At 39.6% G+C, this 71114-nt stretch overlaps 7 protein-coding genes across 9 annotated transcripts; 5 read left to right on the forward strand and 2 right to left on the reverse strand.

Moving 5' to 3' along the window:
- The first annotated feature begins 11891 nt into the window (after positions 1-11891).
- On the forward strand, positions 11892-14515 carry LOC126793728 (putative glycerol-3-phosphate transporter 1). Of its 2 annotated transcripts, XM_050520336.1 has the most exons (3): positions 11892-12040; positions 12520-13548; positions 13638-14515. In XM_050520336.1, the coding sequence occupies exons 2-3, from the start codon at positions 12543-12545 to the stop codon at positions 14204-14206; spliced, it is 1575 nt and encodes a 524-aa protein (XP_050376293.1). In that variant the 5' UTR covers positions 11892-12040; positions 12520-12542; the 3' UTR covers positions 14207-14515. The 2 variants fall into 2 exon arrangements, with proteins under 2 accessions (XP_050376293.1, XP_050376292.1); XM_050520335.1 differs by lacking the exon at positions 11892-12040 and having other exon boundaries at positions 12170-13548.
- A 350-nt stretch (positions 14516-14865) lies between these two features.
- Positions 14866-24608, forward strand: LOC126793757 (AP-4 complex subunit epsilon). Its single transcript, XM_050520375.1, has 10 exons — positions 14866-15858; positions 15949-16164; positions 16269-16379; positions 16459-16656; positions 16761-16892; positions 18227-18283; positions 18373-18489; positions 20459-20536; positions 21331-21474; positions 22913-24608. The coding sequence occupies exons 1-10, from the start codon at positions 15070-15072 to the stop codon at positions 23966-23968; spliced, it is 2898 nt and encodes a 965-aa protein (XP_050376332.1). The 5' UTR covers positions 14866-15069; the 3' UTR covers positions 23969-24608.
- Positions 24609-25649: 1041 nt separating this feature from the next.
- LOC126795288 (uncharacterized) lies at positions 25650-27707 on the forward strand. Its single transcript, XM_050522129.1, has one exon. It carries the CDS (start codon positions 25650-25652, stop codon positions 27705-27707), a length of 2058 nt encoding a protein of 685 aa, XP_050378086.1.
- A 7189-nt stretch (positions 27708-34896) lies between these two features.
- LOC126793356 (3-oxo-Delta(4,5)-steroid 5-beta-reductase) lies at positions 34897-36383 on the reverse strand. The gene has a single exon (XM_050519851.1). It carries the CDS (start codon positions 36171-36173, stop codon positions 35001-35003), a length of 1173 nt encoding a protein of 390 aa, XP_050375808.1. The 5' UTR covers positions 36174-36383; the 3' UTR covers positions 34897-35000.
- A 528-nt stretch (positions 36384-36911) lies between these two features.
- On the forward strand, positions 36912-45023 carry LOC126795314 (uncharacterized). 2 transcript variants are annotated; one of them, XM_050522152.1, is made up of 7 exons: positions 36912-37016; positions 37126-37194; positions 37307-37336; positions 37753-37785; positions 38197-38267; positions 44600-44692; positions 44815-45023. In XM_050522152.1, the coding sequence occupies exons 1-6, from the start codon at positions 36939-36941 to the stop codon at positions 44643-44645; spliced, it is 327 nt and encodes a 108-aa protein (XP_050378109.1). In that variant the 5' UTR covers positions 36912-36938; the 3' UTR covers positions 44646-44692; positions 44815-45023. The 2 variants fall into 2 exon arrangements, with proteins under 2 accessions (XP_050378109.1, XP_050378110.1); XM_050522153.1 differs by having other exon boundaries at positions 38197-38263.
- An 11129-nt stretch (positions 45024-56152) lies between these two features.
- On the forward strand, positions 56153-57205 carry LOC126795587 (uncharacterized). Its single transcript, XM_050522398.1, has one exon. The coding sequence runs from the start codon at positions 56153-56155 to the stop codon at positions 57203-57205; it is 1053 nt and encodes a 350-aa protein (XP_050378355.1).
- Positions 57206-62858: 5653 nt separating this feature from the next.
- On the reverse strand, positions 62859-65587 carry LOC126796381 (abscisic acid 8'-hydroxylase CYP707A2). The gene is made up of 7 exons (XM_050523200.1): positions 65278-65587; positions 64865-65183; positions 64353-64742; positions 64076-64250; positions 63789-63895; positions 63568-63686; positions 62859-63439 (listed from the first exon to the last, which is right to left on the reverse strand). Exons 1-7 carry the CDS (start codon positions 65484-65486, stop codon positions 63346-63348), a joined length of 1413 nt encoding a protein of 470 aa, XP_050379157.1. The 5' UTR covers positions 65487-65587; the 3' UTR covers positions 62859-63345.
- Between the last annotated feature and the right edge of the window lie 5527 nt (positions 65588-71114).

The following is a 71114-nucleotide window of genomic DNA, read 5'->3' on the forward strand; positions in this document are numbered from 1 at the left end:
CACAAAGAAAAATCATCACTTCTCCTTTGTATTCAAGAGCCAAAACTCTACCAAAATACTACATCAAACATCCTTCACCAAAACAGCAAGTCATTCTCCCCCATATACAAATTCCATCTCCACCGAAATCACTATTGAAGACACACCTCCAAGGTTCCTACAACGTGTGATTCTCGCAACTCATCTCCACGGGTTTGTTCGTTTCTGATTTTTTACAATACTTTGTCTATGAAGATTGTAATATGATGTTTGTGTGAGATTATTGTTTTGTATTAAGAATCAAAATTTTCAGATTGTTTTATTGGATTTTTGGATCTTTGCCAAATTAATGGTTTCCTATAATTAATGAGTTTGTATTTCTATTTTCGTGTTTAAATCATTTTTCTCATACTTTTATATAATTTTCAGATATGTGCATATGAATTTAGTGCTTGGATGCAGTCCCTAAGATTATGTTTGAGTGCTAGATTCATCAACCATATTGACACAAATCGAATCATGCCCTAAATAGGTTCGGTTTGTGTTGATTAAAAGTGGTAAAAATTCTGGAAATTTGCATGTGAAACCATGGTGGGTGACGTCATACATGAAACATGTCTCCAACAAAGATTTGATGCTTAAATGTAATCTTATTTGATTTCTACTCTAAGTGTTATTTAATTCGATTGCATGCAAATGATTAGGCCATAAGTCAATCTAAATGTTAATTGAAATCTTGTATGATTAGATGATCCCCTAATGCTCTAATTGTATTGGTATCTAAAAAGTATGTAATTGGTCAAATTAGAATGCATGATAGGTTTAAACTTGTAATTATGTGGTGTAATGGTAAATTTGGTTTAAGTTTGTTAAAGAGAAGTTGATCATGTAAATAGTAATTTAGGTTTTATTTTAGTAGTTGATAATTAATCTCAAACCCCCCATTATTTGTTAACACTAAAAGTTTAGAGTGCTCTTTAATTCCTCGGATAGAACGATCTCTGCTTATTCTATACTAACGATGATGTTTTACAGAGTTTATTATAAACGTTTTAATTAACGCTCTATCAAGCGGGCTTTAGCGGGCCGAACCGGATAAAAACCCATCGAGTTTGTGGGTTTCAGCGAGTTTTTTTGATCCGCAGGCTAAATGATGAGACCTAGTTTAAGCAAGCTTTACATAAGTACATAAAGGGAAATTCAACGTTCTCACTCTCTTCAATTTCAAGTCTTTCCAGCCCAACACTCTCATCCTCAGGTCATACTAATCACTCTGCTTTGATCACTCAGGTTCTAAACCTATCTGGGTTTCTCTGGAATTATCATTTTGCAATTTATGCCTATTGTTATATTCAGTGTTTTTTTCTATATTGAAGCTTCAATGATAGTAAAAAGTTTAAATGGGTAGTTTTGTCTCAATTGATTTGGGTGAATGTAACACTTGGGTCTTGTTTTGTAATCTTAAACTTCTGCTTAACAAGCACTGATCTTCCCACTTTTGGCTGTTGCGCTTCAATACAATTAGACACATACCTTGAACATCCTTGTTAGTGTTGCAGAAAGAAACCATTTTGATAGATTCTGTAGAAGTTAAAAATTTCAAGTGGTGATGTTTTAAGGCACTTGAAACTGTGAAGTGTGAACAGATTGATGACTATGGAATATGGATACAATTCGGCAAACATGTCTATAACATGGAGGTTTCTCTGTTTTACGTTTTACGTCTATAACAACTGTTATATATGGTTTTGATGAATCTTTTTTGGTTGGACCCGGCAATTTACGTCTTCTTGAATTGGGAGAGCAGGAACAAGTCTCTCTTCATTCTTTGACTGCTCTGCTCCCCTCAGATGAATGAAGTCGTCTTGGTATTGGATTATTATATATTTAATCAGCGTTGAGGCTGGCAGATATTTTAGCTTCTCATATGGAGAATCAATGAGCATTGTATTATTCGTAAGAGGGAAAGTTTCCCATTCGGATTTCAAATCCTGGTTCTGCTACCTGGTTTTATCTATTATGCTTGTTTGTAGCTAGTCGCGTTTTGTAGTCTTTCCCTTCTGCTTGTGACTTTGTGAGCCACTATAAACATTGATTTTCAAGTTTTTGTTTCTCCTTGGCAGATAGATGGAGCTGGCAAGTGATTTTCGGCTGTTGGGATGAATTAATACCCGACGCATTGAGTCTGATATTCAATAGTCTTTCTTTCAAGGAGAAGCTAACAGTAGTTCCCTAGTTGGTTAATTGGTTTTTTATTTACCAGAATGGTTGTTTAGTTTTGGATGGATCAAAATTCATATGAGAATGTAATTTCTTCTTTTGCTTTTCCTGGATGGGAAGAGTGATTCAATTTCATGGCCTTTAGTTATGTTATTTCTTTAAGGCGTCTAAGATAGGACTAAAAGTGAACTTCAAATGGTGGTCATTGATGAAAGCAGAAAGAGAATTGGGAGACTTAGAGAAAAAACATAGAGATCAACCACTGTATCATATACAATATTTAGAGGGTTATGGTAAACAAAGGTAATGGCTGAAGAAAGTTTCTTTCTTACTTGATATGATGTACATCAACACTCTTATACAGGTTGATTACAATCAAGATCCACAATATGTGGTCTACAATAGGTATACTATCATATATAATAACTAATATCTATAACCAGCTGATCACCCATAATCTACTCATTTAATACTCCCCCTCAAGTTGGAGTGTATGTTAATTACACCCAACTTGCCAAGTAAAACTTCAAACTACATTGAGCTTAAAGGCTTTGTAAACACATCTGCTGGTTGATCCTTGCTTCTGATATGTGCTGCTTCAATAATTCCTCTCTGCATCTTTTCTCGCACAACATGACAGTCTATTTCTATATGTTTTGTGCGCTCATGGAATACCGGATTCGAAGCGATGTGTATAGCAGCCTTATTATCACAAAACAACTTCACAGGTCGACCTAAACTTATTCCCAAATCATTTAGAATGTACCTTAACCAAGTGACCCCACTAGTTGTTGAGGCCATGGCGCGATATTCAGCCTCTGCACTTGAGCGTGCTACTGTGGTCTGCTTCTTTGTCTTCCAAGAGATTGGTGCATTCTCAAATGTAACTAAGTACCCTGTTACTGACCTCCTTGTGTCCTTGCACCGTGCCCAGTCTGCATCACAGTAAGCCTTCAACTCCAATGAATCAGAAGAAGGCAAGAGTATCCCTTGTCTTGTCGCTTGTTTAATATAACATAAAACCTTGTGAGCAGTATCAAGATGTGGTTGCCTCGGCTTATCCATAAATTGACTCAAAACATGAACATCATACACCAAATCTGGTCTTGTGATGGTAAGATATATCAAGCGTCCCACTAACCTTCGATATTGAGACGGATCTTTCAACAAATCTCCTCCTGCTTGCGTGAGAGATAGCCCTTGATCAACTGGCAATCGTGATGGTTTAGCGCCAAGGAAACCCGTATCTTCTAGGATTTCCAAAGCATACTTTCTTTGATTCAAAACAAGTCCTTGCTTTGACCTTGTTACTTCAATTCCAAGAAAGTATTTGAGCTGCCCCATGTCCTTCAACTTAAATCGATTTGAAAGAAATTTCTTAGCATCTTCTATCGCCTTCAAATTGTTCCCTGCTACAATCACGTCATCAACATAAATCAACAACACAGTAATACCACCAGGTCTGTTGCGCACAAATAAGGAATAATTTGCCCATGATTGGTGGAAGCCTCCTACTTTGAGTGATGATGACAGCTTAATGAACCATTGGCGGGAAGCCTGCTTGAGTCCATAAAGTGACTTGTGAAATTTACAAACTCTAGTCTCCCCCTTTCGTCCGAAACCAGGAGGAAGTTGCATGTACACTTCTTCATACAAATCGCCATTTAAAAATGCATTGTTGACATCAAGTTGGTGCAAGTACCAACCTTTCAGAGCAGCCAAGCTGAGAAGGACACGCATTATAGTGAGCTTGGCTACCGGAGCAAAGGTCTCTCTATAATCCACACCCTCAATTTGACTGTAACCTTTAGCAACTAAACGAGCTTTGTATTCGCTCCACTGTCCCATCCAGATTGAGCTTAATCTTATATACCCATTTGCAGCCAATTGGACTTTTGTGTGGCAGCAAGGGAACCAGGCTCCATGTCCTATTAGCTTGGAGAGCTTGAATTTCTTGTCTCATTGCCTCACGCCATTCAGCCTGCTTCATGGCCTGGTAAAAACTTGAAGACTCTCGTTGGGTCGAGAGTTTAATGGTGAAAGCTCTATGCTTAGCAGATAACTTGTCATATGATAACACATTAGTGAGACAATGAGGAGTACCTTTAGTCACGAAATTCATGGAGGACGATGGAGCAGGTCTTGAAGGGAGGGCCACCTCAACATGGAAGTCCTGTAAAAACGTTGGTGTCTTGGTTGCTCGGGTAGATCGCCGGAGGTGGGAAGAATTGGAAGGCTCAAGTGTTTGTGGATTTGGGAGATTGGATTGATCCAAATTTGATGATGTTGGAGTGATTTGTGGATGGACATCAGATTCATCTGAGGAAGGTGAGGACCCAGTGTCTGCCGAATCTGTTTGGGCGGAATGTTCAGAGCTAGATCCCGTGGATGGGGGATCGGCTTGATTGGCAATGGAATTTTGTGTATGGGAGTAGATAAGTCACTATCAAAGGCTGAAGGTGGGGGATTTGTATTTGTGGGATTTAGTTTTGGAAGTGAATCTGAATGGGAGATGGATTGATAAGGAAATTCATTCTCATAGAAGGTAACATCCCTAGAATCAAGAGTTCTCTCCTCCTCAACATCATAAACCCGATAACCTTTCTTTCCATGTGGATAACCCAGAAAAACGCATTTAATGGCACGAGGGTTAAATTTGGTTGGTTTGGAAGGATGTGTGGAAACAAAACAAAGGCACCCAAAAACCCGCAAATGGTCATAACTTGGGGTCTCATTGAATAGTTTCTCAAAAGGTGTCTTACCCTCTAAAACCTTTGTAGGTGTCCGACTAATGAGATAGGTGGCAGTGAGTATGACATCCCCCCAAAATTTCTTAGGTAGGTTAGCTTGGAATAGAAGAGAACGAGCAACATTGAGTAAGTGCGGATGTTTGCGTTCAACTACACCATTTTGTTGTGGTGTGTTGACGCAATTCGTTTGATGCACAATGCCCTTTGATGCATAAAAACTGACAAGTTGGAATTCCGAACCATTATCACTACGAACAATTTTGACCCGCTTCTTAAACTGATTTTCAACTAGATGGATGAAATCAACTAAAAGTTTCTGAGTATCTGACTTATGAATCATCAAATACACCCAAGTGATCCTAGTGTAATCATCTACAATGGTGAGAAAATATTGTGCACCCGTGATTGAAGGTTCATGATAACCACCCCAAATGTCAACATGGATTAAATCAAACGCAGACTCACTTGAGATAGAGCTTATTGGAAATGTGAATCTAGTTTGTTTGGCCAAAGGGCACACAGAACATTTGTTATTGTGACAAGGTTTATTGGGAGTAAAAGGAAACATTGGATAGACTTAGTTGGAGGGATGACCGAGACGTTGATGCCAAGTCTCGGCAGAGATGCGGCTGTGAACGTTTTGACATGTTCCTTCCTTGTTCGGATTGAGGTAGTAAATCCCCTCCTGTTCATTTCCCGTCCCAATCGTCCTCCCCAATCGTAGGTCCTGTATCATACAAAATCGTTTAAGAAATATGGTGATGTAAAACGAATCATGTGCCAATTTGCTGATGGAGATTAAATTCAAACAAAAATGTGGCACACATAGGACATCATGGAGACTAAATTGGGAAGAGAAGATCATCTTTCCAATATGTGTGACCTATGTAGTGGTCCCATCAGGTAACTTGACATATCGATTGGTAACCGGTGTCAATGAACTAAGATTGGAATGACTGTATGTAATATGGTCACTAGCACCACTATCCAATATCCAAATATTCTCTTTGCCTTGATGTAAACCAACAATAAAAGCTTTACCTGAAAGTTCTTCAAGGCGTGGTTTGTTACCTGCAACATTATTCTTCTTCTGTTCATACATCATGCCCAGATACTCATGGCATTCATCTTTGGTAAAAGGAAAGTTGACTGCATTCACATTGTGCATTTTGGAATTGCCTTGCTGACCACATTCCAACATAGCTTTCCTTCTCCGGCAGTATTCAAAGGTATGAAATTTGCCATTGCAAAAGGTACACTTGAGATGTGTACGACAGTTCTTGGTGTATGATTAGTCTTGTTGCACTTCTCACATCTGGTTTCTCCAAGATCTTGATTTTGATTCGATTTTCTACTGCAAAAGCGGCTACTTCGGGCTGCACTGGAGCCTTCTTTCTTGCTGCTTCTACTTGCTTCTTATGGCGTAATGCCATTGAATAAACCTTGTTTGCTGTTGGCATGGAATCCATGGCTACTGCGTTACTCCTCACAAAAGCAAATTCTTCATTGAGACCCATTAAGAACTTCATTGTCTTTCGATTCTCCATGTAAGCTTTGGTATGTTCTGCTGCCACACAATTGTAGGGAGGTGCCGTGCATAACGCATCTTTTTCATCCCATAGGCTCTTCAACTCGGTGTAAAACTTAGTCACAGAGTTGCTACACTGCTCCAAGTCATGAATTGCATTCTCAATATGAAATAGGTGCACTGTGTTCACCTGCAAAAATCTCTCCTCTAGTTCGAGCCACAAGGTTCTGGCATCCTTGCAATGAGCAACACTTTTCCTAATCTCTTTGGACATGGATCCCCGCAGCCAAGTTTTGACCAAGGTATCACAACAATCCCATTGGTTTTGCTCTTCAGCCCCTTCCGCTGGCCTCTTGATGGATCCGTCAATGAACCCATATTTGTTCTTTATTGTTAAGGCACTGGACATGGACTGAGACCAGTCTACATAATCATCTTCCACTAGTGGTTGTGGCACAAGAATAGCATCTGGCTGATCCGAGTGGTGGAGAAAAAGAGGATGGTTTGAATTCTCCCATGGCTTAGAAAAATTCACAGAGCTAGCAGATGGTTTCTCATCATTCTTCTGTTCATCGCCTATAGCCATGAGGGTATTGGTATTGATAAAGATGTTTGGGATTGTGTTTAGGTATAGATCAAAAGCTATGGTACCATAAACAAAGGTAATGGCTGAAGAAAGTTTATTTCTTACTTAATATGATGTACATCAACACTCTTATACAGGTTGATTACAATCAAGATTCACAATATGTGGTCTACAATAGGTATACTATCATATATAATAACTAATATCTATAACCAGCTGATCATCCATAATTTACTCATTTAATATATGGTATCACAGATTCACAGTCGAATTTAATATCTGGGATTGTTTCTCATAAAGGATATGGTTTTGGTGTGAAAACGGATCATAGAGAAAATGTTTTTTATTTGTTGTTGCTATAAGATATACTACATGCAGAGTTTGATACTTAATTTGTTTGATCATGTGTAGATCTGTTGGAATATGTGCTCGGTACACTGGTGATACTACTTGAGTTGTTTACGTTCTTCTCTCTTTAGTTGTTTCCCGTCTCATCATTCTATTTATGCATATACTCAAATTTTTATTTCCAGTTTCATTATATATACACATATGATCGATGTGATCTTTTTTTTATCTGTGATTATCCTCTGCTATATGCGATTTAGATAAAACATTGGTTGACTTTGATTAATTCTCTGGTTTGGGATTTCCATGATTTGTGAGATGAATTTGGCATATTGATTAATCACTCTTAACTTTTTGTTTTATTTTCTCTTCTTTTTGGTGAAGACATTAGTCACTCTATCCGTGTTGTACATAACCTGAAGTCTTTGTCTTTCCCTTTTGTGTAACAGGGATAGAAGCTCACAACAACAAAATTGCGGAAGAGCATCATTTCATACTTTTTCATTTCAGAAGATTCTTGGACTAGGTTTCACTACAGAGAAGGGCTACAATTTCCATGTTTTAAATTTAAGAAATAAGAGCAAAAAATATATGCTCTTTTATGTCCCCTGTGACTAAGTGACTATGTCATTGTTTTATTAATAATATTCCTGGTATCATTAAGTTTTCTCTAAATAGATTACGAAAACCAAACCTGGAAAATTGTAGTACTGGTCTTCTAAATTTTGATAACTTTAGCAATTTCTGACGAAACACCGAAAAATAGTTAGCAGAAAAAAAATTGCAAATTCTGACGAAACGTACACCAGATTGAAACTAAATTGTTAGAAATACAATTTTTGACAACGGTATGGTTGGAAATACTTTATGGGAAATGATATTATTCTCGACCATTTTCTGATAAGACTTTTTTGGTCAGAAAGAGTGACATTTACGACGGAGTTTTCGACAGTAACTTTGATCGTAAATGACTATTATTTCTGACCAAAATGGTCATAAAAGAGCATTTGTGACCGGGCTAGTACCGACCGAGCCCGACCAGATTTATTTGGTCAGAAAAAATATTAACGACTAAATTAGTTTTTTTTTACTATTTACAGTGTCGGAAATCATGTTTTGTGTTGTAGTGTTTGTGATATATCTTAAATGATCACATGTGTTTGTTTTTCAGTTGACGACAAAAGTAGTGATATTACTTTTGAGCACGTTGTTAGCTTATATGACCAGAAGTTTGAAATTATCAATGGAGTCCATGACACCCTCAGTGGAAATGGGGACAAGTGTAAAGATATGGTTAAGCATGTCAAGTAGAAAATGTTCACAATAAAGTATAGTGATAAACGCACAGCTACTCTTGACGATGTCGTGCTAATTACTGATAAATATTTCCATGAGCAACGTCCTATGAACCCTGAAAAACATGAAGTATCCACTGTCTATATATGTGTGTGTGGTTGGAAAATTGTTCTATAGGTACGATTTTTTAATGATTTAGTGTTCTGTTTAAACTATAATCTTATTCATAGTGTTTTGAATCTTATTTGAATAATTAATGTTTTATGAACTTTATTATAGGCTTATTATGATAGTGCTTTAAATCTTCATTACAAGCTTATTATACTAAATTGATTATTCTTTTTGATCTTATAGAAATATCTAGTTATTATATGTATAATATGTAGCACTGTGCCATAGATGAACCCTATGATAGTGTTGTGTGTTAGCACATTATGTGATGTTTTATGTATGTGCTGAATCAACAAGATATTAAAGTTGCGGTCGGAAAGAAAAAAGTTGAAAAAAACTGGTCACAATAGGGATGAAAAACCAACCAAATAGAATGATTAAAAGAAAAAGGTTGATGAACACAATATTCATCTTAAATTATAATCTACATGTTGGTTTCAAATTTCGTTACTTGTATAATTTGTCACACTATTGTACTCCAACCTTTAAACTTGTTGTTGTCTTAGGACATTATTTCTTGAGTGTAGTTGTATAAATTTTATGATGTCGTTTTTTTTCCTTTAAGTTAACGTTGATAGTGGAGAAAACAACTTGCATTTGCTAATGAGGACTTATACTGATCTCGGGGAAGACTTTGAAGAATGTTTTATAAAGGTAAAAAAAAAATTCTTATAAAAAGAGGACATGTCCAATTTAAAACATGATTATCCTGCTCTACTTTTGTAGGTAAGTTTTAAGTTACATAAAAAAGTAATTGGAGAACGTGTACAATTTATTAACATGATAGTTGTCATAACAATACTCAATCAATGCGATAATCCAAAGGCAAGTATTGATCTGAAGGCCGCCAAAGAATAAATACACATATTCAAGAAAGGAATTTTATGATTTACTTCCTCATGTCTCGACATGTCCAAAGAGAGCCATGCATCTCGCGCCAGACGGCGCCATGAGAGCCCCCATACACAATGAGTCACGCCACATCATTAAACCGTACCGCCCACAAAAGGCGTCTGGGTGGCCCCAGATTTTGAAGGAAAGGGATATACGAATTTAGCGGGGAATGATTCCGTTGAAGTTATGCGAATATTCGTTTGATATTCGACCGCGGGAGTTCGATTTGTAGTTACCCGGCGAGAGCAGCCACCAGTTGGGTGGTTCATTTACGGTGTCACCCTCACATGGTTTGACGTAATTGTCCTTTTATTTTACTATTGCGCAGTAACAATGTTGGTTACACATTTTTACCATTGGGAATTTGGGATGAAGGAAAACGATGGAATCCAACATCCGGTCTGGTCTTCTTACTCTTGCTAAAGAACTTTCCCACCATAAAGATCAAAAGAGATGTTTGTGGAGTTGGTCCATCACTTCATCCATGGGGACTGCCGACCTCTACTTCATGTGAAAGTACAATGATCAATATTTAACCTTCAATTACAGTCGTCCTCGTGCATCAAACTAATGATGAATGACTTCCAAAAGTTATACACCACATAAAATACACGGCCTTTATACTAAATGACATCCCGTTTATTCAGATATTATTCGTACAATTGTATATATAGAAAACCACTTAATATATATTAAGATTAAAAATGATCTTTGTCAACGTGATCTTTCTGAGTTTTGAGAAATATTGTGAGTTAGATAGACATCTCTCATTTTGAGATTTTGAATTATTCTGGAGAAGAAAATCAACTTGTGAGCTTGACTGTTTGTTGCAACCAAGATTTTGTAGGTTGCTTCCTTGACGTATTCTTGGAGTTGGAGGTAGCTAGTTTGAGGAATGTGAGTTTTTCTTTTTCTTCTTTATGATGGAAGAGCTACGGCCTACCTGGAAGTTTTCTCCCGAAGCATTTATGCTGTTAGACTTTTGGTAGAGAGACGTGCATTGCCTCCCTGCATGGTTAGACTTTTGGACCCCAATAGTTGATGTTATAGTTCTTAAATTCCAATTGTTATGACTAGCAAACCCCAATAATAGGCATTGCGTTTATCATATGCCACATACAGAAAATACTTTGTGTAACGTATCAGCTAACCAAATTTTCAATATAAAGATTACAACTTAGAACTTAATAAGTATATTAAGTCAACAAAGTACTCGTGCCTTGTATTCGACTGGTGGATTAGAGAAACTATATCCATTATTCACATATATGGCAACCATGAGATTCTCGTAGAAGGTGAACGAGGGAATCGTGTTTGTAAATAAAATGATATGTGTTAAGCTATTGAATAGTAAGTGTTCAATTTTCCAATGATTTTATTTTGAATAGAACTGAAGACATGCAATAGTTATCGTGACACCATATTAACTTAGCAATATACTCGTCTCAATCAAATTTAGGAAAAATCAGCGAGTCGTTAATTTTTTTTTCTAGTGTTTATATGTTAAACGCCATATTATATAACTAACCTATTCATAATCAGCATGTGGTTTGGTTGGGATTGTTATGAATGTGTTTTCCGGCTCTTAGTTTGAGAGAGACTCTCAGCGTTGAGCTTACTAGACAGGTTCTAGTTACTCTTCATTATGGCTTTCAACACAGAAGCTGTCTAGATTTTAAGGTGATTTCACATGGTTTACATCTCATATGGCCTCATAGCTGTTCCGTATTCATGTTTAATAATGTATTAATCACACCAATATATGGTCTGTGTCTAATGTCCATTTCTTTGAGAACAGATATATGCGTGAATGTTGAGTAACAGAGCCCCAAAACGCGAACGTTCTCTACAATGTGTCCCAAGTACGCTTATCCTAAACAACGAATGCACACCAAAATTAATACTATACAAAACCTATCCATAATCATTTTCAAAAAAAAAAAAAAAAACCTATCCATAATTGACCAAGCAAGGGTACATCCGTCAGAGTACCCACATTCACGGAGAAGGCACCAGAAGCAAGTCCCGGGCAATTCAGGAATTTCAAACGTTAAAATTATTATTACCGGCGGACAGGCGAAGGCATAAAAGAATCTTCACTTTGATTCCTCCTAAACTCGCCTAGCTTTGAACCAGAAAGGACTTCCGTCCGTCTCTCTTCTCCTCCATTCCAACCTAACCAGAAAGTTAAGCAACGAGAAGAAACACCCCCAGTCCCCCCATAATATCAGCAACACAGTTTCACTCAACCTCATTCAACCTATTTAGGTAATTTTCTTTGCTTTTGTATAATAGCTTTGTAATTTTCACCTGAATGTTTCAAAGTTTTTTTGACTGTTTTTTCTCTACTTCATCTTCTTCATCATTCTGATTCCTCTTTTGTTTTTAATTCTGCATTTCTGTCCAAGCAAGAATATTTTACTTTCAAGTGGTAACTGTTCATGTATATAATATAACTCTTCTGGGAAACTCATTCTTACGTTCTGTTTTTTCTGTGTAGTTTTCCCCCCTTTAACCTTTGGTGGGTTATGTTTTCTTCCCAGGAATGATCTGTGCACTGAAAATTATTGGGTTTTGTTCCAAATTTGGTTTTGGTTTTGGTTTTGGTCAGTCTGAGCTGCTGATTGCTTTAGTTTCTGTGATTGGAATACATAAATGTTCTTTCTTTTTCTGGTGCAATCTTGTAAATGATGTCGATTTTTGATTCCTAGTTGGATTGCACTCATCTTTTATGGTTCTATTTGCAGCTTGAAAGTACCAAAATCAATACATGGGATCGATAGAAGAGCCAGGACCCGAGACAAATTACACCAAACCGTTGGGGATTAGATTCATAGAGTACATAAAAAGATCAAATATTTCATACAAAACCCACCAAATTATTGTATTGATTGTTACTTTTCTAGCCTATGCAAGCTACCATGCCGCCCGGAAAACCACCAGTGTGGTCAAGAGTACTCTTGATCCTGCATCCGATGAGGTCAGCTTGAGTTTCTTGCCATGGAGGAACATCTACTTGGGTCAAACAGGACAAAGAAGAAGACCATTCTCCTGGATTCTTGGAGATGGGTGGGCACCATTTGATGGATCAGATGGAACAGTTTTGCTTGGGGAAATTGATGTAGCTTTTCTAGCTGTTTATGCTATTGGAATGTATTTTTCTGGCCATTTTGGTGATAGAACAAACTTGAGGATCTTTTTGACTATAGGAATGGTGGGAACAGGTGTGTTTACTTCTTTGTTTGGAATTGGTTACTGGGGGAACATTCATAGCTTCTATTACTACCTTGCGGTTCAAATGCTTGCGGGTTTATTTCAGTCGACGGGTTGGCCTTCAGTGGTTGCAGTGGTTGGTAATTGGTTTGGGAAGAAGAAGAGAGGCTTGATAATGGGGATATGGAATGCTCACACTTCTGTTGGGAACATTACAGGGTCTTTAGTTGCTTCGGCTTTACTGCAGTATGGATGGGGTTGGTCTTTTGTAGTGCCTGGTTTGATGATCGCTACAATTGGTGTGGTAGTGTTTCTGTTCTTGCCTGTTAATCCTGAGTCTGTGGGAGTTAGTGAAGATGATGAAATGGATTCTCCAAGGAAAAGTGGGGCGGAAGTGACTGAACCCTTGTTGACATCAAGGACAGAGGTGAAGGATCAACCTGTGGGGTTCATTGAAGCTTGGAAAATTCCCGGTGTAGCTCCTTTTGCTCTTTGCCTATTCTTTTCCAAATTGGTGGCCTATACATTTCTCTATTGGCTTCCTTTCTACATTAGCCATACAGGTAATTTCGACTTCCGTTTGTTGTTTTGGATTTGTGATTTGATTCATCAAACTTTGTTTACTAAAGTTTCATTTTTGCACATATTGCAGCTATTGATGGGGTGTACTTGTCGGATGCGGCGTCTGGTAACTTGTCGACATTATTTGATGTGGGAGGTGTGCTTGGAGGAATCCTTGCTGGACATATTTCTGACCGGTTAGATGCTAGAGCAATAACAGCTGCTAGTTTCATGTATTGTGCTATCCCTGCTCTCTTCTTCTACCGGAGCTATGGAAGCATATCTTTTACTGTAAATGTTATCCTTATGTTCATCACCGGCATGTTTGTCAATGGGCCATATGCTCTAATTACAACGGCCGTCTCAGCAGACCTGGGAACACATAGCTCATTGCGCGGAAATTCGAGGGCATTGGCAACTGTAACTGCTATTATCGATGGAACAGGTTCTGTAGGGGCTGCAATCGGTCCATTGGTAACAGGCTACATTTCAACCAATAGCTGGAGTGCAGTTTTCACAATGTTGATGGGAGCAGCTCTTATTGCAGGGTTGCTACTAACTAGGCTCGTTGTAGCCGAGGTGTCTGCAAAGATCGAAGAATCAAGAACGAGCAGGGGATCCGCATCAAGGCCTGAAGCTGCAGTAGTTGATGCTGTGTGATGATATATAAGCAGATTGTAGTGGTTTTCATTTTTCTGTATCCACAAGTTTCTGCTTCAAAGCTCGGAGTTCCCCCTCATCATATTACTAGGAGGAGGATGATTTTCTTAACCTTCTCCATTGCTATACTCGAGACCTGAACTGAAAGTGCAGGAAGGAAAGAATAGAGAAGGGTGGGGTTTTGTGCCTTTGTAATATAAATGTACGTGTAAACATTTTTTGTATGTCTTGTGATATAAATCACGGCTTGATTCTGATTCAGATTCAGAATGGTGACAATCTCACCAGAAAATCGAAATGTGTCTTTGTTCCTGTTCTGCCATTAGATACCATGTTTCATACTAACTCTGCTTCACTCTGTTCGGGTGATCAAACACTCGATATATTCGCTGCAAAACGTATTAGGTGGGCTGGTGCAGCCTGTCATTATCCCTTGTTTAGCTGTTTGCTTCAGCGATGAGAGAATATAGTGCTAGCAGCACGCAATTGATTAGAGAATGTAGTGTTAAACGCAATTGAAGTTCATAATTTAGTGAAGGGTTTTATCCCATACTATTCCGTCAATAAATGTGTTAGTTTTAATATCCAAACCACTATCAACTATGATGTTGGATAAAAATATGCACTGAAAAAGGCTATAACTTCGTATGGTGCGGCATAAACCTCATTGGAAAAGTAGAAATAAAACGGAAAACTCAATAAACGGGTTCACCGTCCCTGTTCTCCGACACCCGGAAGCTCTCTAGCCTCACTCTCTCTCTCTCTCTCTCATATACTCACCACACTCTCAAGTCTCAACTCCTCTCTCAGATCCGCACAGTCCTTAATGCCCCAAATCCCAAAACCCTAACCGTCAACACCAAATGGAGCAGCTCAAGACCATCGGCCGGGAGCTCGCGATGGGCTCCCAGGGCGGCTTCGGCCAATCCAAGGAGTTCCTCGACCTCGTCAAGTCCATCGGCGAAGCCCGATCCAAGGCCGAAGAGGAACGCATCGTCCTCCACGAGATCGAAACCCTAAAGCGCCGCCTCGCCGAGCCTGACATCCCCAAACGCAAGATGAAGGAGTACCTCATCCGCCTCGTCTACGTCGAAATGCTCGGCCACGACGCCTCCTTCGCCTACATCCACGCCGTCAAGATGACTCACGACGACAACCTCGTCCTCAAGCGCACCGGCTACCTCGCCGTCTCGCTCTTCCTCAACGACGACCACGACCTCATCATCCTCATCGTCAATACCATCCAGAAGGATCTCAAATCCGATAACTACCTCGTCGTCTGCACCGCCCTCAACGCCGTCTGTAAGCTCATCAACGACGAGACCGTTCCCGCCGTTTTGCCTCAGGTGGTGGAGCTCTTAGGCCATCAGAAGGATGCCGTTAGGAAGAAGGCCATCATGGCGCTTCATCGCTTTTACCACAAGTCGCCGGCGTCCGTGTCGCATCTGCTGTCCAATTTCCGGAAGCGCCTCTGTGATAACGATCCTGGAGTCATGGGAGCCACGCTGTGCCCGTTGTTTGATCTCATTACCATCGATGTGGATACGTATAAGGATTTGGTGGTCAGCTTCGTGAGCATTCTGAAGCAAGTTGCAGAGCGGCGGCTGCCGAAGACTTATGACTATCATCAGCTTCCGGCGCCTTTTATTCAGGTTTCGTTTCGGAGCCGAGCTATGCTCTTTTCGCAATGTAGTGATCAGCTTTGTTTGTGATTTTTAGTTGTTGAAATTGTGAGAATGCAGATCAGGTTGTTGAAGATTTTGGCAATGCTGGGGAGCGGGGATAAGCAAGCGAGTGAGAAGATGTATACGGTAGTCAGCGACATATTTAAGAAGTGCGATTCCACCAGTAATATAGGAAATGCGGTTCTTTACGAGTGTATTTGTTGTGTTTCTGCTATACATCCGAATCCGAAGTTGTTAGATCAGGCTGCTCAAGTCATCTCAAGATTTTTAAAGGTTTGTAGATTAACTTTTTTTGCGATCTCTGCAAAATGTACGAGTTCCTAGGCTTTTCTGAGGTTCCGAGACCAATTAATCCTTGTTGTGTATTTGATGGACAGAGTGACAGTCATAATTTGAAATATATGGGGATTGATGCTCTTGGTCGACTGATAAAGATCAGTCCTGAAATAGCTGAGCAACACCAGTTGGCTGTCATTGATTGCTTAGAGGTGAGACAGTTATGTTTGGTTTTGTTTTCTAATCAAGCATGTATCTGCCTATCTAAATGAAAGTTTGTGCATGGTGCAGGACCCAGATGATACTTTGAAGCGAAAAACATTTGAACTTTTATACAAGATGACTAAATCCTCCAATGTGGAGGTGATTGTCGACCGTATGATTAGTTACATGATAAGCATAAATGATAATCATTACAAAACTTACATAGCATCTCGTTGCGTGGAGCTTGCGGAGCAATTTGCTCCAAGCAATCAATGGTTTATCCAGGTTACTAATGTTGCCTTTTGAATTCAATTTTTATTCTGGAAGAGTTCTGTTGTTGCTTAATGAACTATTAATGGCTTTAACCTCTGATTTTTTTTTGTCTTCAGACCATGAATAAAGTTTTTGAACATGCGGGAGATTTGGTGAATGTTAAGGTGGCACACAACTTGATGAAATTGATTGCCGAGGGATTTGGAGAGGATGACGATACTGCAGATAGTCAGTTGAGATCATCTGCGGTATGTGACTTTCACACTTGCCATATCTCGATTGCTTTACTAAATATCATCGAAACAATGCTATAGAACTTGCTTATATTACGCATAAATAATATTTACATTATTTATCACACGCCCACTTTGATGTTCTTATTTAGGTTCCAGTCCAACTTTTAAATTTCTATTAATTTTTGTGATTTGGAGTTCGGTCCATTAACTAAGACGATCAACTCTCTTAGAAAGGAAACTCTGACATGTTAAAGGATTAGAGGTCATGTCAGGATGACGTAACATGAAAAAAGAAACTCCGACATGTTAAAGGTTTAGAGGTTATGTCAGGATGATGTAACATGAAAAATGTTGACACTAACTAACATGTGTTACATTATTAAGAAATTATTGTCTGGCTTTCCTGTCTTTACCTTATCTTTTCCCTTTAATCCTACAGACTCACATCCTCCATAACCTTTGGAAATCACATGATTTCCTTGCCCGTCATCTCAGCTTCCACACTGTTCGAGCTAATCAGTCCTAGGTCTTAACAACTACATTTAGTGTGCTCACTGCATTGTATGCAAGTTGATATACAGTAATTTTTTTTTTGTAGAATATGAAGATTTCCAATATCAACTTTTTGATTGCTTCCTGAAGCTGCTTCAGCTAAATCCTTATTTTCTTAGAGTACAAAGCATTGCTCTTAATAGAAAAGATGTTTTGGTTTTTTCGTTTACTGAAAGTTTAAAGCTGTTCTATACAGAGGCTATCATTCTTGATTAGTATACTGTAGACCTTGAGTTCTTCTGGGTATGCGTAGAAGTATCTTAGCTTCTGTAATGCTGATGTGGAGTGTCAATTGCACTTGTTATTGATTGGGAAATGATGCTGCATAATTTAATATAGCACATTATATGGTGGAAAAGCTGAGGCAACACACATCAGATTCTCTCTTTGTCACGAGGCAGTAGCTTCTTATATTTTTGCCATATCTTATTCCTTTAGAATTTGGTGTAGCAAAGCTGGGTTGTCAAGCGAAATCCTCTTCCATTAGTAACTATCCTAATAGTTCAGTAAATGGCCAGATCGTCTGAGACCTCTGGGTTGTGCACTTGTGCAGTGATCTACGATGAAAATGGGTTGGGAATTTCATATCTCTAAATTAGTAAATTCCATCTGTGACTGAATTTGATAGTCGCCTGGAATTTTGCTAAATTTAATTCTGTAATTTCTTCAGTCTGTTTTGGCAGTTATCTATATAACTCGGAGACTGATCGATCCATTAGTTTATTCTTCCCTACATTTAGACCACTTGCTTGCTTTTTGGTTTTTGTTGTGGTCATGAAGATCTTTCTGTGCAGGTGGAGTCATATTTGCGCATAATTGGAGAGCCAAAGCTTCCGTCTGTATTTCTTCAGGTACACTTTGCCCTCTTATTTAATCTTTCTATGTAGAATTTGCTGATATATAAGCTGGTTGATATCTTAATCTTTAGTTCTGATTACAGGTAATTTGTTGGGTTTTGGGGGAGTATGGAACTGCTGATGGAAAGTATTCTGCTTTGTATATCACTGGGAAGTTATGTGATGTGGCGGAGGCATATTCAAATGATGAAACTGTCAAGGTATTGTGCAAGTTGAGGCTTGTTTTAAGTAGAGTTTTAGTTATTTTTTATTTCAATTTTTAAGAGTTTAGGTTGGTGGGATAGCCCATGCTTTGGAAATTATGCGGTCACTATGTCTCTGTATATATACAGTGGCGGATCTTGAAACGAGCATCTGGAGGGGCCAAAATTTTCGAAGGGGCCAATATATATTAAATTTTGAATTAAATGTTAGTTAATGCATAATTATACCGTATATAGAAAACAATTTTACCATAATTATATACAATATGTCAAAACTATACCATAATTAGAGCATTTTGACCATAATTACACAATAATTTTTTTTTAAATTCAGTCTTTCTGCGGGGCCACAGCCCCCTCTAGGATCCATTAGGATCCGCCACTGTATATATAGTAATATATAATCTGTCTTTGAGTAAAAAAAATTGTCTATATATATAATTTTGAATGTCACGCTCCATTTCTTTGTTCCCCTACCTTCTGGTCATGCCTAAATCGTAATAGTCCAATAACCAAAAAAAAAATATATTTGTTTTTAATTTTTTTAATCTCTGTTTCCTGTCTTGTTGAGATTTTGTTTTCCATTTGGTAAATGGGAAAAATTTGTGATGTTTGTTTGATCATGGTAGCAAGATATGGATCTCGGGTATATCATTGGCTGTTTAAATGTGCTTATATCGGATGTGGGTTCTCATATGACCATAACAAAGCTCATAAGCAATCACTTTCGGACCTTTATTTTAGTCTAATAGTGTAGGCATGTCTGAACTGACTTTAATATAAAGTCTACACTCAATTGGTAGGCATTTTATAATATAATCAGAGCTTCATGCGCTCAGTTGCTTCTTCTGTTCTCCTTGTTGCTAAAGAAGGTCGTTTTCTGACGAAGTGGCACCATACATGACATGTGAGCAATAATAATTCATCTACACGATGAACAGACAACTCCCAAGTGGAGTGTCAGTTGCATCTGACAAGCATTAGAATGTGGATGCACTAGACGTCACCACTTATCCCACTTTGTAGCTGTCTCCTTTGATGGCTTACATCGTTTTTTTATAGAATTCATATTCGTTTGATTGGTTACACCATCATTTTATTTTTTTCATTTAAAAAACAGAAGGATTAAAAGTTAATATGAAAAGAATTCCCTTTTAATTAATTGGATAAATGTATTTCTTCTTTGGTATGAGACGGTCTCCTGTGATTTAAGAATTTTCCAGGCATTTTAACTCTAATTTTGGTTGGACTAATAGAAATAAGAAGCTTGATATTAAACAAATAAATGAATTGATATACCATTTACTGGGTTTGGACCTGAGGCCAGGGTGGAATTTGATAAGGCAGTTCCAATATTGCTGGTGCTGCTTTCTATTTACCTTTGTCTTGCAATGTGGACATGATCATGGGGCTTCACCATGTTGGTGGGTGGTGCTGCTTATTCTATTAGCTGTGTCCTTGTTAAGATCTCCTCACGTCATGGTCGTCATGGTCCTCGTAACTTTGGTTGGCTTCAGATTCACCCTCTTGACTGGTCAGCTGAGATTTCTTGAAGCTATGGCATGATTCATTCTGGGTTTAGGTTTTCAAGTTTTTTCTTAGTCCTGATATTTATTTATTTGTCTTTTTACTCTGAACAATTGACCTCAGTATGTCTCTACAAAGGAGTATTTCTGGTGTTTATTCTAGCTAGAGCCTAAAACGGTGCTTTTTGAGATTTCACCAGACAGTAGGAGCACTGATGTATGTAATATTGTAGGTTAATAGAATCAATTTGCGAGTATCTCCTCTCTCTCTCTCTCTCTCTCTCTCTTTCTCTCTCAAAACAAATATCTGAATATTATACAAATTTTGTATGTATTACTGTATTAGTATCCAGTGTCTAGTAAAAAAGTATACCTTCTCTTAGTTTGTCTATATATATATGTAATTAAACCTGTTTCCTATGATTTTCTTTGTTTTACAGGCATATGCTGTAACAGCAATCATGAAGATATATGCATTTGAAATATCAGCCGGAAGAAAAGTGGATATGCTACCTGAGGTGCATTTTTATAAACACTTGCATAAGTTCATTTTAGATTAGTTTTATCATAACTACAAGACATTCCCTTTCCGAGAATGTGTATAGAATGCTAATTGTCTGTGCTGATATGTTGGTAGTATTGTGATTAATCACCATAGAAGTGGGTGATATTAAATGGGGTTCTGATGTGGTAAGGGAGTAAGATAACAGAGAGAAGGTGACAGGAAGTGGGGTGAAGCAGGTACACCTTTCATTGTTTTAAGTCTCAAAAGGATGCTTATATCCTTGCGAATTGGTGTGGTATACATGACCACTTAAATAGAACATTATAACAGAATGTTGGGAAATGGTAAAGCGTAAGTGCTTTCCATTCTAGAAAGTCAGGGACCATTTCTATTATAGATTTAGTTGTAGAACTATTGGTTGTAGATGTCCAATGTTAGATGGTCTCAATCTGCTATATAATGGTCATGTGTAAGATGACAGTTTGTATGCTGATAATATCTGTTAAATTTTAAACATTTTATTAAGATCTCTTATGTTGTGATTGCTATGTTTGTATAGCTATCTCACTCATGTTTTCTTGTTGCGATTTTCAAAGGTGATATTCAGTAATCTGTTTACCTCATATCGACTTTTTCTCATCTCATCCTATTAGTATTTCTTTTTGAAATGGTTTTCATTTATTTTCTGAATGAATGCATTCATATGTTCTATGTAGATTGCATAAGCTTCAACACAAAAATGTTTTTTTGCTTATTTTGTTTTGGCTCATGGAAATATGTGATAATTAGATCTTTGTTTCATTCTAGTGTCAATCTTTGGTGGAGGAATTATCAGCTTCTCACTCAACTGATCTCCAGCAGCGCACATATGAATTGCAAGCTGTCATTGGCATAGATGCTCATGCCATTGAGAGCATTATGCCGTCAGATGCAAGTTGTGAAGACATTGAGGTAATGTTTAACTGCACAATCGACATTTACTACTCTTCTATTTCATTGTGCTATTCAGTATTGGGTTACTGATTTACGTAAGTTCTAGAAAAGGAAATCAGTTCATATGTTCTGTTGCCTTAATGACATGCATGTGTCTCGTAGATCTAATATTGTCAATGCAGTCTTTATTTCATGTATCATGGAAAAAGAGGCAATATCACAGTACACATAATCCTTCATCTTCTGCTTCAACAAGCATATACTCATTTTTATTTCTTTACAGATTTGTATTCACCACCATCATTTTGTTGTCCTCAATATGTTTTTCAATCACAAATTAATTGGAGGTGTATTATAAAGTCATCTTATAAGAATAGATACTTCGATAATGACAAGGCACAAGGATCATTAGCCACATCATCACTAGAAGTCCTTTACTGCATGACTATAAGTCTAGTAAAAGGTTGGCAATTCATTATATGAGATGCAATCCAAAAGGGAAATGCATGTAGTTTGACCCTGAAAAAGCCCTATAGATACTTTAGGCGTAGCAATCATGTGTTGTTTGGTGAACCACATCCTCAAGCTTTCACGATTTGCAACTGCTCTTTTTATTTGTACCATGGGGTCATCCCAAATGGTTTGTGAATGTTAGGAATATGTCAGGGTTTTTGATTCCCTTAAATGCAACAAAACAACAACTACTTTGCTAGAAAAAAGTGACCGGTTCTGTAATATGGTAGCAGCATAAAATTTTACAGATGCATACTGTGGAGATATTAACTTTGCAATGTTGCAACAGAATCAGTAAATCATTGCTACCATATTTTGCCATTTTAATAGAATTTTTATGTTTCTCTGTTGCCACATTGTTGTGTGATGTGGGATTGTTAACAGCTGAGAATATAAGTCTTGTGTTTCTTTGAAGTCCTTTGGTTGTCCTTGCAGCTAAATTGTTTAGAGTCAAATTTGAGTTTCGGTAGGTTAATGTTGTGCATTAGTGGAGGTGCATGATCTTAGGCAGTGCTATCTTAAAAGTTTTTGGGTGGTGTGGGAATGCAATAAAAGGATATCTGAAAAAGCGATGTGTTACTTGTTACGAGTTGTCTTTGAGGAAAGGGGCTTAATTCTGGGTCTCACTTTGGCACCAATTTCCTTACAGTTTAGATTGCTCGTATGAGCATTGTTTATGAGGAGGAACTTGCAACTTAGTTCTTGGTTATCTCTGTTTTATTATTCAATTTTATTGCCTTAGTTGTCGATCAGTCTCTTTACAAGTTCAGGTGACCCCATGTCTGTTGCGTTATTGGAATTCGGATGGGACTGATTGCCTGCCGCCCTGCCCTGATCATGCAATAGAACTTGCTTCTGATAAAAGATGATAGACAAGCAATTCTACTTTCCACATCCTCGACATCAGCTAATAATAGAGTTTTGATTTTCGTTTCTTTTGCAGGTTGATAGGGAACTTTCTTTCCTCAATGGTTATGTCCAACAGGCAATAGAAAAAGGCGCTCAGCCATATATTTCTGAGAATGAGCGCTCTGGAATGTTGAATATCAACAATTTCAGAAACCAAGATCAGCATGAAGCTCTAAGTCACAGTCTTCGGTTTGAGGCCTATGAGCTTCCCCAGCCAATGGTACCATCAAGAGTTTCTCCAGCTGCAGTTGCATCATCAACTGAACTTGTTCCAGTGCCTGAGCCATCTTATGCTAGGGAGACACACCAGGTTGCATCATTGCCATCTATGTCGGATGCAGGATCCTCAGAACTTAAATTACAACTTGACGGCGTTCAAAAGAAATGGGGCAGGCCTTCATACTCGTCTTCTCCATCTTCAACCTCAACTTCTAGTTCCCAAAAAACAACAATTGGGATCACTGAGGTAGATGGTGCGAGTTCTTCACACTCAAAAACACGTGGTACTTATGACTCGAGGAAGCCATCAGTTGAAATTTCTCCAGAAAAGCAGAAGTTGGCCAGTTCACTTTTTGGAGGTTCATCAAAAACCGAGAAGAGGGCATCTTCGGGAAATCATAAAGTGTCCAAGGCCGCAGAGAAGTCACAGGTATGGAAGGCAGCAGGTGCACAACCTGAGCCTGCAGTGGAGAAAATCAATCGTGAACCTCCTCCAGACTTGCTTGACTTCAGTGATTCAACTGTTGCTAGTTCTGCTCCGTCCATAGACCCTTTCCAGCAGTTGGAAGGGCTTCTTGATCAAACCGAAACTACATCAACTGTAAATAATGGTACAGCAGGTGCTTCACAAACACCTGAACTTATGGGAATATATGCAGATACTCCTGTCAGTGGGCTCAGTGGTAGTGTTGCCAATAGAGATCTTGCCTCTGAGTTATCAAATGCTACAAGATCTTCTCAAGTTGGGGTGTCACAATTGAACAAGGGTCCTAACCCTAGAGATTCATTGGAAAGGGATGCACTTGTAAGGCAGATGGGCGTTAACCCCACTAGTCAGAACCCAAACTTGTTTAAAGATTTGCTTGGCTAGAGCTGTTTGTTTGGAAGATTTAAAATCAAAGTGTTCGAGACTATCATTTTGTCATGCATGGTCTTTTGAAGTGGCTGGTTATATGATATGGGAAGTAGCTCATTTTCATGGGTTTCACTCACATCAACACGCAGAGTTGTAAAGACACCCATATGGAGTGATTTGAACTCCCTCAATGGTGGGTAAAAATCAGTACAGGGCCTGTATCCGTTGAACTGTATGGCTTTTGTTGGAATTTAACCAAGTTTCAAGTTGGTTGCATTTGGAAGTTGTTTCAGGTGGTGGTGAATCCAGAGCTTTTTCTTTGCGGCGATACATAGGTTTTGGAGCACTCTAAAAAGATGATTACATTGGGGACTACTATGCAGGGCCTTGTCTTGTTATAGAAAAGCTGTACAATAAAATTTTCATTTCTGCAGACGTTTGCCTCTGGTTCCTTATTTGAATTCTCAATCACTTTGTAAGTTTGGAAGTAGTCCGCAGGGACTGTAAGTAGCTCAATTTTTTCCCCTTGCTTGTATTTTTATTTTCTTTGAGTGTTAATACACATTCCATATATGTATGTTTAGCCAATCATTACTGTGTCACTAATAATGAGCTTTGGTGATTCGGTGAACAGTACCTTGGACTCCCAATTTTATGTCCTGTTCTAGATCTCTTTGCGGTGCAATGTCAGGGCATTAAAGTTTGAAATCAAGTGCTTTGAGTATGGTCTGAGGGACTATGCTTTTATACTTGGTTGACTTGTGAAGTTCGAATCCTTAAAATTGGAGTCTGCTTTCAAGATATTATTTCAGTTGTATGATTCTGAACTTCAAATTCTGGTTTCATTGTAAATGGGATTTGGATCCCCCGTCTGTCTGCAACCAGGAAGGCTCAACTAGAATTTAGAAGACTTAATACTTGAACACCACGAATTGACTTGGTTTTTCTCACGCCAAAAATAACTGAGCATCAAGATTAAAAATTGCAATCCCTTGCAACCAAATAATATGTTGTAGTGATTCAATCAAGCATGCATGTCACCATCGAAATTTCTTAATTTTCGACAGACTCGGGGAAGAAAAGATGGAACACATCCCATCTGTTAGTCTGTTACCATCTAAGTTCTTATATAGAGGATGCTGTATATTAATCTCTCGTCCATATTCGATAACCCCCTTGCCTAAATCGCTTTATATACAAGTATACAATCCAAGCCTTGTCTATTTTACTCTTGAACACAATCACAATCACACCAACCATCAGATGATGGACCAATGCTAGTCTGTCGAGCAATAAAAACTTCCGCTGAACATGGATGTACTGATGTACATTCTTTATCATGAGCCTAAAGCATGACAGGCCCTGCGGCAGTTTGTGATTATCCTTCGAAATGCGAGGACTGTAATAGTGCCGCTACTATGTTCAAGTCCCTGGATGACTTCAACAAGATTCCCAAAGGAGTTAATAATCCTAGTTTGATAATAAACTCATAGACTCCTAATTGATTACAACCTGTGAATCCTACGAAAACGAGGAATCCAGTATGTCAACCGGATAAGATTTCCCGGTCAATGTCAACCCGATAAGATTAGTAAATGTTTGTCCTAATTGATTAATGACGCTGTTTGTACTTTGCACGCAGTGGCACGTCTATAAATGTTGGGGTTGATCCACATCAATTTACTAATTTTGCATCATGATGGTTGCTATGGACTTCGACTTGAATATGTTACCAGTACCCGAAGAAGAAGATAAGCAAACTTTGGAAAGTGATCAAGAACAAATTTCCACGATGTCACCGAACCTAGAAAGAACGCCATTTGGGGTGGATATAGCACGCAACGAGAATCAAGAGAGACATAAACGAATGAGACTAGAACAATGTGCAGATAGATCAGAACTAGTGCAGATGCAAACATCCATATCCCAACCGCCTCCTGCACCACGAACTCGACCAGAAAATTATGCCAGGTCTCATGACATATCGAAGCTACCTTCTGGGTGGTTGGATTGCCCCCCGTTTGGTCAAGACATACATTGCATGATACCTTCTAAAGTGCCACTAGATCAATCCTATAATCGTGATGTTCCTCCTGGTAAAAGATACTCATTCAAGCAAGTTTTTAAGAAACAAAGACACCTGAGTAGGAAACTAGGGTTGGTGATTGATTTGACCAGCACATCGCGTTACTATCCAACCTCTGATCTGGTGAAAGAGGGTATTAGGCATATCAAGATTCCATGCAAGGGGCGCGATTCTGTACCCGAAAACCATTTGGTGAATAGGTTTGTCTATGAGGCCATACGATTCGCAAGGATGTACCCAAATAGGTATATCCTTGTGCATTGTACACATGGACACAATCGAACAGGGTATATGATCATACATTACTTGATGCGGACGCTACCGATGCATACAGTCATTGAGGCCATACAAACATTTGCCAAAGCGCGCCCACCGGGTATATATAAACCCGACTACATTGATGCTCTATACTCATTCTATCATGAAAGGAAGCCTGCAGAACTTGTATGCCCACCAACGCCCGAGTGGAAGAGATCTTCAGAATTGGTTCCAGATGGTGGCATTCATCAATGTTCAGCAGCTCAGTTGAATGAAAGTCATCAGGATATGGATACAGATATAATGACAAATGATGATACCTTGGGTGATGAGATACCTCCTGAACAGCAAGAGGAGTTGCGGTTGTTCTGCTGCCAAACTCTTAACCAGCGCGGGAAGTATGTAAGCTCGAGATTCCCAGGGGCACATCCAGTTTCTCTCGGCAGAGAAAAGCTGCAGCTGTTGAGGCAGAGGTACTACTATGCGACCTGGAAAGCTGATGGGACACGATACATGATGTTAATAACCAAGGATGGCTGTTACTTAATTGATAGAAAATTCAATTTTAGAAGAGTTCAAATGAGGTTTCCTTGCAAACGCACAAATGGTTTAGCTAGGAATGGCCACCACTACACGTTACTAGACGGGGAGATGGTGATTGATACTGAGCCAGGTTCACAGAAGAAGCAGAGAAGATACCTAATTTATGACATGATGGCAATCAACAACTGTTCTGTGGTAAAGTTACCTTTTCATAAACGGTGGAAGATGGTTGAGGAAGAAGTAGTTCAGCCCCGGAATGAGCAGCGTCGAGTTCACCGAAGTACGAATAATCCTAACTACAGATATGACTTGGAACCATTCACGGTGAGGAGGAAGGGGTTTTGGTTGCTCCATACGGTTGAGAAGCTTCTGAAAGAGTTCATTCCAAAGCTCCCAAATGATGCAGATGGTATTATCTTTCAGGGTTGGGACGATTCATATGTTCAGGGAGCAGATGAAGGCCTTCTAAAATGGAAATATCCTGCTATGAACTCAATTGATTTTCTATTTGAGGTAGGTGGTGATGGCCGGCAACAGCTGTTTCTGAACGAAAAAGGACAGAATAAGCTAATGGACGGATATAGGATTAGGTTTAATGATAGTGTAGATTCTTTTTATTTTGGAAAAATTTTAGAGTGTTCTTGGGATTCTGAGACAAGAGAGTGGGTCTATATGCGAACTAGGACTGATAAATCCAGTCCAAATGATATCAATACCCACAACAAGATAATGCAAAGCATAAAGGATAATATCACAGAGGAGGTCTTACTAAACGAGATAAATAAGATCATTAGATTGCCTACATATGTTCATAAAATACAGAAAGATAGCAAAGCAGCAGAGAAGCAGACGAGTTCAGCAAGGTAGAGATGAATGTGGAGACAAGCAAAAGCTACTATTCATTGTATTGATGTCAAATTCATCTTTGTTATGATACTGAATGGTTATTGATGTTTGTTGTAAGAACTTCTGGCTACTCTTCCCATACATATAATCGAAAAATATGTAGAAAAGAAGAAGAGAATTAGTTGAAAGTGATGTAGATTGATACTGCTCAATGAGAGCTTTATACATGAGAAGGAATCTGTTTTACAGCTATAAATCCTATAATATACATAAAAAGAAACTTTACAACTTATACACAGCATATTGCCATCATCAATGACAGATGTTTCTCAACACTCCCCCTCAAGTTGGAGAGTGGATGTCTTACACTCCCAACTTGCGAATCATAGGAATAAAAATGTCTTTCCCCAATGGTTTAGTGAGAACATCAGCTAGTTGATAGGCGGAACTAACATGTCTTGTGACCACAGAACCATCTAAGATTTTGTCTCTGATATAGTGGCAGTCCATCTCAATGTGTCTCGTTCGCTCATGAAAAACAGGATTGGCCGCAATGTGGAGCGCATCCTTGTTGTCACAGAATAACAAAGCTGGTTCATGAAGCAACATGCTCAAATCCTAAGTAAACAACGTAACCAAGTCAACTCACAACATGTGCCTGTCATAGCACGATATTCAGCCTCTGCTGAAGATAAATACACTGTCTTTTGGCGCTTAGACTTCCAAGAGACCAAGGAAGATCCAAGGAAGACAAAGTATCCAGTTGTAGATCTCCTTGTGACTGGACATCCTGCCCAATCGGAATCACAATAGGCTCTCAACCTTAAATCACTGATGGAAGAGAAGAATAAACCTTGACCTGGAGCACCTTTCAAGTAACGTACCACCCTTAGTGCTGCTTCCCAATGAGTCTTTCTAGGTTGATTCATGAACCTACTAAGGACATGGACAACTTAGGTAATATCGGGACGGGATACAATGAGATATATGAGACGGCCAATCAACCTCCTGTATTTTTCAGGGTCTTTGAGCAGATCACTACGCTCCGACAATTTCAAGCCTTTTTCCATGGGAGTATCTGTCGGAGCAGCCCCTAACAATCCTGCATCTTCAATAATCTCCAAGGTATATTTACGTTGACTGATAAAGATACCACGTTTCGAAGTTGAAACTTCGATGCCAAGAAAATACTTTAAGTCTCCAAGATCCTTGAGACGAAATTGACTATGCAAGAAAGTCTTAAGTGCAACAATTGTCTCCAAGTCATTCCCAGTAATCAAAATATCATCAACGTAAATCAAAAGTGCAGTAAATGAATTTCCTTTCTTCTTAGTGAACAATGAATAATCAGCTTTAGATTGAACATACCCGGCTGTCTTTACTGCATCAGAAAACTTTTCAAACCACTGCCTTGAATCTTGCTTCAAACCATATAGAGACTTATACAACCGACATACCAGATTCTCCTCCCCCTGTCGCCGAAGACCCGGCGGAGGAGACATATAGATTTCCTCTGATAAATCACCATGAAGAAAAGCATTATTCACATCCAGTTGGTGTAATTTCCAATGACGAGCAGCTGCTAAAGGTAAGAGACACCGAACAGTAGTAATTTTAGCACTAGGGGAAAAAGTCTCTTGATAATCCACACCTTCTAACTGAGTGAAACCTTTTGCAACTAGCCATGCTTTATAGCGTTCAACAGAACCGTCTGCTTTATGTTTGATCTTATATACCCAACGACAACCAATGTGAACTTTGCCGGCCGGAAGTGTGGTTAGAGTCCATGTGCCATTAGCCTCGAGGGCTTGCAACTCAGAAAACATAGCTTGCTACCATTCCGGATGAACAATTGCCTCAGAATAGGTGCGTGGCTCTGTAACATGACTGATATGAGCCAAGAAAGCCTGATGTGGGGGCAAACACCGATGGTAAGAGAGATAGCCAGCCAACGGGTAACGAGTTCCTTTAGTTGGACCAGGCAACAAGAAGGACGATGGGTCTGAGTGAACGGAGCGAACATTGTAAGTGAGGCGGTCCGGTGGGTGCGACTGGCGGCTGGAGCGACGAAGAGGGATGGGTTCAGTGGTGGGTGGGGCGACTGGTGTGGCTGGAACGGGTGGATCTGTTGGCTGAGTCTGGGTGGAGGATTGTGGTGGAGGACGGCGAGAGTATGTGCGGAACGGAGGTGGTGGAGGCGGAGGTAATGGCGGGGAAGAGATTGGAAGGGGCGGTGCTGTCGTGGTGGGGCAGAGAGGAAAGGGAGGTGGTGATGAGTGGGGTGATAAGGGTCGGGGTGAAGGAGGTGATTGTGACTCAGGCATGGACAGATCGAACGTGAAGCCATCGAGATCAGAGGAAGAAATGACCGGGGCGGGGTCAGGCACTGGGGCAAAAATCGGGCCGGGTTGGTGGCCCAAATGGTCCTTGGCTGCATAAGGAAAGATATCTTCATGGAATATGACATCTCGACTGGTAAAAAAAAAATTTGTGGACAAATCATATAGTTTAAAAGCCTTTTGACCGACTGGATACCCAATAAAAATGGATGGAGTAGCGCATTGGTCGAATTTATGGGAAGGATGAACATTTGTGGCATAAGTGAGACACCCAAAAACACGGAGATGAGAAAAGGAATGAGGTTTGAAGTAAAGTAGTTCAAACGGAGTTTTGAAAGAGAGAAGTGGTGTGGGTAACCTATTGATGATGTGAACAGCTGTAAGGGCACAATCACCCCAAAATTGTTTGGGAAGATGAGCCTGAAATTTTAATGCCCGAGCAACTTGGATGATATGACGATGCTTACGTTCCACAACCCCATTCTGTTGAGGCGTGTAAACGCAAGAATGGTGGAAAACAACTCCATTATCAGAAAAGAAAGAACTGAGTGAGATAAATTCAGCACCATTGTCACTACGAAAAATTTTAATGCAAGAGTCAAATTGTGTAAGAGCATAGGTGAAAAAACGCTTTATGAGAGGTTGTGCTTTATTCTTATGTCTCATTAAAAAAAATCCAAGTAAAACGTGAATAGTCATCAACTATTGTGAGAAAATAATGGGCACCAGAAAGTGAAGGATGTTGATAACGACCCTAAATATCACAATGAATAATTTCAAAAGGTTTATTGGAGGAAATTTTTCTATTATAGAAAGGGAAACGACTCTGCTTTGTCAAAGGGCAGATATGGCAAGCTTTATTTGATTGAATGGGAAAATTCAGAAAATGTTTAACAATGAAACCTAAGCATGGCGAAGACACATGTCCGAGCCTATTGTGCCAGAGATCAGTTGAGGAAATGGAGAGGTTGCAGGTAGGCCGTTTGGTGGTGAAGGTAGTTTGGTTTGTTGACTTCTCCGTCGCTAATGCCACCAAATAGTATAATCCATCACGTTGTTCACCCAAACCAATCATCCTTCTCGTAGCCAGATCCTGCAATACGCACCAATAAGGATAAAATGTCACTGAACAATTCATACCTCTTGTCAAACGACTAACTGACATCAAATCAACTTTAAACTTTGGCACATATAACACATCATGAAGGTAAAAATTGAAACTTAATGGCAGTGATCCTTTTGCAACAATAGCAACTTTATCCCCACTTGGTAATAAGACCGGAGGCAAGGAACATCGATTATCAGCATGAAATAATGCAGTGGATGATGAAATATGATCAGTGGCTCCGCTATCGATGATCCAATTGCGGGAAACAACCTTGGACAAACCTGGTTTAGTTACGGCATAAGCTTTAGGAGTTGCATTGGCCTGAGAGTTGGAGCTTGTAGGCATAACGTTAACGGCAGCCAGAAATTGATTGAATTGGGCTTCAGATAGAGTGACTGAAGGTCCAGAATGAGTACTAGAAACGTTGTTGGCATAGGGAACTCTAAAACCAGTGTTGGAATTCGGCTTGGGATTGGAAGTCTGCTGATTTTGCTTTGCCTTTGGGTGACATGGGGGATAGCCAATCAGTTCAAAACATGTCTGAACCCAATGAGCAAGCTCTCCACAGTAGACGCATTGAGGACGGCCTCTCCCTGATCCTTGTCGCCGTTCTTGAGTGAATCGGACAGAGTGTGGTCGGGGATTTGGCTCAGATCTCCCCCTGCCCTGAATGGAATTGGGTCTGCTACCTTGTTGTGGACCTGGGAACCTGCCAGAGTTTTGAACAGCCATGGCCGCACTACCGCTAGATTCGGCCAGATGTGTAGCACTGAGGAGACGTTGCTTCTCTTCTTGGGCAACTGCAACGTAAGCTTGGCGGACTGTAGGCAAAGGATTTAGTAATAGAATTTGACTGCGAATCGCACTGTAAGTATCATTCAAACCCATTAGAAACTGCATGAGCTTTTGTTGTTCTCCTTGTGAGCCAAGAGGAGTCTCTGAATAAGAAGCTAGTTCATCCCAAAATCCCTTTAATTTCGTGTAGTATGTTGGAACTGATTGTTGATCTTGCTTGTGACAAGCAATATCTCGCTGCATCTCGAAAATCTGAGAAGCATTACACTGAGAAAAACGTTCAGATAAATCTTCCCATACCTCTTGAGCTGAGGGGTAGTAGGTGAGGCTATCAGCAATTTCTGTGTCGACAGTGTTGCTGATCCACTGTTGCACCATGTCATTCACTTGTGACCAAGTATCATAGCCATTAGAATCAGTTTCCTTTGTAGGAGGTTTGATTGTGCCATTGATGAATCCTAGTTTGTTCTTCGAATTCAAGGCCCGAAGCATGGCTCTTTTCCAATTGTTGTAGTTGTTTCCATCCAGGACTTTAGAGATTAAGACTAGCCCTGTATGATCAGAGGGATGAAGATAATAGGGATCTCTGGGTTTGGGTGTTTCTGACGAACTATGTTTGGAGACCTCATTGTCACCAACCATGACAAATAGGAAGAATGAGAGATGCTACACGAGAAATCAATATGTAGCAGAAAAGAGATGACCAGCTATGATGAATAAGAAGAAGAGATGCTACACAAGAAATCAAGGTGTAGCAGAAAAGAGATGAGAGGGATCTGACCCGCTCTTGATACCATGTAGAAAAGAAGAAAAGAATTGGTTGAAAGTGATGTAGATTGATACTGCTCAATGAGAGCTTTATACATGAGAAGGAATCTGTTTTACAGCTATAAATCTTATAATATACATAAAGAAACTTTACAACTTATACACAGCATATTGTCATCATCAATGACAGATGTTTCTCAACAAAATAGACTAATGGCTGTCAAAGTAGATGGTAATACCGTATCTACAGCTGATCTTGAGTCAGTGATCTTTTGAGCTGGTAACTCCTAGAAAATTTTCAGGTAGACATGAATTAAACCGAAAAATCACATCCAAAATCAGATTACTGTATTAAAAAGTCAGAAATTGTACCTAGACCACGAAACAAATATTACATTAGCACATAAAGATACTAAGCTTTGCACTGAATATATGTATGCAAGTATCTGTTGATGGACTCGATGCACAAATTATCACAAATCAGAAAGTGGTTTTAAAACTGGTTTGATCTTTCCACCAGAACATGTACACAGCACTTATATATGCACATTAGCTTTCAAAAGACCAACATGTTTTTGCTCCAGTTAAACAATAACAATTAGTAAACAAAAGAAACAGTGAAATTATATATACGCATACAGACCAATATGTTTTCAGTTTAAGAAACTCAACTGCCTTGTAACGAGAATGCCAGTCCAAGTCTGATATCTATTTGATAGTATGCTATGTATCTGTTATCTATCTCCAATCTCCAGTAGGTTATAACTTCCCCAAAGCCAGTGGGTATGGGTCAATAGAATTGAACCAAAGAGAAACCCTTTTCATACTTGGTTCCTTTTTCCTTTCTTCGACACCATAAAATGTTGCATCACTATTGTTACCCAATCTAATTAAGTTTCTCCAACTGGTTCAGAAGTAGAAGGTCAAGGTCTTGTTGGAACAAACATGATTAATAGACAGTTTCCAACTGTAGGAAATAATATGCCAGATCATAACAGAATTGCCACATCAAACAATAGTATCGCACATCAACCCCAAAATCAAACCTAGAAAAAATACACACAAAACAAACAAGAAACAAAGTATATGCATCTGCAAATACATGATTAATTTTAGTAAAATTAGAATTAAAGTCGCAAATGGTCTCTCAAGCCAGTGATCAGTCAGATTTCAACAACCATGTCCATAAATAAGATTTAAGTTTACCAGAGTCTGAATTGAAAGACATAAGCTTTAACAATAGATACAACATCAATAACTAGCTCTGGTAAGAATTATAAGTTCCCATTTTTGTTTCAATACAGAAACATGGAAGTTTTTAAACCAACACAAAAACCCCTCACAAGTCACAAGGTGCATATGCAGCAGATTCAAAGGTAGAGTTCCAATATTTTTTTTGCTTGTGTATAAGTAGGAATCAAATCTTATTCCACAATACAAAAAAAGTAACACTAAGTAAGAGATGCTTGATGTCAATTACTCGGAAAAAAAAAGAAGAAAAGAAAATTTAACCTGACTAGTCAAAAGGGAAAAAACCACAAGCAAAGCCAGCCTTCTCATGATTATACTAAGTAGCTTCTATTCAGCTCAAATTGATAGACAATCCAAAGGCCATTGGATTTGCGAAAAGGCAAAATGCAAAGCTGGACTGCGTTTTGCCTTGAGCTGTAAGGTGTGTACGAAAAATTTGAGAGAAGGTTTTAATCTTAGAGTCGCTATGATAAAAGGTGAGTAATCATCAATCATCTCTATCTCAATGCGTCTTTAAATGATTTACACACAAGACACGGCAGGTCATAGTTGATATATCACGGATATCCCAGCCAACATACACAAAAACCTAGTTGGTTCGACCTAACATCAATTCTGATCTCATTCTACCAAAGTAAAGTGATTGCTCTCTAAACCCCTATTTTCACTGCTGAAAGTAAACATTTCCAAGTTAAAGCTTCACAATTCAAAACAGAGATCAACGCAAAAATGGGGGGTTAAGTTCATTTGATAATTTTTTTTTTACCAAACTCTAAATCCTCTGGAAACAAAACAATCCAAATCATCTTTCTTATTTCAATTCTGAGCATATTTATCATCATTACAGAAGACCACATACATTACACATACTTCAAAGTTCAAAGTTGTATTCATGTAGCTAAAAACAACAGATCTATGGCTATGATCTTTGATTATTGAATGCAACGTATAACCAGAATAACAAAACCACAATAAAATCCTCCAATGGCAGTCTATAATAAACTGGTAACAACAATGTAGGCACAAACTTGGTAAAAGCTTACGCGACGACAATCAGGGCACAATCTTGTAAGCTTTCACTTTGTCAATCCAAGTAACAAAGGAATTCCTAGAGTTCCTGAACCCCACAAAGCCATGTTCTTTACTCTTGTTCATACAACCAAACATACACTCCCCAGTAAACACAGCATCCACAAACCACCATGCCGCAACCTCATCCAGCTTCGTCGGCAACAACTGATTCTCCTTCACAATCTCCTCCCACACACCACTCTTCCCCTTCATCAACTCCTCCAACTTGAACCTCTCCCCACTCTCCTCAAATCCAAACTCCTCTATCCCGAAATTCTCGGCCAGCACCTTCCAGAATTGCTTCCACCTGAAAACATCGGCATTGTTGATATTAAAGGCCTCATTTCTTGCATAAGGATCCACCGCAGCCCATATCTGCTGCTCGGCGATCAAATCGGCATCAGAAGCAGCCCATAAGCAGCTCCAGGCCTCCTTAGTGCCCGGAAATCGCAACGGAACTCCCTCATGTTTGCATATAGCAGCATAAACACATAGACTGCCCACAATGTTCATCAGGCTATATGGCGAAAACCCGAAAATGACATCAGCCCGGTGCACCGACCACGTCAGCTCCTCCTTCTTCTCCACCTCTTCGATCAACACATCCTCAAGCGTGTAGTAGAAGTTAGGTCCGCTCAGGCGCGGCAGATCCTCCGTGAACGGCGCGTCGTGCGGCTTGATCCGCCCCCAAGACTCCTCCGGCCCGAGGTAGTGCTTGGCTCCGGTCTGGAGGCATATGTGCCTCAGATTCGGCGCGTGGGGGACCACGGCGGCGAGGACGTTCCTGAGCATGGCGGCGTTGGCGTCGCAGTTGTCGGCCTCGGTGGCGCGGCTGGTCCAGGTGACGTAGAAGAGGTGAGTGACGTCGGTCAAGGGGGAGAGCTTGGCCATGGCGTCGGCGGCGTCGGAGACGTCGCACTGGACGTAGTGGACGGGGTGGTCGGCGTTCCAGTCGGGGCGGGGGCGGCGGGCGACGCCGTAGACCTTCCATGGGCCGCCGGGGGTGTCGGAGAGAGGGAGGATTTCGGCGAGGCTGTTGCCGACTATTCCGGTGACGCCGATGACTAGGCCGACGCTGAGCGGCGTCCGCGGCGGCTCGTCTTCGACTAGCTTCTTCTTGGCGGCGCCGACGGCTCCGGCCCACCACCAGCTCATCGTCGGAGGAGAAGGAAGAAGGGAGAGAAAGAGTGGCTGAGAAAGGGTGGGGTGGGGTGGGGTTTAGATGAAATCTGAATCCAACTGTCAGTCGTCGTTCAATCTTTCCTTTCCGCTTCGATTTGAAAGCTTCACATATCAGACCAGAGACAATCGGACCGGCGGGTGAAATAGTCTTTTCCGCGCGGAATGGATTCCCGGCTTTATTATTTGTTTTTTATTTTCTGAATTAGATGGAAAATGTTTGGTAAACCTAACCGGCCTAAAATGTGTAATGCTTCTTCTCCAGTTATTTCACCACAATTTAAAGTTATTAATGTTGTTCAGTGAAACAACAACTACAAGACGTAGTTTCTAATCGTTAATTTTTGAAATTTCAAGTAACTTAAGTAAGTATTTTTTTCGTCTCTAAGTCTCTTAAAAATAACCGAAATTTAATATACTAACTACTCTTTATGTCTCTGATCAGGATCAGATTGTAATTTGGAAGAGCAAGGTATTTTTCTCTTCTTCCCTTCTTGTTGCAGTTGCAGTTCTCCGCCACGGTAATTAGAGGTGTTTTTCTTTTCGTATGCTTTGTTTTCCAATACTCTGCAACTTAATATCAAAATTAATTATTATTATTATTATTCTCATGATTTTGAATTAATGGAAGGCTATTTTCGGTATTTAGAAAAGTTCACTCCACAACTTAAAAACCTGACCGCGTATTGTGGTTTTGGTCATTTTGGTGTGAATTCAAAAATCATCAGAAGCCTGGGCGCGATGGGGACGAAGCAAAGAGACCTGCACGAGTCGTTCAACCTCGCCGTTCGTTCTCTCCTCGCTCCCTGCTCTTTTCAGGTCCCTAATTCCACAATTACCCATCGCATTCTCTCCTTCATTTTCCAATTTCATTCACTAATTTCTTCTAATAACTTTGATTCTTTTTTTATTCTCCTGAAATCAACAGGAGTTCTGTGGAGCGCTTCCGGGTTTTACGGCAGCTGAGCACGAACGTCTTCACAGGCTCTTCACCCAGGTACTGTATCATGTTGTTCAACTACCATTTTGGTTTGTTTTTTTCTCTTATTTTAACTAGGAAAGCTTTGACCTATTGCTCTAACTGCTTTGCGTCGTGTACTTGTTTCCAGGTCATGATTTCTTTGCACCAGAATGTAGAGGTACTACTTTCCGGCTTCTTCTCTTGATTTGTTAACAGTTTTATTAGATGCATTAATAATGATGCAGTATTACCCTAATGCTAATGCGTTTGGGGGGTTTTGTCGAGACCAATTCATTTGTTGGAAAGTGTATAGTTGGATGATTCTCTTAGTAATTGTTACGTTTGTGGCTGAGAACTGTGACCAAGTGAAAATATGAGATAGCTGTCCTTTCGGAAATGCACCTTCTATTCTCAGCTTTTGTTGAACCATTATTCTACTTCTTGAGACTGTCAGGAAATATGACATCCTTTGCTGGTTGCTATCTTAATCAGATTGTTTATGATAGATCATACTTTCTAATGTGATTTGGACACAATGATATAGTTACTATGACATTATTATGATGAATTTCTGAACAAGTTGTCTTTATACAGGAAGAGTTCCAGAATGTATGTGTTGAAACACAGGTACGCACCTGATTATCCCTTGGTGATGGTGACGTTGTTTAACTACTTATGTTCGAATAAAATGAATGCATAAATATATAAATAATTGATGTAGGTCTTTCTGTGTTATTTTGGAACATCTGAAACGTTATTGATGTAGGTATTTGTGTGTTATTTTGGAATATCTGAAACGTAATAGAATCAAAATGTTTGTATTCTAGTTGAAAATAAGATGTAGATGATGAAATATTTCACCAATTGAATTATTACTCAGATTACTAATGCAGTATTCATCTCTTTAGATTATTATTAGTTAATCTTGGTTTCATTTCAAAAAGCAAAAAAAAAGTTCATCTTGGTTATAGTGAAGCAATATACGTAAAAGAGTTCTTAGTCATATTTGTATCTCGTCAAGCCTCTTTCTTCCTGCAGGTTGGAACTGCCATGTATACTGTAGAACAACTGGTGGAAGAACAAAGTTTGGATCCTTTGTTTACAAGTAAGTACGTATCTCTTTCTATTTTAAACTTAGATTTGCTTAATGAATCTTATAGTTTCAAATTGTATCAATGAGCCAAAAACACAACAATTTTCACCTTGGTGAATTGATACCAAATGATCGCTGCAACCTTCAGGATGTCTTGTATCTCTTGAAGTAACCCTGAACAAACCTCCAAGAGTCTTCACCTTGGCAGTACTCATTTTGCCTCATCGCACCTCAAGTGAGGAGTTGCTCCACCCCAATCTCAACATGTTGTAAAATTGAGCAAGTTCAAGCAACACTTGAACTTCTCCATGACAATAGTCCTAATCAAACAATCTGAGACATTCCCCCTTGAATGAACTTCCTCAGTTGTTCTCTCCCCTGAGCCGACCCAACACTTATTGTAATGACCCTAAACATCAACATGTTTCATCTCTGCTTGAAACACTTCCTTGTCAAATTGATGATACCATCCTTCACCACAACTCCTTGTTGAATCCCAAACTCATTAATCCATTAAGCCATAACGCCTCTATGGAAGCTTCTTTTAGTGTCATGCAATCTTCTTTAATGGTAAATAATGTTGTAGCTGATCCCAAAGTTGCTATACAACTCTCTACACCTTCACCGCAAGTAAATACATTACTTATTGCAGCTATACTTTTGTCAAATTCTCCTGCCAAATTTGAACCCTCATGACCGGCATTGCATATTTGATCCTGTTGTCTTTCAAACTAAAATACACGCTCCTTGGTGTCCCTCAAGTAATATAAAACTCACTCCACTATTTGCCAGTGTCGCCTACTTGGATTCACCATATACTTTGACACAATTCTTAATACTTGAGCTATACTTGGTCTTGTACAGATTCTAGCACACATCAGATTTCCTACCACTTTTGCATAAGACACATCCATCATCTCATCCAACCCTGGTGTAGATGATCTTTGCACACACAACTGAGAGTGTGCTACTGCTGGAGCAAACATGGGTTCTGACAACAACCATGTGTTTCTCACTTTGTCTCTCCTTGTCTTTACTCCTAGGATCTCTTGTGCAGCTTCTGGACCCTTCAAGTTGAATTCCCTTCATAGTAGTTTCTTTAAATTCAAAATTCTAGATGTATTTTGACATGTAATTAACACGTCACCTACATACAGTAGTAATAGTAAAACCTTACTATCCTTGAACACATGATGATAACTGCATATGCCTTTTGGTGAGATCTGGTCATACTTGACCCTTTCTTTATGCAGATCCTTTGCCAATACCCGATCTTTCCATCTCATGCCTTCTTTATCATGCATTCCTTCCTTTTTCCTATAAACCCATTTACAGCCAAATTGATTCTTTTCTTTGGTTTTAGGAACCGACTCCTGAACCAAGTCCTTATGTATAGACTTCTTCATCTGCTCAAATATAGCTCCCATCCAACTTTCTCGTACATAATTTGCTATAGCTTCCTGATACGTGGTTGGATCTCTTGGACTGAAACTTAGAGCATACTTGTCCAACGCTATGCTTCTCTGGAACTCCTGCCCAAGTGATTGACGAACTGAGTCGTAGGTTCGCAGTACTAATAGCTCCACCTGAGCTTGTATTACTGACTGTTGTTGTCGCTCTATACTTTAACATGTCAAAAACTGTTGAACCATCCCCCAAAACAAGAGAATAGTGCCTCTGCCCTCTATTAAGAATTAAAAAATGAAGTTTAGGTTTATTTTGAATATGTGTACCTTTTCAAGCAACTCAGTTAAATACTGAATCTCCTGCTTTGTTGTTCTTGATAGATTGTGAGCAACATCCATTACATTAGTCCTGCATATAAGTAGTTGTTTAAACAACAAAGTGTGTGTGTATGCATTTAAACACACACACACACACATAGAGGACAGAGCATAAGAGGACACCTGCATAGCCCTTAAAGTGCGGACGTCTTTGTGTTTTCAGCCGCCCAGCGCCGACGGCGGCGGTTCTCTTGCCGGATGAATAACAACCATAAATATATAGCTTATTCTCCATAGTGGAGTCGCAGCAAAACCAGTTTGCAGCCGACTCGATCGAGCTTGAAGTTTTTGCCATTATTGTTGCCAGACCTTTGATTCTCTATCTTCTTCGCATTCATCTTCATGGAAATGCAGTCCAACACTCCAGCATGTCATTGTTGTTCATCCGGCAAGAGAACCACCACCGTCAGCTGAAAATGTAGAGACGTCCGCACTTTAAGAGTGTTGTGTTTTTGGCTCATTGATATAATTTGGAACTGTAGGATTCATTAGAAAAATCTGATTTTAGAATAGAAATAGGACAACACTGCAGCTTTTCTATAAGCTTTAGGAATGTTGGTCTTTTAGGATTCTATTAGGATTTGTATAATTGACTTGGTCTATTAGGTTAAGGAGTCCAAAACCATGTTATCGTCAACCCTTTTTGACATAAATAGGAGTTGTATGAGGTTTTCTAAGGATAAGACAGAGAGCACAGAAAACCGGGAGCTAAGGGTAATAGAGAGATCTAACAAGGGGATGAGAGTAGCATAGGGATTCCAATAAGTGCTTGTAATCAAGTTTTATTCTCCATAGTGCTAGTGATTCTCAAGAGAGATCAAACAGAGAACATATGCATTGCTGAACCTCGATAAATTTATGTGTTGTGTTTCTGTTTTCAAGTTCATCTGTCAGCTTTGCTTATATCGTAAAGTACCTAGTAAAAGATCCAGGGGAGTCTACAGAACACGTGGTATCAGAGTGGTTTAAGGTAACTTTGCGATGGAGAACAACAAAGGCTTGGTCGAAGCAGAAGATGTGAGTACGTCAATTGAGCCCTTCAATGGAAAGACGACTTCATGCTTTGGCAGAGGAAGATGAAACGTGTCCTAATTCAACAAGGTATGTACATGGTTATTCTCTGGTGAGAGAATAAGGCTAGTGTTATGGCATACAAGGTTTGGCAGAAAATGAATGAGAGGGCAATGAGCTTTATAGAGCTACAACTAGCTGATGTTGTATTCCTTGATATATTGGCTAGTGGCGATGAGAATATGAGCAGCAAAGAAACCTGGGATTATCTTGATAAGGTTTATGCGGACAAGGTTCATATTGGTGAGAATATGGACAACAACAAGACATTGGATATCAAGGAGGTTGATGCGGATAAACTCTTCTTGAAAGATGAACTCTATAGTCTTCAGAGGAAGAAGGCATGAAGTTGTAGGACCATCTGAATAATTTTCAGATTTGTATTACCAATTTATCAAAGGCGGATGTGAGATTTGAAGTTGAGGAGAAATTACTTTTGCTACTAAGTTCTTTATAAGCTTCTTACAAGCATCACATCACCAGACTCGTTTCAGATAAAGATTCTCTCAAGTTTGATGAGATTATTGAGGCCACACATTCTTATTCTAAGATGAGTAGCGAGACCAAAAGCTCTCAAGAAGGAGAGGGCAAGGAGAAATGTCAGTTGACGAGCAAGGAGGATAAATTTGGTAACATGGGTACTTCACAATCCAAGAAGAAAGGCAAGAAAGGTTGCTTCAAATGTGGTTCAGCCGACCACTTGAAAAGAGACTGCAAAGAAGGGAAGATGAAAGCAAAGGTGACGGCAAGAAGTTCAAGCACAGCTAAAGTAGTCATCAGAAAAGAAAAGGATGATTGTGAATTGCTTGTGGTAACGTCCAGCTCCAATGCTTTTAGATATTGGATTTTGGATACCGGTTATACATTCCACACATGTGCAACCTGAGAATGGTTTGACACATTTGAGAAGACCGGCAGCGGAGAAGTTTTTAGGGAAGATAATTCACCGTGTAAGATCCTAGGTATTGGATCAGTGAAAATCAAAATGCATGACGAAGCTGTTAGAACACTGGAGAATGTCAGATATATTCCTAAGTTAGGAAAGAGCTTGATATCTTTCGCTACTTTGGACAAGGCTGGATCTAAGTATAGCGTTAAAGGAGGAAGACTCAAAATAGTCAAGGGATCACTTGTTGTGATAAAGGGCGACATTAAACCTAACAACTTATACAAGCTTCAAGGGACTACAATAATAGGTGGAGCTGCAACGTCTGCTGAAGCAAATGACAAGACTGAGCAATGGCATCAAGGCCTAGGGCACATGAGTCAAAGAAAATTGCACGAACTCAACGAGAAAGATAAGGTAGAAGGTGGCAGTTTATGCAAACTTATCTTATGCAAGGATTTTAGTCATGGGAAACAGAAGGTGACATTCAAGTTGGCAAATTGTGAGGACAAGAGCAAAGAAGTGTTGAATTATATGACCTCAGATGTAGGGAGATCGCCACCAGTAAACAAAGGCAAAGAACTGCAAAGTTATATTCACTCAAATGTAGGGAGCTTGACACCAGTAAGGTCTATGGGTAGCTTCAAGATTGTTACTTTTCTAAAGGATTTTTCGAGGAATATTTGGGTCTATTATATGAGGGAGAAATCCAAGGTTCTCATCAAGTTTCAGGAGGAGAAAACGGTGGTACAAAATCTGAGATGCAGAGAAATCAAGTATTTGAGAAGTAACTGCGGCCGTGAATATATAATGAAAAGGCTCTTACAATTTTGCAAGATTGAAGGAATCACAAGGCACATCATGGTGAAGGGGGATCCACAACAAAATTGGGCTGCTGGAAGGATGAAGAAAAGTCTCTTACAGAGAGAAAGAGGCATGTTGCTGCATGCAAGAAAACCATACACGTTTTGAGAAGATGCGGTTAACCACACGCGTTACATGGTTAATCAGTCACCATCAAAGGTCTTAGACCTCAAATATGCAGAGGAGGTACGGTCTAGAGAACCAGCTGGCAATTCAAACTTAAGAATGTTTGGTAGTAGAGTTTTTGTTTGCAAGAAAGAGGTTCTAAGTAGATACATCAATTGTTATGATGAGACTATGTCGTCCAATGAAGTGCAGACAAGTGAGGTGAAGAAGAAGAAGACTGATGTTGTAGAAGAATTAACAATAGTTCCTCTAACCGAAGGGGTCATGGAAGAAACTCCAGCTCAGGTGGAGCACATTGAGCAGGTGGAGCATTATAAAGGGGTTATTGAGGAAGAAGTCTTTGATATTTAATATTTGGTTATTAACAAGATGCACTTGATCCACCATGTTCCAAGCATTTCATCATCAATTTCTCTGTGCATGATGATTAGGTAGAAATTTAGAACTGTTTCAAGGTTCCTATGGACTGAGTTTTTATCTTGTTTGGTCCATTGAATGGCTCAGTTTTGGTTGGAGGGTATTCTTTGATTCCTTTGTAAGGCATCTCGTCAACCCTGTTTTGAACAATTCATTATCGATCTCTCCGTACAAGGTTAAGCAGATGTTTGTAATTGTGCTATCATGTTCAAGGTTCAAGGATTCTAATATTCTTTTTCTCTGACCTACTGAGACTTCTTGGTCCTTGTTTGGTCATTTGTGGAACAAAGATACTTCTTGATTACTAAAATGAGGCACGTCGTCGACCAAGACCTTTAGCAATTCACATCATTTTTTTTCATACACGGATGTGTTTGTTGATGTTGAAAATTGTGGTATAGTATTCAAGCTTCCTAGTTTCTTACTCTTTCTTGGGGTAAATTGGAGACCTGTTGTTGTACATGAACATAACCTCCATTGATCAACACTGGGGATTGTACAAGAACTTTACCTCCCAAGTTGGTTGATAAATTTATAACATTCCTCCCCCGTGCAGTGGTGGGGTGTTTCTTATGAATTTCATTGAAAGTGAATGTATCCACTGCTTTAGATTGGAACATTTTTTAAGGACCCTTAGTGAGTACTACTTGAGATTTGGAGACTGTTGTCAGGTGAAATTAGAAGGGACAATAAGTGTAAGGTCCTATGGTTGGCTGTAAAGGTTTGCACATGCCGTGTATGTTCTTCAGGTTTCAGTAATTATGTGTTTTTAGTATACAAGACTAGATTGTTTGCGTGAGTGGCATCCATACTTATTTCTATTGGCCTGTTAGCATATAGACTTTTTTTTTTGAATGAAAATACTACTAATATTATTGCAAATATAAAGATAAGCGCAGGGTGTGATTACAGAATATAGCTTGGATACAAGCTTTCTGAAACACATCCTTTTAGACATTGTTATGTTGATACTTGCGACTATATATAATCTGGACTTTACTGCACTGTTATCGTTAGGCCAGATACTTTATGATCAGTATTCAGTGGCTTGTAACATCATTATAACATTGTATCGATCACCAAGTGGGAGATCCATATGCAAAAACTGATTCTCATGCAGTTCTTGTGTTGATATGACCAAGTGACTAACTATCAGTATTTAGGAAGTACTTTATTTATTTTCTTCTTTGTTCTTAATAGGCGGAGGCACAGAATCATCTTAAGCGGGATCGTAATGAACTATTAAAGAAAGGAAGGCCAGAAATGTCGAACGTTGCAAATGCTGTTGAGAAGGTGCACCTTTTATTTCTCCATCTTGTCTTTGTCTATCATTGTGAGTTCTCATTCTCCCAATAACATTCTTGGAAATATATTTTCTCTGAATCTTAGAGCTGTTCAATTATGAATGTTTGCAGTTGAGAAGTGGGATTTCAAGTTATAGAACATATCGCAGCAATGGGTCCATAGTCCATGATCCATGACTGCTGTCAGCATATTGCGATAACTTTTGAGTTAAAACATTAATTGTTCGTTTGACATGTACTTCCATGTAATCAGAATGCTCAAGGTTTAATTGTAATATAGCTCTAAAATGCAGTCGTAGAATTTTGTAAAATTATTTTTTTGGCCAACATATGTTAGACTTCTGTAATTGCATCATAATGAGAAGTTTTCTCTGGGAATGAAGAGGGTATAAAGAAAGATCACTTGTTAGCTGGGATGTGATGGTCTAGAGTCTTAGCTTGGGAAGTGGTTTTGGAGATAATCTCTTGGAAACACATTTTCTAGGTAGAGTTTTTCTCTAATTTTAATGAAATGCTACTTGTGTAAATGTTACTTGTGTAACCGTAAAACTTATACCATTCTTTTAAGTTAAATCATGGCTCGGCCATTAAGTCTCAGTCGTTCCTTTTAAGCTCAACTTTTCAGCATGATATGGCTAACGGGAAAACGGTAACCATCAAGCTCAACAAGAGGAAATAGAGGGTTCTTCTCCACTTTTCCGAGAAGACCAATATGCTTGATCATTTGGCTGAAGAAGCTATTGATGGGGCTGCCAAAAAAATCGTTGAGAAAAAATTAAGCAGGCCAGGTGATCGATCAATTCAAAAGATTAACAATCCTCTGAGCTCAAGAGTGTGTTCTTGCGACTTTAGAGTTCAGACCATTGTACAGTCTCAGAGCATGTCTCTGTAGCCGTTGACACAATGTCCCATGCACCACAAGTGATTAAGGTCAATGATGATAAGGCATGGTCCGTTATTGATCATAAACCACGCACTGTTCATTGCTATCTCGCTCTGAATTTAAGTTCAATCAAAGTCTGATATTTTTGCCGCCATATGAGACTCATTGACATGCACTGAATGCAGAAGCAGCTAGTCATGCTAACTATATACAAGTCTTTGAAACTTGAAAATAATTTGAAGATGAGATGCCAGGACACTCCATATATACTGTACGTACTAGCTACCTAGCATCTAGGGTTATGTTTCATTATTGTGTCATTGGCATTGTTGGGAAGATGCATTAATCTGAGATTGATTATACCAAATAACTAACGCCAAAGCTTTGGCGATATATCATAGAACTTGGACAGTTGGTCAGTTTGGAGGCCAAACCCTATGTAAGATCGAGTAGAGGGATATCAAACATACACACCATTTGTCCCATAGGTTTCATGAGGTCTAATAAAAAGTGTCTTGTGCTTGCCACTTAGATCTGACTTGCAATAGATTTCAATGCATGCACTTTGTAAGCTTAATATCCAAGAATAATCTACCTAACGATGCCGTATTGCTCAATTTGCCGTATGATTCTAACGTACAGATATATAGTTATATACGTGTCCATTTCCAAAATATACCTACTTCGATGTATTCAGGAAAAGATGCAATTGAAGATTCCTCCTCTCGTGCTGCTATAGCTTATAAAAAGACAGTGCAAAATCAGTTTGTGTTTTCTGTTCATTGCATGTACTACACGTACCTCTTATAACAGAAAAAGTCCAAACAATATAAAACGAGTCGATAGCTGGCGTTGAGCATGATTGATAGAGTAGGTAATAAGGGCATCTCCAACAAGATGACCCAATACTCAAATCCAAATTTTGGGTCACTCAAATTCATTTTAGTCAACCCATATGACACAAATCTCATACCCATTTTATATTTTAATCATTTTATTTTAATATAATCATAATTCTACTATTTTTATATATTATACATTATATGATATATTATTTCATTTTTCTATGAAAAATATATATTATTGTTTGAGGATGAAATACTTGTATATTATTGAATGATATGAGGGCCTATATATAGGCATTTACAACACCACAATCCCGTAGGATTCGGAGTCCTAATCTACTACGGAGATGCTAATCTATCTCCTAACAGGAAACCTATTAGGCTAAGACACACATAAGGGTAGAATAGTAATTCTCCCGGAACACTCCCCCTTGTGTCGCATGCCTAGGTTGCATGGTGCACACATCGTTGCCTCGGTAAAAACCTTGTCAAGCAAAACAAAAACCTCTTGGGTAAAACAAAAGCTTAATCGAAGGGAAAAAGAGCACAACGCACCAACTACTTAAGGATCTTAACATGTGATGTAGACTCCCCCTGAAGTCTACCAAACTCTAGTGTTCCGATAAACGACGCATGCCAATGCTCTTCACATGTTTCACAAAAGTAGATTTAGGCAAAGACTTAGTGAACAAATCCGCAACATTGGATTCTGAACTCACTTGATTGATCTGAACATTCAAGAACTTCTGTTGTTGAACGTTGTAGAAGAACTTAGGCGAAATATGCTTGGTGTTGTCTCCCTTGATGAAACCTAACTTTGTCTGCTCTATGCAAGCAGCATTATCTTCATAAATGCACGTAGGTAGATCAGTTGTAGAGACTAATCCACAAGAATCACGAATATGGCGAACAAGTGATCGTAGCCAAACACATTCTTTCACTGCTTCATGGAGAGCGATGATCTCCGCGTGATTCGAAGAAGTAGCAACAAGAGATTGCTTTGTGGATCTCCAAGATATCGCCGTATTCCCAATGGTAAACACATAACCGGTTTGAGAACGAGCCTTGTGAGGGTCAGAGAGGTACCCTGCGTCGGCATAACCAACTAACAAGTTGTTTGGAGTCTTTGCATCAGGGGATAGAGCTGCACGGGACCGGTTGCTGCTCTCGGCACCGCGCACGGTCTCCACGCCATGGCGGCCGGCGGCGTCGCTGCGGGCCGCCATGGCGGCAAGGCCGGGGTCGGCGACGACGGTGGTGTGGGGAGATACCGTGGCGGTGTTATCTCTGCAATAGGGGTAGAATAATCCCATGTCAAGGGAACCTTTCAAGTATCGAAACAAATGCTTGATTCCATTCCAATGACGTAGCGTAGGTGCGGAGCTAAATCTAGCCAATAAGTTCACTGCGAAAGATATGTCCGGTCTAGTGCATTGAGCAAGATACAATAGTGCCCCAATCGCATTAAGGTATGGAACTTCAAGACCAAGAACGTCTTCATCATCCTCTTTAGGACGGAAGGGATCCTTCTTGATATCTAGACTTCGGACGACCATGGGAGTAGACAATGGACTGCATAGATCCATATTGAAACGTCGAAGCATCTTCTGCGTGTAATTTGACTGATGCACTAAGATGCCGTCGGCCCTATGCACAAGCTCAAGGCCGAGACAGAATTTCGTCCTCCCTAGGTCTTTCATCTCAAATTCCGACTTCAGATAAGACACGGTCTCTTCAATCTCATCAAGAGTACCGATTATGTTCATGTCATCAACGTAGACCGCAACGATGACGAATCCGGAATTTGTCTTTCGTATGAACACGCATGGGCATAGTTCATCATTCTTGTAACCCCTTCTCACCAAGTATTGATGCAACCGATTGTACCACATTCTTCCGGATTGCTTTAACCCGTACAACGAACGACGTAATCTGACTGCATGAGCACTCCGTGGTCTGGAGGCACTTGATGGAGGTAAAGGTAGTCCCTCAGGAGCTTTCATATATATCTCTGCGTCAAGATCTCCATAGAGATAAGCTGTGACCACATCCATAAGTTGCATGTTTAGTCTTTCGGACACTACCAGACTAATAAGGTAGCGGAAGGTAATGATGTCCATAACAGGAGAATAAGTCTCTTCATAGTCAATACCAGGTCGTTGTGAGAATCCTTGCTCCACGAGTCTTGCCTTATAACGCACGATCTCGTTCATCTCATTACGCTTACGAACGAAGACCCATTTATGTCCAACAGGTTTGACATCTCTTGGAGTCAATTCAACCTTTCCGAAGACTTCTCGCTTCGCTAATGAGTCAAGTTCTGCCTGGATTGCTTCCTTCCACTTCGGCCAATCTGCTCTGCGTTCGCATTCAGCTACAGAGTGAGGTTCAACGTCGTCTTCAGATATGATCTCAAGTGCGACGGAATAAGCGAAAACGTCATCAATGCATGTAGTGGCTCGGTTTCGGACCGACTGCTCACTTGTGTAGTTCACTGAGATTTCGTTGTTCTCTGGCATCAAACAAGGTTCCATAGCGTCCCACGGAAACACTTGAGTTGATTCATGGACATAGCTGTAATCAGAGACAACTTCATACGATGGTGATTCATCGTTGATGACGCGCTGTGCCTTAGTCATTCGCTTCTTTCTAGGTTTTGAATCCCTAGAGTTTATCGGTCTCCCCCTTTTTCTTTGAGGAGCCGAGGCCGAAGCTGCTCCATGCCGGGCCATCTCAGCATCGTCGCCAGAAGGGGCGCCGGCAACACCACGGCGTACGGTGGTGCCGCCGTCGGCCTCCGTCCCACTGTCAGGGGCGGTGCCAACGTTGCTAGGTCCAGGAGCTTGTCTTCCACGCCCGTATTTCGGGACATCCAACCGTGCCGGTACGTTCGCAGCGGGTATGTTTGATCTCCTCACTTTAGCAATATCTACAAAGCCGTCGGGTATCGAATCCGCGACTTTCTGGAGGTCGATAATGCGTTGCACTTCTAACTCACTTTGAGCAGTGCGGGGATCATAATGAGACATAGTGGGGACACACCACGTCAATTCCTGACATTCATTTGGAATGATAACATTCCCATCTCCCCCTAACGACGGGAAGCATGTCTCATCAAAGTGACAATCTGCAAATCTTGCAGTAAAGAGATCTCCGGTGGTTGGTTCTAAGTAGCGGACAATCGTTGGGGAATTATAGCCAACATAGATACCTAATCGTCTCTGAAGACCCATCTTAGTACGCAGCGGAGGCGTAATAGGCACATAAACGGCGCAACCAAAGATGCGTAAGTGTGAAATATTGGGTTCGTAACCAGTGACCATCTGGTACGCACTAAACGCTTGGTTAACCGCGGGTCGGAAACGAATAAGTGTCGCTGCATGCAACATTGCATATCCCCACGCAGAGACCGGTAGGTTAGTACCCATAACCATTGCCCGAGCAACAAGCTGAATACGCTTGATGGTAGCCTCTGCTAGACCGTTCTGTGAATGAACATGAGGAACGGGATGTTCAACTTCGATCCCAATAGACATGCAGTAATCATCAAAAGTTTTGGAGGTGAATTCTCCAGCATTATCCAAACGAATGGATTTGATAGTATAATCGGGGTGGTGAGCCCGAAGTTTGATGATCTCAGCTAATAACTTAGCAAATGCAGCATTCCTTGTGGATAGCAATGCGACGTGTGACCAACGCGTCGATGCATCAACCAATACCATAAAATATCAAAAAGGTCCGCATTCTGGTTGAATAGGTCCACAAATGTCACCTTGGATACGTTGTAAGAATGGAATGTTCTCGGTTGAAGCCTTAGCAAAAGAAGGACTTCCTTGAAATTTAGCAAGAGAACAAGCTTTGTAAAACGAGCGATGGGCATCAGAAATTGCCATGGAGGCATGTGAAAGCACGGGAGGCATCACAAGCTCCTGTGAAGGAGGGGATGCCACCACCGACGGCATGAAAGCCGAGGAGCTGCCGAGTGGGGCATGCTCGGCCGCACCATGCGGTGCATGGGTAGGCACGGCCTCACCGTGCGGAGCACGGGTGAGGTGATCCTCCAATCGCTTCCGGGACTTGAAAAATGGATGACCATGTGAATTCTTAAGAATTCTAATCATCATATCACGTCCAGGGTGCCCGAGACGGGCATGCCAAAGCATATAAGAGTCCAAATCACAAAAGTTGCGTTCAACCGCATATGATTCAAAGATCCGAATGGAAGTAAGATACAAACCATTCCCAAGACTCTTCATCTTCTATAAGATACGGCGATGGCCTGCTTTCTCAGAGGTAACGCAAAGATATTCCTCTCCATTCTCAACATAAGTATCGAGGTGAAAACCATTGGCACGTATGTCCTTAAAACTTAGCAAGGTGCGGGGAGACTTCGGCGCATAAAGAGCGTCTACGACGTTAAGAGTCGTACCATTAGGCAACATGAAAGAAGCAGTGCCTCTTCCTTGAATGATGGATTTCGAGCCAATCATTGTAGTCATCGAAGAAGTCGAAAACACTAGATCCGTGAACAACTGCCTGTGCCGTAGGACAGTGTGGGTGGTTCCGCAATCAGCTAGACATTCGATTTCACCGCGGGACATCTACAAAATGACAATTAAGAGAGTCAGCAACACGGGAACAATTCTATACAATACGCCGTAGGATATTGTAAGAAAGGGAATCGGAACAAAGCGCGATTCCATCGAATGTATCACATGGCAATAGTACTACATTCTTCAACTAAAGAGTTGGAAATCATGGTATTGAAGCAGTGAAATACCAAACAGTAAACTAGGGTGGTATAAACCATCCAAAAATGGTGTGGAAAACACACACAAAGAGTACCGGTGAGTGCATAGAACGGACTTGGAGAAAACCGGAAAAACAAACCGGAAAACCATGTCAAAAGAACTCAAAACCGGGTGAATTTTGGACGAGGAAAACGTGGCAGCAGGGGCTGCTGCAATATGCCGGAAGAATCACGAGAAAACGACGAAAAAATCGTCGAAAAACTCGGTGGAAAACTAGCGGCACCTATTGCCGGAAAAACCGGCCGGCGGCTGTCGAAACTGGCCGGTATGGAGGCCGGGACTTCAGGTCCGACAGGGGACGCCGTCAGGGACCGAGTGGCGGTGCCGAAAACACCGGGAAATGGCCGGAAGACGGCGAATACGCCGGCAAAACGTGCCGGAAACGCCGGAATAGTAACCGGGGCCGGCCAAGGCAAAACGACGTCGTTTTCGACGTTCCGAGGTTCGTTTTCCGAATTTTAAGTTCCAAATTCACAATATAGTGCTATTGGGGTCCCATGTGACCCAAAAAACGTCCAATTTAAAAATCACGTGAGTTGCACATGTTGATCATCATGCTAAGTGTCGGATAAATAAAATTCTCAAAGAGATCATCTTGTAAGCAAGAAATGAGAAATTTTATTGAATGCCAATCTTTAATACATCACACATAAACTTCTAATTCCAAAATCAAAAGACTATTACAAAGTCAATGAAAATAAAAATGGCGGTCGGCCATAACAATACTTGAATCATAAAGCTAAAGAAGCTAAAACGACTAATCAAAGTCGGGAGTATCCATGGTAGCAACCGGAGGCCTAGCTTTAGAAGCAAGGGGCTCGGGTTTCATGGAGATATGGTGAGTCTCGATCTCATGGTCCTCATCCACATGATTCGATTCGGGTTGTAGAAACTTCTTGTAGGCGGAATAAGCCTTGATCATCTCTTTGCTAGCGCGACAATCGCGATTAAAGTGCTTGAAGGAGCCACATTTGAAGCATGGAGACTTGCCATTACCGGAAGTGGAGGCATTAGGAGGCGCACGGCCTCCTTGGAGTGTGGGACGGGGACGGCCTCCCCCTGAGGGTGCGGCGCCGCCACCGTCACGGGTCCATGTATTGGACCGAGGCCGAGATCGGCCTTGTTGCCTCCCACCACGAGAGTTGTTATTTTGGTGCTGATATGGAGCATTCCTTGATTGATTCTTTTGCTTAGGAGCTTTCCCATAGTTGGCCTGTGGCGTAGAAATTCTTTTAGTGCCAACAGGTCTAGTGTTGTTGTTGAGGAGAATCTCATAATGTCTCTCCTTCTTAGCTAAGAGTGCCATTAAGTCGGCAAAAGACCGAATCTTCCCTTCCTCTACATGAGTGCGGTACGCATGAGCTTGAACCTCATAGTTGATTGGAAACGTGTCCAATGTCTTATTGAGAAGATCTAGGTCAGTCTTGATGACACCAACGGTGCCAAGATCGGATTGCAAGCATAGCATATCCTGATTGATATCATCCACTCTCTTATAGTCCAATAGACGGATGTTATCCCATCTAACGGTCAATTCAGGAAGAAGCTTATCATGAACGTTGTTGTACCGCAAGCGTAGTTTGTCCCATAATTCTTTAGGATCTTTTACGTTCAAGTATTGCCTCTTGAGAGTTGCATGGATGTGACGTCTCATAAAGATGAGAGTCTGAGTCTTAGCCATGGGTGGGAAATCAGCAGGAGGGTCGGCAAACATGCCTTCAATCCCTCGGCTCTCGAAAGCGAGTTCCATGTCGGAAACCCAGCGGTGGTATTCCTTTCCTTCTAGATCAAGAAGGCCAAATTCCGGTCGAGATGGCGATGACATCTACAAAACGAATACGGAATCGATTAGATTCAAGTATAATAGGAATTAGAAGGGGTGACGTATATGGTCACAAGAAAAATCGATGCAATCGGCGATACTCATGATCGCACCCAAAACAGCGGTGCACTCAGGCGACCACACGAAAATCGATTAACTTCCCTTTCAAAACAATCGTGACTCCCCCAGGACCGTCACAGAGAAAACATCGATCAAGAGGGGAAACCCATCCCTCTATAGTCTCATCGGCGTTATAAGAAAGGCCGGAATTAAGACAAGAAGAAGGCTAATAGCGCCCGATATAATATATCTATACGTTCAAAAGCGGGAACGTTTATAAAAATTTGCCTTGGGAGGTTTGTAGTATACGGGAGTAGCTTCTCTTGAGCGAAGTCCTTGCTTGTGACTTTCACGTCTCTTGCGTGAATATGCGGGAGGAGCAATTTTGAGTGATTTGATGCGGGAACTTGCGGGGCAAAAAGATTTCTTTGCGGAGCGAATGCGGAGGAAGCGCTGCGGGGCTGCGAGGCTGCGTGCAGGAGCTGCAGGGCTGCGGGGCTGCGGGGCTGCGGGGCTGCGGGGCTGCAGGGCTGCAGGGCTTGCGAGGGCAGGGGCTGCGAGGGCAGGGGCTGCGAGGGCAGGCAGAGGCTGCAGCAGCAGGGGGTTGTGGCGGCGGCAGGAGGCTTTCGGCGGCGGAGGAAGGGAAGAAGAAAAAATTTCGGAAGGCTCTAAAAGATTCAGGGTTTTAGGGCTTCGTGCTGATAACGTGTTTGAGGATGAAATACTTGTATATTATTGAATGATATGGGGGCCTATATATAGGCATTTACAACACCACAATCCCGTAGGATTCGGAGTCCTAATCTACTACGGAGATGCTAATCTATCTCCTAACAGGAAACCTATTAGGCTAAGACACACATAATGGTAGAATAGTAATTCTCCCGGAACAATTAATTGTTAAAAAGAAATTCAAACATGTTTTTCATAAACTAGTAAAAGATATTTTGATGTTGCTCCAACATCATATATATGTGCGTCTTTGCTACGTGTTAAATGTTGATTAGACGGTGAGATTGCATTTAGATTTTTATCTTTCATGTGTCATATCTTATCTTCACTAATCATTGTAAAATTGTCGATAAGTACCATAACCGACACTCCACAAAATCACCAATTCACAAACATTTCTCTCCCTCAAATTGAAATTTGAGCTATTCATGTTCACTTGATAACTTTGGTGATCTGCAACAATGAATAAGCTTCGGAAACTACTAAAGAAGGAGGAAGAAGATTCTATTACAAGGAATTGTCAAAGAGTCTTAGTCATGCAAGCAGCTGCCTCCAAAATCCAGAGAATCCAGGAGGAAGAATCGCAATAGGGTGGTTCTCGAGAAGGTCGTTGGTTGATAGAGCGTTTTTTAAAACGTCTATAATAAACCCTGTAAAACATCATCGTTAGTATAGAATAAGCAGGGATCGTTCTTTCCAGAGAATTGAAGGGAACTCTAAACTTTTAGTGTTAACAAATAATTGGGGGTTTGAGATTGATTATTAACTACTAAAATAAAACCTAAATTATTATTTACATGATCGACTTCTCTTTAACAAACTTAAACCAAATTTACCATTACACCACATAATTACAAGTTCGAACCTATCATGCATTCTAATTCAACCAATTACATACTTTTTAGACACCAATACAATTAGAGCCTTAGGGGATCATCTAATCATGCAAGATTTCAATTAACATTTAGATTGACTTAGGGCCTAATCTAAATTTGCATGCAATCAAATTCAATAACACTTAGAGTATAAATCAAATTCAATTACATTTAAGCACTAAATCTTTGTTGGAGACATGTTTCATGTATGGCGTCACCCACCATGGTTTTACATGCAAATTTCCAGAATTTTTACCACTTTTAATCAACACAAACCGAACCTACTTAGGGCATGATTCGATTTGTGTCAATATGGTTGATGAATCTAGCACTCAAACACAATCTTAGGGACTACATCCAAGCACTAAATTCATATGCACATATCTGAAAATTATCTAAAAGTATGAGAAAGATGATTAGAACACAACAATAGAAATACAAACTCATTAATTATAGGAAACCATTAATTTGGCAAAGAACCAAAAATCCAATAACATAATCTGAAAATTTCGATTCTTAATACAAAACAATAATCTCACACAAACATCATACTACAATCTTCATAGACAAAGTATTGTAAAAAATCAAAAACGAACAAACCCGTGGAGAAGAGTTGCGAAAATCACACGTTGTAGGAACCTTGGAGGTGTGTCTTCAATGGTGATTTCGGTGGAGATGGAATTTGTATATGGGGAGAATGGCTTGTTGTTTTGGTAAAGGATGTTTGAGGTAGTATTTTAGTAGAGGTTTGGCTCTTGAATGCAAATGAGAAGTCATGATATTTGAGAGGTGAAGCCATGTATATATAGAGGAAAGATGGAGGGTTTGAAATTGCTTCTTTCTTCCTATAATAATGTCATGCTTTAATCCCTTAAAACATGGAAAGTTTTATTCCCTAAAACATAACATGCTTTAATCCCTAAAACATGTCATGCTTTAATCTTTAAAACATGCCATGCTTTAATCCATAAAACATGTCATGTTTTATTCCTTTAATGATCATCTTCTATTTAATTGTTGCATGACTTGGCTCCATTTCTATTTCTTTAATTATCTCTTCAATCAAATCTGAAAAATAAGAAAATAAAATCATAAGTAAGAGATAATTAGTTTCAAAACCTAACAAGGATTCCTAGTCAAACTAGGACTCTAGACCAATTATGCGTTTTTAACTCATGTAAACACAAAAATGCATCTAATACCGCCCAAGACTCTTACTACGACTCAATGACTAAATAGTACAATAATAAGGGCTAAGCAAAGTACAAATTGAGGTAAAAACATGTTAAGAACGTCGCACAAAGTGCTCCTATCATTGGTACATCCCAAGAGAGCGGGAAGAGATGGATCGACGATTGAAGGCTTTGTACTTCACTTCAATGTGTAGGTTTGAGGGTGATATTTTTCGTTAAAGATACAAAATGCAACCTCATCTATTTGACCAAATGATGCATGGAGTTGCCAACCACAATCCTTACTTTGTCCAAATGCATGACGCTTCTGGAAGCGTTGGCTTCTCTACAGAACAAAAGTTAACATGTGCAATGAGGATTCTCGCTTACAGTCTTCCTGAGGATTTGTGTGATGAGTTTCTTGATGTAGCTGAATCTTCAGCTATGGAGATTTTGCAACATTTTACTAGAGCAATTTTGAATGCGTACCACAAGCATTATCTTCGTCGACCATCTCCAACGAATTTGCGGCGGTTGCTTAGACATGCTGATAAAAGAGGGTTCTCTGTAATGGTTGGAAGTCTCGATTGCATGCACTGGAGTTGGAAGAACTGTCCTACTTCATGGCAAGGGCATTTCACATGTCATAAAAGAAAACAAACAATCATTTTGGAGGCGGTTGCATCATATGATACTTGGATTTGGCATGCATATTTTGGACTTCCAGATTCCCTTAATGACATCAACGTTCTTGGAATGTCTCCACTATTTGATGATGTTTGTAGAGGAGAATCTCCTCGAGTCAAAAATCATGTAGCAGCTCGAGAATATGGTCAGTGCTATTACCTAGTTGACGGTATCTATCCTAAATGGGAGACTTTTGTGAAAGCAATCAGAAATCCAATTACGCCTCAACAAGCTCACTTCACAAAGATGCAAGAGTCATTCAGTAAAGATGTAGAGAGGGTGTTTGGAATTCTCCAAACTCGTTTTGCAATTGTTAGAGGACCAGATCGTGGATGGGCTAGGGAGGATCTCTCCTACATCATGATAACCTGCATTATTTTGCACAATATGATTGTGGAAGATGAGGGCGACAAAGAAGAAGAAGTGGTAATTGACCCCGATGATGTCCCAACAAGACCAATGGCTACAGAAGTATATGAAAGGTATGATCATTATCATCAAGTTCAGCGTGAAGCCCATGTTCTTGATGAATTCATGCGTCGCTACCAAGCAGTTAGATGTCCAGTTGTGCATAATTACCTCAGGAGGATTTGGTTAAACATCTATGGAATGTGAAGCTGCAAGGTAGAGCAAGACCGCATATAATGTGTGATTTATTTTTTTGTGCTTTCAATAATTAATGTGGCTATGGTGTGATTTGCTTGTGTTTTTAATTATTGTAATGTGGTATGGTTTGTTTATTTGTTGTTGTTGTAGTTTAATGTAATGTAATGAATAAATATAAACTTATGAATTAAATAAATTTGTAATCTTATTTGATAAATGAAAATAGAAACGATATAGTACAACAACTTAAATTAATACAACATTTCAATTATCTCTCGTCCACTGAGTTTCATGTCCCGATACATATGAGTCCAAGAAGTCATCTTCACTTTGAGTGGAGGGTGCTTGAGATGAGCTCGCTGGTTGTGGATATGGCTTGGACCTATAGTCGTGTTCCTCTCTTTCAATAATCCTTGTTTATCTCCTCTCCCAATAACCTCTTTTTATGGGTGTGTACATTGATAGATCCACCGCCATTGTCACTGCGTCATATGTGCGCTTCTCGGCAAGTTTGGTTTTCTCTCTTAGGCGTTGCCTATATTCGAGATCATGATCTCCTTAATCTGTAATTCTTTGCATCTGAATCAATAGTTCAGATGAAGAGGTTTGGTTGGCCTTCTTCTTGGCTGCTCTTTGAGCTTTTTGGCCTAGGGGGCGTGCATACACACTTGAAGGGCTTGGAGAGTGATTCTCTTGTGTGTCTCTTTGCTCCAAGTTAATAGGTGACGGACCACTAGAAAAATTCATAGATGGAGGATCACAAAACTTTGGTGTGTCCTTCAATATTGGCCGACAATGTGCAAATTCAAACTCATGCCCTTTGTTGTTTGTAACATACAAAGACTTGGCTTATATTTCTTATATATGTATAAATAAATAAAATATATTAGTAAGTTCATGTATTCAGTTGTACATAATAATAATATTATCATTTAATATATAAACACATAAGGGCATTTTCGATGTATATACTTAGTAAGTAAATGGTAAGTATACACAAAAACATAATTATAGCATGTATATATAAATTAATCATATGCATCTTATTAATCAATAATTAGTAACAAATGCGTCCAACAAGTAACAAAATTATTTCAATGTATATCACTAAATTTAATTGATAAGGATAACTACCACATCAAGGGCATTTCCACCACTTGTTCGAGTGGCCACCGCCTTAGAAAGAGCTTCATGCCATCTTTGGCCAGTTGGTCTAATCTTTCTCCAACGCGATTCACACCCTCTAGGGATCTAGGATATCCATCAATCGTCTTTACCGTTAGGTACACTTGATGTATACGTTGCCATAATTTTTCGAATGCTTGCTTGTTGGACATATCACCATCTTCACCAATTGTAGTTACCGCTATGCACAAAGCAATATCTTCGGAAGGTTTCCAAGCCACTCCTCTTTTGGCTCTTGTAGACATATCTTTGAAAAAAATATTTTTTAATCTAGCTAGATGATGACCTAATGTAAAAATGATGAGCTTGGAAGGAGAAGAAGATGTTTTGGAGTGAAAATTATGAAGAATATGTGTGGTATTTATAGAGATTTTAAAGTAATGTGCTACAATGGGAAGATTCCATTTTTTTAAAATTTTCTGATTTTTTTTTATTTTTTTCAATTTAATTAGGTTATTTAAACATGCCCGTTAGATTAATTTAATCAATTTGTTCGTAGCCGTTAGATCAATTGATCTATTGGTTACCAACAATAATAATACATGGGGTCAGCTGTCCATTTACCTTGCATTGCAGCCCCCCAGCGCGTGAAGACCAATTAAAGCCATCATTTTGTCTGTTGCGCGATTAAAGGGGAATATGGGAAGCCATCGCGTTAGTTAGGTGCTGGTAAACATACGGGCCCTCTGTGAATAGTTATTGATTTTCCTCTTAAGAAGTTGACCCAAAATAGACAGTCAAATGAGTTGCTACCCAAAACCCAAAATGAGTTTAATTGTTGGAGGGTCAAATTTTGAGGGTGTGTCAAAATAGGTATGGACAACCCTTGTTGGAGATGCTCTAAGCCCCTAAGGTATGCCCATTTTTCCATATCTTTTCCAACACCTAAGAACAAAATTATTAAGGGGTTAATTAAAGCTTTATACGGAAATTTATCTATGAAAGAATTAAAGAAAGCTACATCAAAGTAGAAATGTAGTACTAAATTAACCATGTATTTTGTCATTCACTAGGCTTTGTTGAGTTTGGTTCTCAAAAGCTAAGCTTGAATTGGAGGAGATGCAAGGCGATGTATGGAGGAGGATTACATGTACTGGGAACAAGTAATATCAAATTAAGCTGTAAGTTCGGTTCAGAATGTAAGACGTTCAAGCACTCATCTAATTTGATGGAGTCTGCACAATGTGTAAACTAAAAAACAAAGAAAAAGAAAGGACTTCAAGGCAATGCACTGGCCGGGTGGGAGGTCACGATGAAAGGCAATGCATTCCATACTTTTTGTGGATATTGTGTCACGATGAACAATGATGAATAGATCTTCTGTTGAAGAGGAGATATCACACGTCTGAAATGTGACAAATAATATATAACTTATAAGTGGATAGATAATATCTAATTGTACCGAGGTCTTTTGAGACTAAAACCTAACATCTTAAAGATGGTTAAGTATTTTTTTTTTAAAAAGTGGTTAAGTTGAGACAATATCGAACATTGGTGATTCACGTACGTGCCACGATTGTCCATAGAGACATGGCATCAGAGCGGGTCTCTCTTCAATTACTTCTCCTAACCGTATGGGGATTCCCCAAGCATACTGAGCCCATATTTGGGTTCATCGAATTCCATACTAAATGTCCACAGTGGGCTTTGGACTATAGTGCCAAATTCCGAAATGAGATTTAGAGCAAACCACCAAATCACATATACCAATTTCCGAGGTGGAAATTGGACCAAACGAATTATATGCGCAGACATAAAAAATTAGGTTGCACGTGAGGGTGAGTGTTGAAGATGAGAGATCTCACATCTGAAATATATTAAATGATATGCAACTTATAAGTGGATGGATAATACCCAATTGTACCGAGGTCTTTTGAGATTAAAACTTTACACCTTAAAAATGGTTAAGTTTGGACAATATTAGTACATTGGTGATCTAAATGTCACTCTTGTCCCTATGTCCCTATGCAACATCTTTTAAAGAAAACAGATGACTCAATCATGCTTTCGCTTCATGAAAGATATTTAGGACAAGCATTGATGCAATCAAAGGATCCAGTAATAGCTAGCTTGATGGTCTTCAACAATGTCTTGAATTCTTCCGAAAACTTCAAAAACACTGCCATTTTTATCTTTTACTTTATATGGGGAAATTATACTCGAGCCACACCCGGCCGGCCGGCCGGCCCCTAGATTTTGAGGCATGTCTCACTTCGCTTCTTAGAGAAATCTCTTTGCTTCGCTCATGAAGGCATGAAAATCTAATGTGCAACAAAATTCATAATATTGAAAAATAATGCCAGTCAGTCAACTGCATTATTTTCTTTGTCTAAATTATGGACCAAATAGACCTTTTCCCACGAATTTTTAGATGCATGACTCATAAATAATATAAATTTGAAGTTAAGTACTATCTTGTAAATGATAGTCATGAGTCATGACCACTCATCGATTTGTATCCAATAATTTCATATCAAGATCAGAAGACCATGTAGGTTTTTCAACTAGAACACCCAACGTGCATGAATTCTTCACAGGGGAGCAACATTTGTTTATCATATTAATTAAGCTAAACATAAAGATCTTCTGGTGCCCAAAAATCACTTCCGTTTGGAATGCCATCATCCATAACGTCAAAAGGATAGTACATAAGGGATGGACGGACACTTGGCAAGTACTTGCTTAAACAAGTGTTGTATTTGAAATGTCAACAGATTGGCTAAAGAGGTGAATTGGTAGAAAGTCAATAGAGAGGCTTAGGTGTCCTTGGATATTATTGAAACGCAATTATATCATGACGGGAGATAGGAATGGAATGTAACACCCGAACTTTGAAATCATTGACCAATGAATTTTGTATGGAAAGTCAAAATTTGTACTCGGCTAAAAACAGATATACAATAATAACAGTTAGAATAAATAGGTTGGTTTCACTAGTAAGAGATTAGAGATGGCACCTCTCAAAGAACTAATGTAAGTAATTGTCTTCTCATTTTCAAATAAGAAATTAGAGAGTAAATTCCTTTAATAATGGAGAAAATTCAACATTTGACAACTTGAAGTTCCAACTTCCCTCTTAGAAAGAGAAAATTATGACTGATGAGTTTTTTTTTTCCTAAGAAGGAAACTACAATTACAACGAAAATCTTCTCTTACAACCTAGATATATTCAAAAAGAGAAAAGCATTCACTGCTTAATGATAACAACAAGATTTGAGAATATCTGGCAGAGAACCCATAACATCGATCAATGAGTAAATTGGCGATCTTTTAACATGCGGACGTAGAAAATGAAGTAGAAGTATCGAGCCAAGTTTCTTATCTGAAACACCGAAGACTTAAGCCTCTAAGGAACTTCACGTATAGGAGCCTTAACACATTTGATACCTTGCACATAAAACTCAGAATCTCTTAGCATAATTTAAACTGTCCTTAATTGAGAGCATAACATATACTTCCATAAGAGTATATCACCATGAACGTGCACCCATCACTAAGGCAGCACCACCTGAATCTCAAATCGCAGACCCGCCGGCCATGCCAGCAGTCAGATAAATACTCGTTATTTTGAGTTATTTATCTGTAAAATATATCTATCTTGGTCATATACTCTCTAATTTAGTTTAAACTTACCATATACTGAAAATTTCATTTCATGATTTGTGACTCAACTTCGAAACTTAAAAGTCTGATCATTAAGTTATTACTAACTAAATCCGATTCAAACAACCAAATAAATAGTAGCCCTAAACCTATTCTAATATTGGCACATGTCTGAAGATGACACACCTCCCAGCTAGCAACTATAGTAGATGTGATATTATTGTACTAACAGCATGCATGTACTCAGGGTTTAATGAACTAATAAGGGGAACAAATTTCTTGAATGGGGGCCTTTATAGTTGATAAATCCTGTTGCTTACGGAACTACAGCTGGTCTAAATCTAGTGAGACATTACAATGATTGTCATAAGTCTTCATCTTACTTGAGATATCGATACACCCGCAACTAGATAGTCAAACAACTGTGTTTGGAAAAATGGAAACTATTTTATGTTGAGTCATCTGTGTGGAACTGCTTGATATTATCAGAGCTAGGCTGCTTCTTCTCCGGCCATCTCTTCTCACATTTTGACTTTCCTGATCATTACCATTTTACAGGTTGGTTCTTAATTAATGTAGTTGCAACTACGTGCATAACATTGATGATAACCAAAGCTATAGAGTGATATTTTCGATCTGCACGTACATGCGGATATTAGAGAATACGTGCATGCATTTTGATAGTATAGATCGATCATGTGTTGTACATAGTCATCCAGTACTTTGAGAGAACTATGAAGACTGAAGTATATCATGAATACATTAACACCCTGTCAATGTACGTGTTCATAAAAGTGGATCGGAGTAACTTGATGATCAGGATCGGAAACTTATTGTAATATATATGTACGATAACTATGAGATGACAGAATGGTTGTATCAATTTTCCTAACAATAATCGATTTCATTCTATTAAATCATAACTTCAGCCTTGCGGCACTTTACATTTATTTGAGGAAAGGAACAAAAAATGTGTGAAATTAGTATGTACAATTCTCTTCGTCACCATCTCAAAAGAAAAAAAAACATGAAATATACTTTGCATAAAATCATGTTTTGGTATCAAGAACACTCTTCCGTTATGTACACTTGGCTTCCGGCTATCTTCAGCTCTGCCTCTCTCGGTTCGGCCAAAAAGAAATCGTCAATGTATCCCTAGCTTTATTCAGCTCATCGTTTCTAAGAGCTCTCGAACTTCTTCACTTTCCTTCATAAGCAAGAAACCAATCCTCTCTCTCTCTCTCTCTCTCTCTCTCTTTATAATAGTTACTATATAAAGAAAGCAGTCTCTGAACTCTGAAGCTTTGTGGGGGTCGGAACTGGGAGTTATATACTTAGGTATATGTATATATCGGTAAGTGTCATTCTTTGGAAGATAAAATGATGGGCAGTCCATTTTGGGGAAGAGCAAAAGGACCATACTGTATGCCATTGTCAGCACCCACCATAGACCACCTGCAACATAACGGCAGCTCTGAATTAGTATTTCTATTATTAGAAACTGTGGAGAAACTGAGAAGAAGATTGTAGGGCTTGTTATCCATATCCTATTATCATGTCAAGCAGAAGAGTATACCACACACCTGCACTTTGTTGTAAGATGGTGTAGAATGACCAAAATCTCCACCTTGGCCAATTCATTCCCAGGACATGAATGGTTCCCACTGCCAAATGGCATGTATGTATTGGGTTTTGGAGCTACCTGTCAGATTAGAAAACCCCAATGATTGATTCGTACACCCACTCTATGTGTTGAATATCCTAAATAGTAAGTGGGAATTGTGTAAGTTTCTTCAATATTCACCTCAAATCTTGTGGGATCAAACTTCTCAGGGTCAGGAAAGATCTCTGGGCTGTGGTGAATGTTTCTGAAAAGTGGTAAAACTTTCCACCCTTTTGGGATCAAGTAACCTGAAATTGATTAAACCATTTCAATCATCAGCAAGATGGAAAAGAAATAGAGTGGTGTAGTTGCATATTCTTTTCAAAAATCCACTTATCATGACAAGGACGTCATAATTGTCGGATATTTGAAAAGAGAGCATAATTATGTGACGTGAGTAGAGATAATGAAAGTAACTATTAACTGACCTTCGTACTCAACATCTTCGACAGCTTCCCTGAATGTGAAAGATAGAATGGAAGCAACTCGAAGTGTTTCCTGAATAACCCTCGAAGTAATTGGCATCTTCTTGGTGTCTTCCCAATTCAGAACCTTCTCTTCACCATTCTCTTCTTTAACTCTCATGATTGATTCTTGCTCTTCCTGTAATTAAGCCTTTTGGTTAATAAAATTATTTCTTCTTGTGTTGAACTCCAGCCGTTTATAATTTAATGGATCGGAGTCAGATAATGAATGAGTACTTACGGTGACAGCTTCAAGAACACTTGGGTTTTCGCCTAGATACTTCATAATCCAGGTCAAAACGCTAGCAGTCGTGTCACGGGCGGCGAAGATGACGCCGATGACGTTGTCGGCGATTTGCTCGTCGGTGAGGCCTTCTTTGTCACCCATGAATGAGCCAAGAAGGTCATTGTGGTCATCGAGCTTGCTTTCTCTCCTGGTTGAGATTATTTTGGCCAAGATCTGAGCTAGCTCCTTTCTTGCTTTCATGGACTTGTAGAAGAGTGTTCCGGGAATATTAATGGGCATAGAATTGTAACCCTTCTCGAGAATGTAGTAGCATCTCTTGAGATCCTCTCTGTATAAGATTTCATCTTTGCCGAAGATGGAAAGGAGTGCGACATTGAACGTGAACTGCAAGAAAGAACCTCAATTTGTTCAATTTTCGGTTCCTGATTAAGTTTTAATTTGTTTTTTCATTATATATAAGCACGCAGAGCAGCTCTGTTTTGGTTCTGTTACTTCAATGTGCTCACCGTCTTCATTTCTTGGTAGGTGTTGATCGACCGACCTTCCCATGACTGAAGGGAGTCCTTGGCGATGGCTTCAATGTCTCCGACTTTGTTTCTGAGGGCTGCCGGCATGAAGGCTCGGAGAACAAGCTTCCTCAGCTTAGCGTGGTAGTCTCCTTGGTGGAAAAATATGGCTTGCTTTCCCAGCATCCTTTCTTTGCTGGCCGGAAAAGTAGGCTTGAACAGATGGGCTTTCGTCAAGAGCACGAATTTCGCAGCTGCCGGACTGGAAATCATGACACAAGGACATCCCAAGATGTGGGTCTTGAAGATTGAGCCGAACCTGTATCAATCACAAACACAAGAGATTCAGTACCACGGAATAGAACTAGTTTCATGAAACCAACTGGGGAGTCTATATGCCTGAAACCAAGTACCTCTTGATTTTGGAGGCGAAGAAGACATTTGGATTTTGAGAGTAGAGCTGGAAGGTCTCGCCGATATAAGGCCAGCCGAGGGACCCAGGAGGGAGTGGAATTTTCCGGCGAGCGGAAGTGAGGAAGAGCTTGATGATGGGAGAGAAGAAGAAGATGAAAACAGAAGCAGCAAACATGCAAAGCATGGAGTTCAAGCTAAGTAATTCCATGTCTGATAAATTTGGTAATGAATCGAAAGAGTAAAAGGATAGCAGAGATGATGGAGCTAGCAGAGAGGAACTGGTTGAAGGAGAAGTGAAGGAAGTAAGAAACGATGAGTTGGGTGAGGAAAACAAGCGAAGTGGGAGTATTTATAGGCTTAATGAAGCAAAGGAAGGGGAGGAGGGCTTTCAATTCCAGCTGCACACGGAATCTGCTGCTTCCAGCTCACATTATACATGGTCTTTGGGAGCTTTTAGAGAGAGAGAGAGAGAGCTAAGCACGTGTTGAAGAGAAGTTAATAGGACGTGTACTGTAGTATTGAGAGGGCATTTGACCGTAGAGGGGAGGGAAAGGGTTAGGAACTTAGGATGGATATAAGGGATATAATTGGTGGGCGAAAAATTTAGTTCCGGATTAACCGGTGTTGGTAATGAGGATAGAGGAAGTAATCATTTTCCGGTTGCCGTTTTTTATTATTTAACCCGTAAATTTTGAAAAAAGGGGAAAATGGGGGGGGGGGTGTGGAGGGAGACCGTAGTTAAACAGCTCGAGTTGAGTCCGTAGCACGACCAGAAGGGTCTCTTTTTTATCATCGATTCTATCCGTACTCTCTTCAATCATATGATACAACTGTTACGTTACCCTACATTGCATCCTCTACACTAATGCATGAGGCCTAAAATGAAAAATCATTCGTTTATTGAAGCCATTGAGTCCTTAGTTAACCATATAAAAGTTACACATTTAGAGGTGATTTCAATGTTTAGTTGCTGTGTAAGAATTACCAACACGCAAAGTTGGTTAATTAGGTAAGAATTACTGTGTGAGGAGATTAGCAAACGGTGTAGAAGTATGTGATCGAGGGGATTAGTGAGTTCGTAAGAATTACTGTTTAGATAACTATTTTACTAATGACACATACATATAAAAAAGGTTTTTTTTAACAACATTGTGCAATAGCGTATAAAATATATTAACTCATGTCAAATTGATCATCATATATTCACCTGCTATCACTTAAAGAATTAATCAAGCCTTTAATTAACTCAAAAAAAATTAATTACTTTTCATTGATCTTAATTAACTTTAGAAAGTATATCAATTAATACGATAGAGTTGTTGAAGAAGACCTATATAGGATAACGTATGCATCCTAAACCTTATCTACACCAAAGCTGAGTCTATAATATATATATATGTATAATTATTAATATTATACAATTTTTTCGTTTTTCTAATACATATCGTTGTATTGTCTCTTAGTTTATAGAAAATAGCCTCTCTCTCTCTCTCTCTTTAAAATTTGAGGTTTGGGGAATTTAAAAGGGATTGTGTTGGCACAAATTAGCCCTAAAATTTAAAATTGGCGCTGAACATGACATCAATTTAGTAACCTGATCGAGTGTATATATCTTCGCCTTCAGCCTTCAACCTTCAACCTTCACCCTTTAACTTGGAACGATATGGCCAAATTTTTCTAGTAAAACTAAAACACTCTTGTCGTCTCTAAGTCACTAAGTGACGCATGATTGGCCCAAATTCCAATTTTGAACTCCGCACATGCAAATTGAAAGTAAAATATATGATTGGTGAGTTCGATATGATTAAATCTGTGATCGAGTGACTAACACTAATTTTAGCCTAAAGTTAAAAGAAAAATGAAGTTAATGTTTTTATTAGTATAGCTGAATTAGTTTTGCTATAATCTAATACCCTCCAATGAACGATCGACAACGGCATTAAAACCTAGGAATGGGGTTCCCACACCTAGCTACGCTTTTATAAATTAAACTGCATTTTGCGTGTTTAAATATCCTATAACTTATCCTCAAAAAATGAAATAAATGAATATCCTATAACTTGGGCACTTGGTTTTGATAACTACTGACCTTTACAAATTAACTGGAGAAGATGTCACATGCCAGTGGTGCCACCTACTCGATTTTGCAAAAGTTCTATATATGGCAATATTGGCGAGGCCTATTAAATAATGGCATGAAAACTATTGAACAGTTTTATAGCTCAGATTGTCAAAAAAATTAATCACCAAATGAGGGTCTAAATTTTATATATGCTTCCCCAATGATATTATAAAGTTTGACTTATTAAATTGTCATTCGTGGAGTTCAAATAACAGACGCTACAACTCTAATATCAATAAGTGAAATTTCATTTATACGATTTTATTTTTCTCAACATAACTTCACAGAAGTAAAACCGGAATGCGAAAGTTGGAAGTCAAATAACAGGTAAAGGGGAACGCGCCCCCACGCGCCCGGTTTTTGGAGAAAAGTTTCTCACATTCGTTGTTTCTCGTCCGGCCTTGCTGGCGTGCGGTCAGATGGGATGTGGGTCTTGTCCTCCAACTTGGCGATCAAAGATCAAGGTGGAGTGGGTTTGAGGATCGACCAAACGTTGCGACGGTGATTGCACAGATTGCGGGTGTGTGGTGGCAGTGGTGTTTCAATCTTGCGATGACGACAGCGGTGGCGTGTCTTGTCCCTATAGTATCGGCAAAGGAGATTGGCGATGAAATTGGGGGAAAGGACTGTGTGTGTCTGCTCGATAGTGAACCTGTTTCTCCAGGGTCTGGGCACACGGTTTCTCAGGGCTCAGTGGTAGAGGACGCTGGCTGCCGGTTCTTCGCTGGTGACCTCTTTCCGATGGCAGGCAGGGACCAAGTGCGGCGGTGGCATAAGGGCCATGGTGATAGAGCGGTGGTGGCTTCTGTGCAACGGCGGTGCAACAATAGGGCCAGTCTTTGGGCCTTCTCTGCTCCCTTTTGGTTGTGGGCCTGGAGGCTGTTGTTGGGCCTTGATTGGCTTGAAAATAAGGGTTAGGCTCCCTTTGTGAGTCCTACCCAGTTTGTTGGTTTATTTAGTGTGTTTAATAACTTATTTTGTTTAATAATTCCCTACATTAGTTTTAGAGGGGGAGTCGGCCTTCGTGTCCGTGTGTGCACATTTGTGCCTTGTCTGCTCTAGGTAGGCAGCGAGTTCTTTGCTTCGTCAAATGGTCATTGTCGCCTAGTGGCAGGGTAAGACTAAGTGTCGTCGAACTGATCGTCCGTCGGCAACATAGTTGGAGAGCTGCTATATTGGACACTAGGATATGTAACTGCTACTTCATTGTTGTTAGGGCCTCATATCTATTGTTATCTCATTTTGTATGTCATCGCTTTTTAAAAGCAAATATAGTCACCTTGAGTGTAGTACTGTTTGTTAGTTGATGCTTTGTTGAGTACTTGTTTGTCGGGATCTTTGATATTATGTCAGGTCTTTGTAATCAGGGGTTTAAGATTCACGTCTCCCCTTTGTATTCGACAGTTTCATTAATACAGGCTTAAGAGTAGCCACACCATCCCTCTTTTAAAAAAAGAAGTAAAACCGGAATGCAAGGATTTAGGGATAGAAGTACACAAACGAGGGGACTTGCCCATGAGATTTCAACATGAAATTTAACCATACACAAGAAAAAGAAGAAGACACACAACCCTAGACACATGAACTGAGCAACACGAAAATACGATACGACTTAAAACTAGCACTAATTAATGCAGCTTGAATCTGAGCAAGTCGATTAATGAAGGAGAAAGCGAAGTCAAGGTTCCTTTTGCGCCTGAATCTTTGATAATTTTAACCGGTGAAGGAAGCCCAGCCAAAATGGCCAAAAACAGACAAAAGCAACTGAGTAAAAGACACAAGACTGAAGACCCAAGATAATAACCACATCTCCGGCAAAGTAGCAGTCGTCGAGCTGCTAACAATCGTACCAAACAATGGGGGAAGCAAGACATCACATAAAAGGCCATGAACCAGCCATCAAATTAAACCTCCTACTACTGAGAAGATTGAAATTAGGATCAGGAAACCTCAAAGCTAGGAAAGGAACGGACACAAACTCCAAGCAAGCCGTTAAGAGCAGGCAAACCAGAAAGAAAGGGAAGGCTGAGCCCCTAGAAGCCAACGAAGGTTCCACATTTAGATTCGATAGAAGAGCAGCATAGACCCATAGGGATAAGCACCGCCACCCACAAATGTGAACACTGACAGGGATAACATAACCAATTCAGATTCAACCACTACATAAGCCTACCCAGAAAACAACCTGATCTAAGTATATCTCCCCTACCGGATGCCCACATCAAGGACACGACTCCACTTCTCATCACCTTCGACACCCAATTAATCAAATAGAAGCAAAAAAGGCCCCGAAAATCACCGCAACTACACTACCAGCCCTACCTGAAGCGAGACGCAATGGAAAGAGACGCCAACAGTAACCGGTCGGGAAGAGAGCTCGTTTTCTTTCTATATGGGTTCTTGGCTTGGCGCAAACAATAACTTGTGGGGGAAAAAAGAGAAATATGTGCGACCAGAATTTGAATTAAGAGAACCAATAGCCTTAATTGTATTTCACCGTTGTAACCTAATATCGTGAAAATTTAATATTGTTAACTTAGCACTAAAAATCGTATTTAGGCTTGGGTAGCAAGTTTAGGTTAGTTATTGAGTCATAAGAGATAACTCTTATTGTCGAAATTTAGAATCTGTGTTATATATCTTAAATATGTGTGTTAAATATATCTAGTTGATCTTGAAATTTAGAAAATATGGTAATTTGAAGATCCTTCAAAAAAATTTATTATGAAAAAATAAAACCATCCAATGCCATCTGGTTTGGCATATACGCATATATAGTATCTTCTTCATAATTGACAGACTATGAGATCGACTTAAGAAAAATTATTTAAATTGTTTATCTGATAAAAAAACTTCTATAACATAATTAAAAAAGAGTTATATATGCAAAGTTCCACAGTGATGTACTGAAGGAATATTGTTTTGTTTTTAAGGACTGCATGTGATAACATTTACTCCCTCCATTTTTTTAATGTAATTCGTTTTATGAGTTTTCACACATATTAAGAAATAATTCTAATGACAATTTAACCCTTATTTAAGGTTTCATTGATACAAATTCCCACAATGAAATTAATGATAATTAATACAAATTCTCACAATGAAATTCTTATCATTATTGTGGCTTATGGATAAATTAAGAAATACTATGAAGTAAAAGTTAAAACGACTTATATATTGAAACGAAAATCAAAACTTAAAACGACTTATATTAAAAAATGGAGGGAGTATAATTTTATATTACTTCAATTAAATCTATTCTCTACGAGACATGTAATTTAATATGATCATTACTATAGCTTGCGATCAGACTTGAATTCTGAGGAATTAAATTCTGAAAACCAGGATATAGATTCATAACACGAACGTGCACTTACACTGAAAATGGTACGTAGATGATTAATTAACATCAAGTAGCTAGTCTTTTCTATTACTGTGAGAAGAAGTTAGGTATAAATTAATTAAGAATTAGCAATGTTCTAAAAATCCCCGCCTAGGCGGTGCTTAGGCGCCCGGAGACCCTTGGCCGTCTCGATTTTAGGCGGATTAATCCCCGATTAATCCTCTGGGCGCTGGTTTTTAGCTGTCCGCCCGATTAACGCCTTGCGTTTTTTAGAACCTTGAGAATTAGAGATCAATATGATTGGGGGAAGTGATTGAGGAAGTTAAGCACCTTAGGGCTGGCTTTGATGATTTCGTTTGTAGAAAAGTTCC

The sequence above is a fragment of the Argentina anserina genome, chromosome 5, assembly GCF_933775445.1.
Source record: "Argentina anserina chromosome 5, drPotAnse1.1, whole genome shotgun sequence".
Classification (NCBI taxonomy): Eukaryota; Viridiplantae; Streptophyta; class Magnoliopsida; order Rosales; family Rosaceae; genus Argentina; species Argentina anserina.

Excerpts from the sequence above, each read along its gene's own strand:
- LOC126793728 (XM_050520336.1), top strand. The coding sequence starts at position 12,543 with ATGGGATCGATAGAAGAGCCAGGACCCGAGACAAATTACACCAAACCG. Across the intron at positions 13,549-13,637 it reads TTTCTACATTAGCCATACAG|CTATTGATGGGGTGTACTTG; the intron begins GTAATTTCGACT and ends CACATATTGCAG.
- LOC126793757 (XM_050520375.1), top strand. The coding sequence starts at position 15,070 with ATGGAGCAGCTCAAGACCATCGGCCGGGAGCTCGCGATGGGCTCCCAG. Across the intron at positions 16,165-16,268 it reads TCATCTCAAGATTTTTAAAG|AGTGACAGTCATAATTTGAA; the intron begins GTTTGTAGATTA and ends TTTGATGGACAG. Across the intron at positions 20,537-21,330 it reads AAGTGGATATGCTACCTGAG|TGTCAATCTTTGGTGGAGGA; the intron begins GTGCATTTTTAT and ends GTTTCATTCTAG.
- LOC126795288 (XM_050522129.1), top strand. The coding sequence starts at position 25,650 with ATGATGGTTGCTATGGACTTCGACTTGAATATGTTACCAGTACCCGAA.
- LOC126793356 (XM_050519851.1), bottom strand. The coding sequence starts at position 36,173 with ATGAGCTGGTGGTGGGCCGGAGCCGTCGGCGCCGCCAAGAAGAAGCTA.
- LOC126795314 (XM_050522152.1), top strand. The coding sequence starts at position 36,939 with ATGGGGACGAAGCAAAGAGACCTGCACGAGTCGTTCAACCTCGCCGTT. Across the intron at positions 37,337-37,752 it reads CTTTGCACCAGAATGTAGAG|GAAGAGTTCCAGAATGTATG; the intron begins GTACTACTTTCC and ends GTCTTTATACAG. Across the intron at positions 38,268-44,599 it reads GATCCTTTGTTTACAAGTAA|GCGGAGGCACAGAATCATCT; the intron begins GTACGTATCTCT and ends TGTTCTTAATAG.
- LOC126795587 (XM_050522398.1), top strand. The coding sequence starts at position 56,153 with ATGCAACCTCATCTATTTGACCAAATGATGCATGGAGTTGCCAACCAC.
- LOC126796381 (XM_050523200.1), bottom strand. The coding sequence starts at position 65,486 with ATGGAATTACTTAGCTTGAACTCCATGCTTTGCATGTTTGCTGCTTCT. Across the intron at positions 63,896-64,075 it reads CGAAGATGTTGAGTACGAAG|GTTACTTGATCCCAAAAGGG; the intron begins GTCAGTTAATAG and ends AATCAATTTCAG. Across the intron at positions 63,687-63,788 it reads TTGATCCCACAAGATTTGAG|GTAGCTCCAAAACCCAATAC; the intron begins GTGAATATTGAA and ends CTAATCTGACAG.